This window comes from Nymphaea colorata, chromosome 13 (assembly GCF_008831285.2).
Source record: "Nymphaea colorata isolate Beijing-Zhang1983 chromosome 13, ASM883128v2, whole genome shotgun sequence".
NCBI lineage: Eukaryota > Viridiplantae > Streptophyta > Magnoliopsida > Nymphaeales > Nymphaeaceae > Nymphaea > Nymphaea colorata.
In genome coordinates, this window is record NC_045150.1 from 1,705,085 (window position 1) to 1,777,173 (window position 72,089).

Sequence of the window (72,089 nt, forward strand, 5' to 3'; positions counted from 1 at the left end):
GTCACTAAGGGTTTTTTATATATTAAAATATGAAATGCTAAAGGTTTCAAATATAGGTGGAAATCAAACTAGGTATCCGACAGGTATAAAGTTGATGGTCAGGCTCAGCCCGATAACTAAGCGGGCTGGGCTTGGGCTGCTGACAAAGGTTTTGGGCCAGCCCGAGCCCGACTTTCTTGAACCTTAGGTTGGCTCGGCATGGCCTGATGCCCTGCCTTACTTGTCAGCTTGCTCTGGCCGTGACATCTTGGAGCTCATAGGAGTGTTAGAGAGCTTACAATCTCTCATCGTTGCTTTTTCAAGAACACACTTAGCATGTTTGGCTTGACATAGAAAATTCCTTGAGACATGCAAGAAACTTCAACTCCCAAGAAATAGCTAAGATGTCCAAGGCTTTTAACCAGGAATGTGCAGAAACTATCAACAATTTTTTGCAAAATAGGGCCATCACTACTTAATAGAACTATGTCATCAACATAAACCAATAAAGTAAGAACTTTAGAATCTTTGCTCATGGTGAACTTGGATGTATCTACCTTATTAGAAACAAATCCATAGTCAAGAAAGAAGTTGCTTAGTCTAGCGAACCACATTCTGGATGCTTGTTTCAAGAGAGAGCTCGCTGTTGCATAGTAATGTCTCTTTGAGAGTAATGGCTCATGGAGGCCAATTAAGAAAAACACTCTTTGTATCTAACTGTGTTGCTCCCATTTATGAACCGTGGTGACAAATAAGACATTTCGTATGGTGGGGGACACACAATAGGAGAAAACATTTCATGGAGTTATATTCCTTCCTTCTGAATAAATCCCCCACATAGCAACCAGCCTCACCGTCAACTTTTCTAGTGTCCTATTTTATTTAAGCTTTTTTTTTTTAAAAAAAACCATTTGAACCCCACTGCATTCATATTTTCTTTTCGGGAAACAAGATGCCAAGTTTGGTTTTTCCATTAAGTCTTTCATTTCCTTATCCATGACTGACTTCCAGTCTGAGTGTCCAACCCCCTCATTAACACTCCTTGGCCCTTTAGGTATCCTTGGATAAAGTTCACGAATGTTAGCATATCTAGGATTTGGGAAATAGGTACTGACCATAGATTTGGCGACCATGGTTTGTGGCACAGCTTCAATAGGCATTATCCTACATGGGTTGATGTTGCATAGTAATGTCTCTTTGAGACTAATGGCTCATGGAGGCCAAGTCTAAGTTTTCAAATTGACTTCCAATACCTTGCTCATCATCATCAACTACATGATCATCACTAAGAATAGCTTGTTTAATGTTAGAAATATTGTTGTTTTCAATAGCGGAAGGCATATATCATTGAATGACTGGTGGTCTTCTTGCCGAGCAAGAGTAGAATAATCTTCTTTGCAGTGGCAATTACACACTATAGTCCACTTGAATATCTATCTCATCCCATTCTTCAAATGTAGAAAAATCTGAGGTAGAAACTGTTCCATCATACAGCCTTGCAAGTCATTTATATGGCAGATATTGTCATGAAAAATGTAATGTAGACACGGTATAAATCTTGCCAATTCCAAGGTGCAGCCATTGGTACCCTTGATGATGAAGACTATATTCAAGAAAAATGAAGGAAATGATTTTGGCTCAAGCTTAATTGAGGTAGTCTCTTAAGTATGGGAAACAACGGCAAGACTCTTAAGTATGGGAAACAACGACACTCAAAAGTTCACAAAAAAACATATTTTAATTGTTGTCTGAATAATATAAGGTAGGGTAAATCCAATTCAATAGACATAGATGACAACTTATTTATCAAAAACACAACGCTAGAAAAAACTTCAAATGTTGGCACACCAGCATGGAACTTGGTTAATCCAAGTTCAATAGCGCTTTTATGGTTTCTGTCAACAAGTTTGTTTTGTATGTGGGCAAGGAAATTATTGCCTTATTCCTAAATTTTTTAAGGTGATTCATAAAATTATGGCTCATATATCATCTGCCTCCATCAGACTAAAAAATTTAGATTCTTTTATCAAACTGCCACTCAACAAATTTCTGAAAATTCATGAAGCATTGAAAAAAATCTAACTTAAAATTTAAAGGGTATAGCCATGTGAACATGAATGATCATCAATAAATATAATTTAAAATCTATATCTACAATGTGAGGCAAAAGGGGCTGGTCCCCAAAAATCTAAATGAATTTTTCCAAAAATTTCAGAAGTCCTATCAGCACGTTCAAAGAAGTGCAACCTACAAGCTTTTCTGAAGTGGCAACTATGACAATAGCACTCTTAGAATGAGAAAAAGAAATTCAAATCAAATTTTTTCTGATAAAAAACTTCACAATAGCAGTGTTGGGTTTTCCTATTCTATTGTGTCATTGCACTTCTGATGTTTGCTGAAATCTATTAGAAAAGTGGGTTGTGTGATTTTGAAGGATATCTCCAATGGCATAACGTCTATGGCCCTTGGTTCCCTGTGCCACTATTCTGTCCGTTCTCATGTCGTTTATCAAACAATGTGAAGTAGTAAACTCAAAGTTATATGATAGCTCACAAGTGAATTGACTAACTGACAACAAATCTTTCTTTAAATTTGGCACATAAAGAACATCAGATAATGGTAGAGAAATTATATTTGGTCTCAAGTCTGCCTTTGCCAATGTGGGATATGGACAGGGTGTCACCACTGCCTACTTCAATATGATCTTTTCCTTGATAAAATGAGGAGACCAAGAGCTTACCTGAGTTACTATTCATATGTGTTGATGCTTCATTGTATGCATGCCACTCATCATTCTAATTTCATCAATAGTAACAGCCACAAGAGCTTGCTGGCCATCTTCAGCCTGGTAGGCATGGTTAAATATCTTTAAACAATTAATAGCAGAACGATGTTTCTTACCACATATTTAACAAACTACCTATTCTTTGTTCATCGTATTGCCTTCTTTGAAAAAATAATTGTTATTTTGGTTTGATTTCTGTTGATAATTCCCACAAACATGGTTAGAGTATCCATGACCTCGACCTCATCCGCAAGAAGTCTACTGATGAACCATAGCCATGAATAGCTGTGCTGAAATTTTGAAATAAGAATTGTAACTTTGAAGCAATGGAACCACTTCTTATATGCAAGAACATGAGGCCAAATCATAGAGGCAACAAATGCCTTATATCCATCACAAAGACCTTGGAGGAGCCAAAAGACCTTTGCACTATCATCAATAGGTTTACCAATTGCAGGGAGATCATCATAAATGCTTTGGAACTTTCAGATGTATTCAGGCAGAGGGCCATCTCCATTCTTAAGAGAGGTCAATAAGGGGGTAAGATGTACTCATGTTCATTCGATTGTTGGGAATATGCATCCAAGAATGCATTTCAAATATCTTTGGAATTCCAAATATCTTTGGAATTGTCTAGGCTTACAACCAGACCAATGGCACTTTTAGAAAGCGTGCCAATGATCCATCCCTTCAGTAATCTATTTGATTTCTTCCATGTTGTAAATTGTAAATTAGGAAGCAATTTTTGTGTGCCAGTTTCAATCTTGAACTCAGGTGGCTGAGCTACTTTTCCCATCAAGAAGGCTTGTAAGTGTTGGCTTTCAATAAGTGTGAGGAGTTGGTTTATCCATAGAAGGAAGTTTTCTACATGAAGTTTGAGAGAAACAAAGTAGGAAAAATTAATGCTTGATGGGTATGGGAAAACTGGCGTGAATGATGGATCAAGGGGAGAGGATGCTATAGGCACTAATACCATAACAAAATCAAATTAGAAGGGAAACACAGTAGGATTTAACGTGGTTTAGCTCAAGAATGAGCATATGTTTATGATCAAGGAAACACACTCAGAATTTTATAATGAAGACTCCCATACATAGAGATGATTATAGGCTCATGTGTTGGCAAATATATAGTTTATAGTTGTTCAATAGATTTCAACATCTGTAGATTTTCTTTCATATTTTTGGATATTACAATTTGATTGAGATCTTGTTCTTTCAATAGTATATCCTTATCACCAATATTTTCCTTTCTTAGATTGTAGTTGTCATGATTATATCTAACCACCAATATACTTTTTCCAACTTGGGTTTTATCCTTATCATCAATAGCCATTGGTACTATTAATTTCAAACGATGATTTTGAATTGATGGAAGGCAAATCAAGAAGCAACATATGATTTTCAATTGAGGAGGCAAATCAAGAAGAAACATAAAATTTAGGTATGTCGTGACCAGCCACAAGGCTCTATAGGAAAAGGTGTGACACCCCCAAACTTTCTTCCTTGGTAGAGTTTTTTCCTTTATTCATGTTGACAGTGAAAAGCAGTTACCAACCATTGGATGCTATGTATGAATCTCTGACCTGAGATCGAACAGAATTTAGTTTGAAGACATATGTTTACACAAAAAGAGGAGAAAATGAAATAACAACACATGTCTTCCAGATCCTCTTTTTGTTTCTCTTCCACAACATATGAACTAACAAAAGCACGAGACCAACATGAAAATAATAGACTATATCTATTATTGATGAAGATAATAGATCCAATAGTTGTCCTTATGCTTGCTCCGATCGATACTATTCAGCCGACAACGATAACTTCCATCGATGAGGACGATACGTGCACCCTACAAACTAGAACTCCCTCTGGAATAAGCGAACCTAATAGAAGCCTCAGCTCATTCCAACACATGTCCTTAAGGTTTACCAACGCTCTTCGACTAATGACAAGAACCTCTCCAATGAGGATGATAACCACTGTCTGTGATCGACAACACCTTCTATTGCTGCGGACTTTTGAAACATTATGGAGAAGCCTCTACTACACAACCAATGAACTTCTTTTTTTTCTTTTTCACGTATGGGCTTTTCGCATCATTCCTACTGTAAGACCCTTATCCTGGCCAACGGCCAGGGACGGCATGGCCGAGCCAGCCAAAGGTGGTCGGCCTGGCTAGCAGAGGCTTCACAAGAAGATGCCATGAAAGAAGGCACTTACCTGGTCTGGAAGAAGCATGCAACAATGGCTCTGGTCAGCATAAGTAGGCTGGCAGTCGGTAGACGAAGGCCAAAAGGCAGCAGTAGCACGTAGTCTGAAATTTATGGTAGACCAGAGATTTTGGGTGCCTCAATTCTCGCGCGAGGAGATCGCCTACAACACCTATATAGGGGATTCTGTTGGTGAAAGGGGCACCAGCTCCCCACCCCCCCCCCCCACCCCCAAACACGTGGCCACTGCAGATGGAAGCAATTTGAATGTAGTGCATTGAGGGGAACAGATATTGCTAGATGGCAGTCGGTGGTGGTGCCAGACAGCACCTAGTAGTTGCAGGCCGAGGGAACGTGGCAAGCTACGTTTTTGTAGTTGATAGGGTCGGGCATGCAATGGATAAAATTTCACCACCGAAGGCCAAACCTACCCCCAAGATCTATGGAGGGAGGCGCACTAGATGTGGTCAAACTTGCAGCGGATAAAATTTTGTCATTGAAAGCCGATCCTACTCCCAAGATCTATGGAGGGAGGCACAATAGAACAAACTCAATTAGGATTATACAAATTTGCACCCAGTTGGACAGAAACCACAACTCAATAATAACCCTAGGTAGAGAGTACAAGTGATGTTATTCAAACCAGAGTATAACCTACTACAAAATGCTACAAAGATGTGAGGCTTTTTACAAACGTTCGCGATACATTAATAGCACTCTTCATTCAATCAAGCATTCATATTCACAAACCACCCTGCCAAACTATGCCTAAGCGTATGCAAACCATACCCATTTCCCTTAGGTGGTCTTCTCAGCCCAGGAATGTGTCTTTCGCTAAGAGAGCCTTAGAGGATCACACGGTAGCTGACTTAGCTCATATGCTAGTTACAATCACATGCCCCACCCTATTCACTATAGGGTGATATGTAATTTTACCTCTCGGGGCCACGCCTGAGGTCTCCACAAACTAACACCAAGGATGAAATCCAGCCGAGCTGCACCTTGGTATTCCACGATCCTCCAAGAGTGTCCAGCAACATGCTTCTTTACACCTTGCTAAGTCAAGTGACAAAGAATCACTATTCAACCGATTATAACAAGCAAGAGTAAGAGAGTGGATGCATTCACCGGATAAGAATTCAACCCCAAGTTGTAAACAAGTCGATTGGGGGATGCAATCGCCAATATTGCTTGGTGGATGTGGTTCCTTCAAGGCAGGTCCGGTGGTAGGCTTAGTAGGTTCGAGCCTTCTAGGTCAAGGCTGAGTTGAGACCCCCGGTCAAGCTTTGACTCCACCGGGTTCGTGTAAGGAAGGTTGACTAGATGAGTCACAGTTAAGTCACATGTATCCCTTCCATAGTTGCCAAGTTGAGCTCCTCCCAAAAATGGTGCCAAGTTCACACGTCAAGAGAGATGGGTCCCACTTGCACGCATGACTCCTCCTCACCTTCCAAGTTAGGTGCCGTCTAGATTCAATGAACCTAGGAGGCAACACCTTCCATTTTCTCTTCCTTCCAATTTGGACTTCTCCCAAAGTTGGCACAAGGATCACCTTCCAAGAATATCACCCGGGGTCACCTTCCATATTTGTAGTTGCCAAGATCTCCTCTGACTTCCTTCCTTATATGAAACACATCCAGGTTAAATGCATCAAGGATGAATCCACCTTCTTAAGTTGGGGCCTTGAGCTGAACGAGATCTCCTCAAAAAATGTAGGAGCAACCCCCCTTCCAAACTTTCCAAATGTGCACCCTAGGCCATCCTCCACGTGTCTCTCCTCCCCTTCTAGGTTGAGGCGAGCTGAAATGGATCTCCCACACGTAGCAAAACCTTACTTCTTTATAAATTCCCTCCTTGGCTGGCAAGAAATCACTTCCTAAAGCATAGGAGACACTTTGGGAAAGGATGAGAATTGGCAAGTGGTGCCACTCCTTTCTCAAGCTGCACCTTCCTAGCTTGTGGCTAGGGTTTCCTCATGCAGACATCCTCCACAATTCCAGATGCCCAAAATGGCATGCTATTCAACTTAATTTTCCAAAGCAATAACTTGAATAAGGGTCAATTTAGGAAAAGTAATGTGGCCGGCTGCACCCAAATGTATCTCGGAATCCAGTCAGAACACCGATGCAACACACAATTCGGAAAGCTTGATTTCAATGGGCAAGCGAACTCCGATCAGGCTGAAATTTTAGTATAATGTAGCGGACATTCAGAGCTTTCCAATGGTACCAAGATCGCTGAAAACTTTCAGTGGATTGCCTAGAAATCATCGCTGATCAGGCGGCGGCACTGAGCTTGCTTAGGCCTTAGACCCACGTTGTGCTGCCCTTTGGATCCTCTTGTTGACTCAGCCTCTTACTAGATCTGGGCCCACTTATCTCCTTGTGCTTACCCGTGCCTGCACTATCTTCACCTTGGTCGACTAGTTTGCCTTGGGCATAAGGGTCGCCCGCCATAAAGATGATAAGTTTGATCTTAGCCTCCCTTAACTTTCGCAAGTCTTTGCTAACTAGTCTGCCTTCGCCCACCATGCTTGGCCAATGAAGGATAACCTCTGCCTTAGCCCCACTAAGGTCCTTGGCGCTCGTAAGACACTCCTCCGCCTTAGCCTCACTAAGGTCCTTCACGCATATCGTAGCCGCTATGCCTTGCTACCTGTTAGCCTCCCTAGATTTCATGCCATCGCTTGCATCCTCAGCTACGCTCGGCATAGTCAAAATTAGGCACGTATCAACTCCACCCTCCTCACATCGAGCTTGCCCCCAAGCTCGTCCCTTACAATCTTCTAGGGTAGATTGTGTCAACTCATTCATCAACTCACCCACCCCATATTCAAGCCCTGAGTGAGGTCCATAATCTCTTGGAAGTGACCTAAGCAAGGACTAATGGTGCCCTTAGAGATGTTCGGGCCGTGTGTGGTCACCCCATGCATTGATCGGATAAGTTCTACCCCGATCATACACTTGTCCATGGAGGCGTTTGGGTCTAACCATGTGTGGTTCAACAAAGATGCTTTTTTGTTTGTCTTTAGCAATGGGTCCCCATAATGGTGGTAGTCGGATTGCCGTTATAGCAACGCTTCTCTTCCACGCCTCCGGTGCCCTACTCTGATTTACTTCCTTTCCATATCTACCTTGGACAAGTTTTGGATCATAGTCCCTTGGGACTATGCGAAGTTGGGACCTAAGTTGCATGTGAAGCCACTTAGGTCCTTTCCAGTTACCCCACTTTGGTTCTTGTTTGCCCGGATAAAAAACCATTCAAGCATTTACCTATGCTTTGCTCATACATTGCTGCTCAATTGCCTCTTGATGTAGGTAAGAAGTGAGCCAAGTCATTTCTTGGTACGTGCTTGGATCAGCCCCATGATTGACCTTGTCATCAAGACCTTGAAGATCTATAAAAGTAATCTTAGGAGTATCCCATATAAGTTGCATCATTTTCATCCAAGGAAGCCTTCCTTTTCCCCAAATAGGCACCCTCACTTGAATGGTGCGAGGTGGTTCAAGAGTGTATAAGTGCGAGCTAAGGATAATGACCCGGCCTTGCTTCTTTGAGCCCTATTCTTTGTCATAGCCACACCCCTTAGTCATATTGGTTAGGAGCTAGAATGGTGACCTTGAATGATCTCAAAAATTGGTCTGCCATGCACACATGTTGATGGCACCACCCTCGAGACAACGAATTGATTTCTTTGAGAAGATCATGCCTTTGGAGACATGTTGCCATGCTTGGTTCAATGCTCTTCATTTTGGGTTTAGGGTTGTCACCACCCTCCTTAGGCGATTGCTCTCCATTCTTGAAAAGTTTCTTATCTACTTGGTGCTTCACATTCTCTTCTTGTTGGGCAACCTCATGCCATTCAAGTCTCATATGTACTCGGTTATAACCCCTCAAACTTTTAGTAGCACGAGTTTCATTATTCTAGAAGGGTTTAGGAAAAACGGTGATCTCCTTATTGGTAATGGAATGGGTTTTCGGTCTTTGGATCTTAATCTTTGAAACACGATATCCCTTAGCATGCTTAGCTTGCTTGAACTGGCTGGACTTTCTCAATGGTGAAAGAGCCTCCTTGACCCCAGTTGGGTTCAATTCACCTTTCGTGGGAATACAAGTAGATTTTTGGACCTTGCTGTCCCTTTACTCTCTTTCACTGCATTCTTTAGGATGTACTTTCGAAACTTGACACTCCTTAATCTGCCCCACTGACTTGGCTTTGGCTGAATTCGAGGGGGCTACCTGCTTGTACTCCTTGGTAAACAATTTGGGCATTGTACTATGCATCTCAACAGGCTTGGGTTTCCATAAGGAGCTCTTCAATCTTTTTAACACTCTGCTTCCCTAGTTGTAATGGCTCTTCTTTCGGCTTTGTTTCCTTCACCAATCCATATTTTGCTTTAAGCCCAGCTTTCTTTTGGTAGGGCTCTATAGTTGGCTGATTCGGTTTTCTATATTCCAGCTTGTAATCTCTTAATGAGTTCTCTATTTTAAGAATGTCCACGGGGTGTACTCGTACGGTGCTTTGGGGCATTATCTTTGTAGCAGAGACTCTTAATCTCCCATTTTGTGACATGTTTGTCACCCACATCTTTTGACTGTCTTTGTCTATCACAAGTTCAAAATGAAAATCATGGATGCTAGGGTGGTTGAATATGAGATCACAATCTACATTTCTTCCTGCCGTGAAAGACTCTTTCCTTGGGACCTTTCTCATTTCGGTTCCCAGCCATAAGGGCATGTCATGCAAATGTTTTCCTTCCTCGTATATGCCCAGAACGAGGTCTTGTTCCTCTTTTCAAGTTGGGTTTGATTGACCATGATGTCGCCTTGGATATTGCTCATGTTTTTTATGCCTTCTATCCCTTATTAGAGTACTTGATGATGGATTGGAGGGTTGAGAGGGAAGTCTTGCTGGCTCAAACCAAACTTTTCCATAACTAAACTGATATGGCTCGTTAGGCGGTCCATCGAGTGAGTGCTCTCTAGTTTCTTCAGAATAATCTTCTCTAGATTGACCTTTGGTGTCGTTGGTGAAGTAGTGTTCATCCTCATAGTTGTCACTTTCCTTGAATGAGTTATAAGCATAAGATGACTAGTCATTCATGCTCATGCCTTCCCAATCTGACATTTTTACTTTCGTGGTTGGATTGAGGTTTAAGATTTCTCTGGTTGACTGAGCTAGAGGGGACTGCTCCTCCTAACTCAGCCTTGGCTGAGTGGGAATGCAGCCCTCCAAGCACTCACTAACGCACCTGCCAGGTAACGATGTTAGTGTGCAGGTCTAAATGACTTAGGCACAACCCGTGCATGGTCTTCTACAAGGAAGGCAAAATAGGCTCGCCTGCTACTAAGCCCACCTAGTGCCTCGGTAGCTACCTCTCACCCTCAGTCCGGTCCAAAAATGGGACCTAAACTTCTGCACCCTTCTAGTGCCTCGGCAGCGCGCCTTGGATTCGATCACCCTACGCTAAGCTATGAACTTTGCCGCAGTCCTGAGTGTCACAATAGGCAGATGGTAGCCTGAAGCACAACTATACTAAACAATGAAATTTAGACCTCAAATTTTGTCAGCACAAAGATCAAATATTTATCTAGCTCAATTTCAAGTCAATTTGATATCTATAGCCCATTGAAACTCCTCAATCTTTCAGGCAGACTGTTCATTGGGCAGAATCTGTCTGCCCAACCTGTTTGATTGGTATAGGGTCTGAAATCTAAGTTTTCTGAGAAAATCATATCTATTGTCCTATATTCCCTTGAAGCCGCAATAATTATACACATCTCCACCAAATTTCAAATGATTCAATGTCTTTTACCCTTGAAACTTGATTGTTTTCCTCTACCAATTGAAACAGTCTGTTTCTTGTTATCACAAAACTGAACCTTCACTGCAAAACTGCACGGCACCAACTATTGAGCCTACTGAAATCTGAACATGACTAAGACTCCAACGATGGAAATATTATTGTGTTTGTCATCCACTTGCTCTGATATCAACTCATAGGTTTGGGCTTGCAACAGATAAAATTTCACTGAGGAAGGCCAAACCTACTCCCAAGAGCTACGGAGGGAGGCCTACTAGAGAAGACTGAATATAGGGATTACAATTTTAAAACCCTACTGGACAGCAACCCTAGCTTAAATTCCTCTTGGGTATTGAATCCACGAAAGGTTAACCCAACCCAAGTTCAGCCTACTACAGAAACACTAGAGAGCTTGTGCGGCTAGTACAAGCGTAAGCGATACAATTTAACCCTTCTCATGCAAGCATTCACATCCAATCACCAAACCACCCTATCCAAACCATGCATAGGCGAAACAAACCATGTGCAAACCCTAAGTGGTCTTAATCAGCCCAACATTTCATCCTAAGCACAGTGCTTCAGAGGAATCCACAGTTGTTTGGATTGGCCTAAGCTAGCTGCAAACCACACTCACCCATGTGCTATAGGGTGATCAAGATCTCACCTCTCGGGGCCACGCCCGAGGTCTCCTCTAGCTTAACACCAAGGATGAAATCCAACAGCCTTGGCTGGTCCTTAGTATCCCACGATCTCCGACCCAAGCAGCCACCTTGCTTGAGAGTTCCTTGCTCAAGACAAGCACGAAGAAGTGACTGCCGAAGAAAGTAAGTAATGAAGGAGATGAGATAATTAGATGCAATCACTAGAATACCAATCGACCCGAAGTCACTAAGAGAGTTGGGGGAAGCCATCGCCAATATCATTTGGCGGACGTGGTTCCTTCAAAGTAGGTCTAGTGCTAGGCTAGGTGTGTTTGAGCCCTTGAGGTCTATGCACATAGGTGGGTCCACACCTCCTTGGTCAATGCTAGGCTGCTGGTTTACAGTCAAGATGGTTTGGTTGACCTTCCTGGATTGGCAGCTGGTTGGCGTTGACTCATTTTTGTCCAAGATAGGAAAGGTTGACTAAGCTCAGCCTTCCTTCTGATCTAGGCTCAAATTCTCCTTCCAATTTTGGCATGGGCCAAGATTCCATTAATCAACACGTGGCATCTTCCCAAAGTGAGTGGTTGGGATCACCTTCCAAATTTGTCTCTTTGCAGATTTAGGTGAATCCTTCCTTCCGAGCTTAATATGTGATTCCCTTGATTGCCTCCTTCTGAATATGAAGTCGCTCGTCTCTATCTCCTTGTGGTAAACTATCTTCCTATGATAGTGCACGATGTCGCCCCTTCAAGATCAACGATGACAACCTCCTTCCACATTGCAAATCCCTCTTAATTGGTCCAAATGGGAACGTCTAGGTTCAATGAACCATGAGTACTAGATCTTCTTTTCAAGATTATCGCCCATAGCTGGTGGTGATCTTCTTCCTATCCTGGCGAGGGCCAAGATCTTGCCTAATCTTGCGCAAGGCTCCTTCCTTATCTGCCCAAGTCTAGGTTCAATGAAGCTAGAGGGCGATAAAGCACTTTCTCAATTCTTTAGGGACGAATTGGGCAAGTGCACTCCTTGCCTTTAGGGATGGGGGACATGTGGAGCGCGCTCCATGTTCTATTCTAACCGTCCCAAAATAGTCGTCCCTCTTAGAAGGTGCCTTTCTCCTCGGCCTGCCACATGTCCCTCCACCTTCCTCAATTGGTGCGATCTGGTCTCATGACCTAGCCACCAGTCCCACCTTTCCTATTTGATAAGACACCAAATAGGAAAGAGATGACTCCAAGGTGCGGTGCTAGGGTTTGTCCTCTCCACTTACGGTGTTATCCTCTTCCTTAAGACCAAAATACCCTCATATAATTCTGATATATTAATAATAAAATTATTGTAATCCAAGGGTAAAATGGAAATAATTCATTGAATCATGAATGGACTAAGATTAGGTCGGAATTTTGGAAGGCAGCACCAAATGTAAGTTGCATTCTGTCAAGATCGCTAGTGCACACAGTTCTGATTCTGCCACTAGTTCAGCCACCAAACAGAGTCCAATCACCACGAAAATTGAGTATGTTGTATAGGACTTCAAGACAAATCCAACAATACCAAGATCTTCTCCAAACTCTTGGCGGATCACCGAAAAACTGCCTCTAATCAGGCAAATTTGTTGCTGGTTGCAATAGAGTTGCGACTATCGATATCTGTTCAGTTCTGCCATGGATTTGACCTCCCAAATGATCTCCGATCACCACCAAATTTGGATAAGTTGTGGAGGACACCAATATGATTCTAAAGGTATATGGAACTCCTTAAAACTTCCAGGTAATCACCAGATATAGCTCAAAGAACAGAGATCTACCGTTGGTCGCAGCAAAGTTGTGGCAGAGATAAGCACTCTGTTCCACTATGGATTTGACCAACCAAACGATCTCTGATCACCACCAAATTTGATAGGTTATAGAAGACTTCTACACAATTCCAATGGTATATGAAAGTCCTCAAAACTCCCAGCGAATTGTAAGGTGTGGCCTTCTGATCAGAGACTTGTGTTGTGGTTTCCTACAAAAATCCGTAACATTCTTCTTGCTCTGATCCTCTTCTCCTTTCTAGTCTGTAGGTTGTCCTTGATTCCTCGCCAGCGAATAAGACCCAAATCAATCGATGAAATGGCAGGGATGACTGTATCAAACCCCACGAGCAACCAGAAATAGTTTCGGTGTTAGATCCCGTCGAAAAGACAAGTAAATGCGCCAGATCATTCTCTAATTGTCTGATCAGTTTAACCTTCAACCTAGATCGATGCTGCTCGATCCAGCCTAATTTAGGCGAGATTTCTCCTGGATGCTTAGGTTGTTTCACATGTTGATCTACTAGATTGGATGAAACCAGCAAAACTACCAAGTACCTAGGATAATCGTTTCTTATCTTACAGATTTGCTGCCGATGTGCAAGGTTGGAAATCACCGCCAGAGCCACGGGCGTTGCTCCACACATGGACATCTCTACTTCTTGGCCTCTAAACTCTCCCGTGGTCGGAGAGAATGCACCTTTGGATGGGAATGTCGTTCCTAATTCTTCCGTTGATAGATTCTAGCCGTCGTCCCTTTGGTTGAACTCACAATCGATCTCACACGATAGAGAGATTTATGGTTGTAGTGCTTCCAAGAAGTCACGCCCTAGGGGCTAAGGGAACTCCACGAGGGAGAAAGAGATTTCCTCACTTCATTTCAAAATTAATAAGCATTCTGATAAAGTGTCTCGGTTTTGTGCCTTTATAGACATAGATTGAATTGGTTCTACAAATGTCTGAGTATAAGACTTACAAAAACCCAGTTGAAATAAAAGAAACGGTATATAAGTAAATCAAAACTGATACTTAAGCAAAATGACTCAAAGCAATAATAAAAACTAACTTGGGCGCCAGGCTCGGACTTGCTCAAGTTTGCCTAAGCTCTTCTTGATCCATGATGATGTTGCTGAAGAAAGATTGTGCTTGTGCCCACCTCACCTAGGTTGACCCTAGGTTGTTGTAGGAGATAGGCTAGGCGTAGCCCTCCCGGGTCCCATATGGTGTCTTCAACCCAATGCGCGCTGAGCTTGCTTCAGCCTTGGATCCATGAGGTGCTGCCCTTGGATCCTCTTCTTGACTGGGCCTCTTGCTAGATCTTGACCCACTTGTCTCCTTGTGCTAACCCATGGTTGCACTATTTTCTCCTTGGCCAACTAGTTTGCCTTGGGCGTAAGGGTTGCCTGCTATAAAGATGATAAGTTCGACCTTAGCCGCCCTTAACTTTGGCGCGACTTTGCTAACTCGTCTGCCTTCTCCCACCGTGCTTGGCCGATGAAGGATTACCTCACTTCGTATTTGGTCCTTCACGCGTATCGTAGCCGATATGCCCTACCGCCTATTGGCCTCCCTTACAGATTTCAAGCTATCGCCCGCATCCTCGGCTATGCTCGACATAGTCAAAATTAGGCATGTATCAGCAGCACAAATGGCTCGTAGGTAGCATGACTCGTGGCCAACTGCTGGCATGTGTGGCAGCAGTTAGGGGACAGGTGGCCGATGGGCGGTTGAGGCTCGTCGCCACATTTGAACTTCGATGGGATGGCCTTGGCGCCTTAGTTTGAATTTGAACTTCGGGGGGATGGCCATGGCACCTTAGTTTTGAATTCGAATGTCGGTGGGATAGTGTTGCCGCCAAGTGTTTGAAATCGAATGCTTTGGCCGAGTATTTAAACCGAGTCGGGCGTTGTATAGTGAGATGGTTCTTGTATGCTTTGAGTCTCTGTAAAGTTTTACTATTAAAAAAAGTACTAAGTCCTCCAGTTGAGGCAAATCCTAGTTGTCCTTTTGTTCTGTGAGTTTTTATATTGGTGGTGATAGGCCTTGTTAGTCTAAGAATACAGATTTATGCTCTGTAGGTGGAAAAATGAAGCAAAAATTCATCCCTGTAACAGTTGGTATCAAAGCCCACAAAGTAACCATGACTACTGGAGCTGAGACCTGTGAGACAAGAATCTCTCGTTTCGAGGAATCTGTTGGCTCACTGACGACTTAAGTGTCTTTTGCATCATCAGACTACCATCAAATTGTGGAGCATCTGGCTCTACTGAAGAATCAAATGAAGGAACTTGCCGCTCGTTCGGATGGTTTGCTCGTTCGGATGGTTTGTTTGATGACTTTTGCAACGAGATTGGGGAAACCAGACTGGTGTAGCAGCATGAACTTGCTGTTGTGCATCGTGCTGTAGGAGCAGCCATAGGGGAGACTCCAAAGATCAAGGTCCTGAAGCTGAAAGCACTCCATGGTGCTCGGTGTTCAAAGGACTTGGAGAACTATCTTTGGGGCATAGAGTAGTACTTCAAGGTTGTCCATACCAAAGAGGAGAACGAGGTCACTGTTGCAACGATGTATCTGCAGAGTGGGATACATTGGGGTTTCACCGGACATGGGTCCAGATCTGTACAGGTGGGAAGGACCCATAAGTTTTGTAGAATCTGATCCAAACTTCAGTAATTCGAGTTGGATTGTGGTTCTTTTGGGGGATCCGAGACGAGAGTTGGATCTACTTTTATTGAGTCGGTCTTTGACCCGATTTTCATGTGAGACCTGGGTAGTTTGTCAGTTTCTCTCCTTTGGTACCACTTTATACTCACATTAGTAGGTAGTAGTTACTGTCTAGTAGAACAACAAGAAAAGATCATCCAAAAGTTAAGGTGCTTTACCAGAATATCAAATGACCCCTGTTGTTGATGATTAGGGAAGAGTAGTCGTCGGTTTGGCACTGGTGAACACCTCTTCTAATAGCTGCAATTCTGCTCCTGCGATTACAACTCTAAAGTCCCAAGAACAGTGTCCCTCTCTGCTACAAATGATTTCCCAAGCCTCGCAAATCAAGCTCCAAACAATATAGTAAATAAGCAGAGAGAAAAGGTCATGGTCATGTCACCGGATAGGCAAATAAACCCCCCAGGAGAAAGTGAAATCAAGGTGAGGCAATCGTCAGAAGCACTGGCAAACGCGTCTTCTCCTTTGATAGCTCTGGTGCAGCTTAAGTCTGCTTCACAACAACACAAAGAAGACCATGATCTTTCTAAAACAGTAAGTGCAAGAAAACAAGATGGTTCTACACTTCACTGAATCGCAATAAAGCCCCTGTTTGAAAATGATTTGGGGGGGAGCAATCGCCAGATTGGCACCGGTGAATGCCTCTTCAAGCAGCTGTTGAGCTGCTTCAAAAATCTAGCAGCTCTAAGGCAGCTTCTATTGTCCTCCGTTCCTAGCTCCTCACCAAATGATCCAACTCACAACAATGGACAGATTCTTCATGCACCGATCATCTAATGCCATAGTGTGTGCTTTTTGAATTTCATACATTCGTGTCAAACAATTATAAACCTCTAGTTACTATCTGAAAGAAGCGGCTCTGAGCTCTATCTATCTAAATTTCTCATCACATAGCAATTTGTTTTCCCCGATCAGCCTCTTGCCTTTGTGGGTACTCACCAAGGGCCTTTGCCTCTTGGAATCTAACCAGACTTTCCCTCATTACCAATCTTTCATATACTATACTTTTTGGTATTATAAACTACTTAACAGAATAAAATTCAAACAAACATACTATAAAACTAAATAACCAGCTCTTCAGGAAAACAAACTTTTATTCCATAAAGAGAAACATAACAGAGATACTTACAGATATTTCTGATTCTAATTTAACTTCTATCGAAGTCATACTCTCCACATCTCGGTCGGAGATTTGTGGAACACACTCCATATCTCCTTACAATTGATAGATGTCCTAACTAGTTGGTTTGAATGATACTGAGGCTCTGATACCAAAATGGGTTGAATACATAGAACAATGAAGAGTTAACATAAAAGAGCAAGCAGACACAAGGAGGAGAGCTCTAGAGTCAAAACAGTGGATGTCCCAACTGAACTCTTCTTTGCCTTCTTATAGCCACTTTCTTTCCCCTTAGTGCGTATAGTATGTCTCCATCAAGTCTGGCTAGTGCGTAGTGGGTGTGCATCTTATGTCTCAATCGAATCACTCATTTTCTTTATTCACTCTGAGTGCATATTTGGGAATATGCCTTTATGTCTTTTTCTGAGTAATCTATGTCGGCCATTACTTTTCCTTTTTCCTGATTTCTTTCCATAGTGCGCATCTTTGCTTTTCTTTGTACCATAATTATGTCGTATATTTTTCTTTTACTTTAAGTCATTTCAGTCCTCCATAGCTTTTCCTTTACAGGTAGTGAGTGAAGGGTGGGCAGATTATTCTTAAAGTATTACTTCGCATGGTTCTTTTGCTTTCATTACATTGATGTTCTAGATACTTTTGCATAATCTTACAATATTCTTTTGTACTGCTGGTTCCCATTAACTGGCCTTTGATAGCTTTAGTTTGAGCTGACTTATCTGGTGATATGAGTGTCTTGAGCCATCTGAGGATCTCCTCTTTAGTACCTTCTTTAGTCTTCTATGATTGGGAATATATGAACTGATAGCTCTTGGAGTCATACATCCATACATTGGTTTCATTATACTGGTGTAATAATTCATCAAAGATTAATTGGATATCCATTGGCCTCTTTTTTGTAAAGAAATTTGGCATATATGGGAGTAGTATGTCTGATTGTACCTGGAACTCAGATTCAACTACTTCTTTGGTAATTCCAATTTTGATACAATATATGAGAGGTGATATTTGTTCTTTGAGTATTTCTGCCTGAGCAGCATATACTCTTATATAGACCAGTGGTGCTTTGGTTACTTCAAGATAAAGTTTGATTGCCTTACATAATTTTGGTATTTGTTCCACTTCTTTCCCAGTCTAAGTGTAGACAGTATGCAGAAGTCCATAATTGTGTGTCATCCTAACTAGATTTGGGTCTGGATATGCAATAAGTTTATTTAGTCCTAGATATGATATGGTAATATATCCTTTCCCTTGGGTAGCGTTTTCCCTGGGGTGTTCTTATTTAGGTAGTCAGTTATTTTCTTTAAGTTTCTTAAATAGTTGTTTACTATCATGGACTGGTGGCTCTCTTTCTTTTCCTGCTGGATAGTTTAGACATGGACTGTCTACCACCTTAATACCAACAACTTAGTTGTGTTCCTAGCTGTGGAGAAAACGGCTGCACCTGAGCTGACCAGTGTTAGGATCATTTCACCAAAGGAAACGAAGGAGGAGAAGGGCAGACCATGACCTGTCCAATGTTATGGCACACTCGAAACAAAATGAAGGCAGTGATTACCTGGATGGAGCAGACTCACCGCTGGAGATATGTTTGTTCCAGCACTTGGAATCAGTGGACAAAGGACCTGAGGTGTTGTCGTGTTCTCCTCAACGCTATCCTAGCTTAGCCCCTGCATTTTTGAAAATGATCCCTAACTTCGAAACCAGTGCAGAATGGACCAAAACTGTTGATAATGGGGAGGACGTTGGGTGCTTCTGGACAGATAGATCCAATAGCCCTCTTGCTCCTGTACGAGCTGAAGCATGTAAGCTATCTCGAGTGAAGGTTTATCAGCTCGCACTTCCCAATTTCAATAGGTTGAACAAAGGAAATTCCATGGTCAGGACAGGGATAACTCCTTGGGCAGTCCGAATTGATGGTACAACTGCAGCGTATTTTTATTGGCGATCATGGACCAGGTATGCAGACCAAGAGGTAGAGTCGCATCCAGCTGAAGGAGAGAACGACTGTAGGGAAATTGCCCATAATACGGTGTCTGATTTTGCTATGATTAAGAAGAGAACTTGGGTGAGCAGCATGCCAGCCAAGAGGGATGCCAACAGTTTGGTATCCCTACAGCATGTCTTCCAGATTCGTGCCAATTTACACCTCATGCCTTTTCAAAGGAGCACGGACTCGATGGCTAAGGCAGGGCATTATAGGACTCTCATGAGCACACAATATTTCTTCCCAACTGGGAGCAAGATCGTGATAGGATGCACTGCAAAGGTCTCACATTAAGAGACCCAAAAATTATTGGAGTATCGGCAAAGGGCGGCATTGATGCCAAGGCCAAACACGGGTATCGTCTTACGGGGATTGTAGGAGTTGGAGCTGTAACAGTTGAAACAAGTCAAGGGGCTACATGGGCGATTCATCCAAGCCAGCAGTCTCGAGCAAATGCAGCCAAGAGTCACCAGATTGCAGACAGCCAAGGGTTCGAGCAGGTTCTGGGAGGGACACGCCTCGTATGCTAGGAAGGGCACGCAGATTGCAGACAGACATGGGCTCAAGACACTACCAGCGCATTCTAGGCGGGACATAGCTTCAAGCGATGTGGGACACGTTGAGGTACCACGGGCACAAAGGAGAGACACGCGTGAGACACGACTGGTAAGTTTTGAGGCGAGACACGCGAGAATGTATGGTAGGACATGCCAAGCAGGAGGAGACTCGGCCTTAGCGACACGTGCGGGACACGAATGAGATCCATTGCAGGAATCATCGACGTGTGAGGCAGGACATGTTGAAACAGAGAAGGCACATAAGTGGGATACGTTGGAGTTTCAACAACACGGGTCCAGATCTATACATGCAGGTAGGACCCGCAGGTTTTGTAGAATATGATTCAAACTTTAGTAATTCGGGTTGGATCACAGTTCTTTTGAGGGGATCAGAGGCAGGAGTCAGATATACTTTTATTGAGTCGATCTTTGACCCGGTTTTCATGTGAGACTAGGATGGTTTGTCATGTGAACCGGGCCATTCTCTCCTGTTTTTGTCTTCCTCCAGCGATAAAGGCTCGAAACAATGGGAGCTCTTTTCCTTTGATCATACTTGTAAAACCCTTTTTTTTTATGATATCTCAAAGAGGATTTTGGCGATTGAGCTGCCGTGGTGTTTAATCAAAGCGCGATCATGGTGATTTTCTCTACCTCCTAGCAAAAACTCCTAAATCCGGCCTTTGAGAAGAGGACGTGGTTCTTCCCCTTCTTCACCCAATGGACGCACATAAGCTTGAACCTCCGACAACGTGGTTCTTCTCTGGTGGATTCTTGCCGCTTCGATCCCTACAACACCTGGACTTATTGCTATGTGGTTCTAAGTGATCGCCGGCGACGAGTACCATCGTCTGACTAACCATCGCCTTCTTTGTGCCTGCAACTCCACAGTCACCAACAGGTTACTATTCCATCGGTTAGCAGGTTCTCCATCCCCTTAATCCATTCTGCACTCATCCCAAATGACTCTCCTGCACCTTCCCACAATCATCCACCCCATTTTACCCCTTTGATCGAGGCATTTGGTGTCTGTGTTCCCCCTGTGCCTGAAGAAAGAGCTATCGGTAGAACCCAGGAGCGCAGAGTTTCATTCCCATTTGCACCTGCTGAGCGTGATCTTGAGCAAGCGACGATGCTAGAGCCGCCTCTTGGCAGTCCTCGGTAGCGTGGTCCCGACAGAGACAGATGGTAGCATTGGATGGAAGCAATTCAAATGTAGTGCCTTGGAGGGAACTGATATTGCTAGATGGCAGCCAGCGGTGGTGCCAGGCAACGCCTAGTAGTTGCAGGCCAAGGGAACGTGGCAAGCAACGTTTCTGCAACACATATGTCTCGCAAGTAGCAGGGCCCGAGGTCAACCACTGGCGTGCACGGCAGCAGTTGTGGGACAGGTGGCCGATGGGTGGTTGAGGCCCGTCGCCACATTTGAACTTCGGCGGGACGGCCCTGGTGCCTTAGTTTAAATTTGAACTTCGGCGGGACGGCCATGGCACCTTGATTTTCAATTCAAATGTCGGCGGGATAGTATTGTCGCCTAGCGTTTGAAACTCGAATGCTCTGGCCGAGTATTTAAACTGAATTGAATGTTATACACTGAGATGGTTCTTGTATGTTTTGAGTCTCTGTAAAGTTCTACTATTAAGAAAAGACTAAGTCCTCGAGTTGAGGCAAAGCCTGGTTGTTCCTTTGTTCCTTGAGTTTCTATACGGGTGCTAATAGGCTGGTAAGTCTAAGAGTGTAGACTTAGGTCGTGCAGGTGGAAAAATGAAGCAAAAAATCATCCTTGTAACACCTTCCATCTACCTTAGGGCACACTCTTTTCGAAAAGTCGTTTTGCCTCACTGAAAGATATTTTTGGACAACCACAACTTTACGTACGGGTTACTTTGCATCATTCCTATCATCAACTAAGGAGCAGTGGTGTTTATCGAGTGCACCAGCCGATTCGCCTTCGACCCAACTTGGCGTCGATTCAGCTTTTGAGTTAATGTTCGAAACAAGTGGTTGATAAGATAGTAAATTTTTTATGACTTAATGTTTATGAAACAATAAAATATATATGAAATAGTGAGATAATGCTATAAGCGGAACAAAAAAAATGAAAATTCTCTTTTACTGCTTAAAGGTATTTTGGTCATAACGATGTGCATATGCAAACTGACAAATTTTACCGTTATCGAATCTCTAAATCTTCTTTTTATTGTTTCCATTTTTATCTCTACAAAAAGTTTCTTTTTATATTAATCATGGGTTTTTTAGTCATACTTAAAATGACGCACAAAATTACAAATACAAAGCGGCGTATACAACCAGCTTCGCTAGCACATAGCTCCAATCACTGCAAAAAAAAAAGACCTTAGGAGAGATTCTCCCTTTTCCTCCAACTAAAGAGCTGAAGAAGTTTTGTGTAGAATGAGGGCAGGAAGACCAAGACATATTAAGTTTTACCAAGACAAAAAGATCTATTAAGTTTTCCTTTAAAAAGCATATTTTATTTTAAAAGGTTAAATTTGTCCAAGATATGGTTGACATAGGTTTGCACTTATCAAGGGGCAGTAAGACCACTTCGGCAAGCTATGGCCTGGTTGACTTACAAGTATGGAAAGACTGTCTTTGCCAATAACAAGCTAAGACAAGCCTAAATGGCTGGCCGGGGCCACAACTGGCGTGGGCATATGGCCACTAATGGTAGAGCCAACCACGGCCTCAGTGCCTCACCTGCATAAGCATGCATGGTGCACTACCCACAGCCAGCGCCCTGCGAACTCAGCAAGCTGATCATGCCCTGGCTAGCCTGGCCTGGCCGGGTCGAGGACAGGCTAGTCAGGCTAGCTTCGCACAGCCATGGCATGTCGTCCATTGGCCCATTCGAGAGAGAAAATATGTATGTAGGGGCATTTTGGGTATTTATTTTTAATTAAGGATATTTTGAGAAAATAAAGGATAGTTTAGTATTTTGTGCAGAAAGCAATAGTATTCTAGCAAGGATTTGGGACTCATTTTGTTTCTAGATTTGGATCCAAACACCAAGGCAAGTCAAGCTTGGAAATTTGGTTTGGGAGACGAGTACATGCATTGGATTTATCTTGAGTACGTATTCGGATTGGGGATATGGATCTATGGCTCGTATCTAGGCCTAGAACTATGTCGTCTCGGATGGGAACTAGAATTGTTGATTTGGATTGAAATCTGGAATTTGGATCTGAATTGAGATAGGGACGTGGGATTTGAATCAGGGTTTGGATATGGACTAGTTTTTTATCTTGAATTAGGGTATGAGTTCTAAAGCTCATATTTGGATTTGGGTTTAGATCCAGAGCTCGTTTTTGGATCTAAAAGTAGGATTTAGATTCAGATCAGGACCTTAATTTTAGATATAAATCTGGGATTTGGATCCTAATATGGATATGAGGCTCTATTTTGGATCTTAATTGTGAATTTAAATGCAGATCTAGATCCAGACATGGTTTTGGAAACGGAGCTAGGAATTGGATGTGGATCTAGGGCTTTGGATATTGAGATAGGATTTGGATCTAGGGCTTGATTTTGGATCTTAAGTGGGTTGGGATTGGGGTTTTGTCCTGTGTTTCCTAAATTTTGGATCTAAACTTGGGTCTAGGTGCAGACTTGGAAGTTAAGCCGACAAATCTTCGATCACTTTGCTGGGTTTCAAAGACTCCCTCCTTGGGACATTTGAGTGAGTAACATAAAAGGACAATCATTGTTAAACTCCTATAGCAAGATTGTATTGTACGGTTAGTGAATGCCTAAAGTCCTTCCCTATATAGGTAGAATATGACTTACCAAGTTAGTTATTTACCAACTCTTAACTTTGTAGGCTAACACTTTTAAAATTCCCATGAGAGTCGTGGTTGATTCCATATGAGGAGAGATTGAAGAAATTGCACCACCATCTTACCAACTGACTCTCTTCCGATTTGATGAAGAGAGGCTAGAGTCGACCCTTCCTTTTAGGTCGGGTAGTGGGACGTAAGTATCTCTCCATAGCCAGCCTTTAGACTGCCAAACAATCTAGCAGAATATCTTATTCTTGGAAAACTATCCTTTGCGGATGGTAAGAAAGAGGGCACCTTATTCACTCGTGTTTTGGGAATGGCAAGTCCATCCAGTTTTAGTCTAAAGCAAGGGGCTTTTAATTTGTCATCAACTTCATTATAGCCTAACTTTGTGCTATTAACCAGTGTATCTCCAATTTTAGTAGGTGCCTACGGATTAGCTAAAACCTTACCAATCTAAGGACATCTACAGTATGATGGCAAACTTTACTAGGTTTCTAGAGAAACAGTGACATTTATGAACTGATAAGAATGAGAAAGATAATTGCTTATTAAAGAGAGGACTTTCTGAAAAGTAAAACCTTCCTAATTCCAAACATTTTGTATTCCTCGCTTACGAGGATCACCTCCTCACCTTGGTAGTCAAGTGGTATGGTTTCTCTCTTGCCAAACCTTCTTGCATTTGTAGATCCGAATAAGGAAACCTCTAAGCAAAATTGCCAGCAAAGTTTATAGGCACTTGAGAGAGAAGTTAGGTAGATGTACTCAACCTACTAATGATCTGCATTGCCTTTGTCACACCCCAACATCTTGACCTTCAAACAAATTTTTTTTCTAAACATAAAGCATTGAGGTGCGACTACACAACAATTCAAAAAGGATAAAACTATGTCATTCGAAACAATTGGGCAAACTTTTATTTATATAACAATTTCAATTCATACAAAATCACATCTATGTGTGTGACAAAGATGCCTTAAACCGCAACTTTGATGCTTAACAAAAATAAGACATCAAAGAGACCAAACCATGACGCGCCGACACTATCAAAGACCCAAAACCTCCCCAGTAGGATGTGAGTGAAGCCATCTGATCAACTTGCTACTCCGGGTCTGCCAAAACCTGAAAAAGGAAACAACTGAAGGCTTAGCCTTCGCAGTATGGAAACAAGCCAGAAAAATCCCAAACCTTCTTAGGTAAGGCTCAAATATGAGAACAATCATAAAAACAATCTATCATCATATCATGTCAGGGCATAGTCATATCATTTACCAAGAAGGCCATTCACATAGACCACGACAAGTAAAGGCCACTCAATGGCCACAATAAGATAATTTCAATTCACATGCATATCATTCATATACATTTCATTCACATATTTTCATTTTCATTAGCTTTAGTGAATTGACAGTTCCTGTGGGTGCAAACACAGGCACGTGGACACCATGGGCGGCCCATAGCCAAGAGACAAACTCCTGTGGTGACCTATAACAGTATGGATCCATTCATCCGTTGCAACGGTAGAGCACTCATCCATGGGTGTGTGAATTCCAAGGAGAGATACTCAACCTTCCCTATGACACTCAGGTTGGGAAGGCGGAAGCCCAACGCTCCAAGCACATCACACAATAGTACCCTGTGGCCTTGCACTGCCTGTGCTTCGAACAGGCAAGACTAGTGGCGAAGGCGTGACAACTCACAAACACATAGCCACATTCCACTAGCCTCTCATCTCTTATTCTTTCATTATTATCATTATAATAGCACATTCACAAAATGACTAACTAACCCATGAGGTTTGTACACTTCACGAGTGCACCTATACCTTCAATTGCCTCCACATGAGGGCCATACATAATATTATCATTCATAAGCACTCACGGGTATAACTACCCTCAAATTCATTCATTTGCATCATTGCTTGTGGCAATGCACATGCAACAAATCACAACATTCACATTCATAAGCACTCACATCTTATCAAACACATCATTCACATCTTTCAAAACTTAGCAAAATCCCGGAGAGTAGTCTCGATCCGTGATGGCTCATAGCTGTCCTATGCAATTATCATGCTATGATGCTCTCTAATGCACAATCGGGGTCGAGGAGACACTCGACTCGATACCCCATCTCAACTGTTTTAAATATTTATTAATTCTAGCATGCACATGCATGCGTGACAATTTTTAAAACGAGTTTCTAATAGCTTTCCAAAACAAAACTTGTCACATGACAAATCATTTCCAAAAAGACTAGTTAGTTTATGAGGTTGGTTTACTTCACAAGTGCACCCACACCTCCAATTGCCTCCACACGAGGGCTACACATAACATTACCAGTCTTAGCTAGCCTTCATAACAATACCGGTACAACTACCATTCTATTCATTCAATTGCATCATTGTCCATGGCAATGTGTATGCAACAATTTACAACATTCACAATCATACACATCAGTCACATCTTTCAAAATTTAGCCAAACCACGAAGAGTAGTCTCGATCCGTGATTGGCTCGTAGCTGTCCTAAGCAATTATCATTCTATGATGTTTTCTAATGCACGACTGGGGTCGAGGAGACACTCGACTCGATACCCCACCTCATTTGTTCTAAGCAGTTATCAATTCTAGCATGCACATGCAATGCGTAACATTTTCAAAACAAGCTTCTAATAGTTTTTCAAAACAAAACTTATCATATATCAAATCGTTTGCATTCATACATACATTCACTCACAGAACAATCATTCAATCACATCACAATCCTAGGATCTCACGATCCTAAGAACACATGTTCACACGTTGGCCCTAGGCAATGATTTGCATGAATGCCGCCATACCTGTCGCGCGTCTACTAAACACCTCAAACTACAACCCACGTTGCTTAAGGCTTACTTGAAGTGTCCGGTGTACCTGCAAACATAATCAGATAGTAAGTTCTCTACTCGTTTCGCTTTACAATATATATAAGTAGAAAATATAACCAGTGAGGCATGTCATCGCCTCAAGAGGGTGTCGACGGGTAGTGTCGACCTACAAGCCCTCCAATAGGCCTCCTCCCAACTTCTTGACGTTGCCACCAAGCATCAAAACTCAAGGCTGCGATCAATCCATCACTAACACATTTCTCATTTGTTTTCTTTAGTCGAGGCGTCAACCCAATAGTTACATTCAACTTACGTATTCTTTTTCCAAATAACGTCAAGATACACCCATTCACAAAAACATGTGTCACGTGCTCACTAAGACGGTTCTAAATCTTCTCGACAACATCACAATCTCTACCATGCTTCTCTATTGTATCGAAAATCAACACCTCAAACTTAAAATATCATTATAGACATGAATCATCGCTTTTCCAACATAATCCTAAACTTTCTCCAAAAAGCAAAGTCGCTAACATGCATCCTAAAATCACCAATACTTAATTTTACCATGCTCAAACAATATTTATACGTGCTCCAACAAAAAATACACAATAATATAGGCTCCATCAGGCCTTGCTCACCCCAATTTAAGAATCCGAACTGCTGCGATGCTTCCGGCATTCACCTCAAGCATTCAAACGATCATCAAATGGCAAAAATCGTGTAATGCCGCCACCACCAACGCATTTTAGCCGCTGTTATGAGGGGAAAAAACACGTCCCCAAGCTGAAATCCGATCAAACAGTGATAAGAGAATCAAAATAAGTGAAAATGAGGTTTAGGAGAGGGGTCTATCATTGGAAGAGGCCCACAGTAGTTTAAAAAGGGGCTGTGAGAGAGGGAAAGGTCATGGGCAGAGGGGTGAGAGTGCGTGAGAGAAGAGAGAGAGCAGGTGCGAGAGTGAGAAGGGGGTTGACGACGAGAGGATGAGATAGGACATGAGTTGTCGGCAGAGAGCCCGAATTAGGGAGGGAGACGGCAGAGAAGAGTCGGGATAGAGGGGAAGACGACAGAGAATAGCGGGGGAGAGAAAACAGAAGGGATAGAGAGAATGTGAGGGTTTACCGCAGCGCCGTCGCCCTTCACCTCTGCCAGTTCCTCAACCGCTGTCGCTACTGATCACTCTGTCGCTGCTGCCACTCTTTCTGCCTCCTGCTTCTCTCTGTCGTGCGAACCAGCGAGAGACGAAGAAGAGGGAGATGCCTGTGGAAGGCGAGGGAGAAGAGTTCCCTCACGCGATGGGCTCCCCACGCTGGTGGATTCAGGTCTGGGTCTGGATCCGATCCGGCCTACCTACAAAAACAATGAGTGTTACAGCCTTCTTCCTAAATAGATGTCAAATGCTTTTAAGCAAAGATTTGATGTCCAATTTCTAGATGATGGTTCTCCTATAATTGCTGGGAACATTTGGAAACTTAGGAATATGTTCCAGTAGCGGAGCTACAATGTGGCTGGTGTGGGCCAGTGCCCACCCAGTTCTTCAAAATTTTCATTGCAACGAAGCTAAACCCAGCTTCAGTCACATAAGAATTAAGATGCCAACACCAGACCCAAGTCACTGGCTCAAAATGCCTCTCAACTAAGAAAAGAAAAAAAAAAAAAAAAAGGCTCGGCCACTGTTGTTATCATATAATTGCTTCCCATTCAGCTGCGAATTGGACATGATCTAATTCGAGTATCAGACGAAGTTTCTCGCCGGCAGTCTAGCCTCTAATATTGACATAATCTCGTGGCCTCTAAATTTCAAGCCAAACTTCTGCAACCTTTTTTGACAAGAGAATAAAATCAAGTCAGAAAGTTCGCCGGATGATACTGCTAGGGCAACTTCATAGAGTCTCTTTGGGTCGTTATGCCTGCCAACCCATAGGTTTTCCAAGCTAAACTTTCATTTAATACAATGGTGGACCTTCCCCTTGAGAACAGTTGCCTTGTCATCTATCTAATTTTCTTTCTTTTCACCTATGACCGTCCTAGCCAGTCTCTTGCCTCCACCAAAATAGATAAATAAATAAATAAACAAATATTAGATTTTTCAAAATGAAAAAAAAATCTTACAAAGGGAAATTTTTTAGGCGCCCCTCCCAACTATTAAAATAAAAATCAATATAATTTTCAAACAAAAAATAATTATAAAGCAAAATCTTTTTGCCTCTCTCCACTATATATATATATATATATATATATATATATATATATATATATATATATATATATATATATATATATATATATATATATATATATATAATGAACCATAGACCGTTGGATGCATGAGTTTCTCTTCATTTCTTTTCGTTGCGCGTGTTACTCAAGTTTCTTTTTTATTTAGAGAACTTACATTTGACATTTCTGTCTCTATAATCTGACGAAAGTGCTAGATGCCTATTCTTTTTAAGCTTTTTCATGAATAAACATCAGATGTGGGCATATCTTTGTCACGATCTTGTTATAAATAAGGTTGAAAGCACAGTCAAGATTGAATAAATTGATGATATTTTTTCCTCTTATAGAAGAACTTTTTTCCCCTTTTTATAAAACTTGATTTTAGCATCAAAACTCATTATTGAAATAGTTTTTGGTGTTTGATGGTAAAATATGTTTCCCAATATAGTTTTAGGGTCAACAAAAGCAGCTTCTGTTTTTTCTCGTCATTGGAAGATTATAATTAACTTTGGAAGCCATGCTTGTTGACAGTCAGGAAAACAAAATGACGTACGATGAGAAGCCAAAATATCAGGCCGGGGTTTATGATAAAATTGGTGGGGCCCACAAGCAAAATTTCGCTTCTCCTCCCTTCTGTCGCGGGGCCCTTGGACAAATAAATTGGAACCAACTACATTGTTTACTTCTCCAAGCAACTAACTACGGGCCCTACTTATCTCCCCTTGGGAAAAATTATCACAAGTTAGGTATCTTTTGTAGCGTATTCAGAACGTTCTCTCATCGTTTCGTGAGGAATTTTGGGACCATTGGGTGCCAGCCAAACATACACACATGTCCAATTAGAGGTGAGGTAATAATTTATGATATTTCATATAGATGTTGCTGATAATTAAAAATTTAAATTTTGCTAAAACTTGCATTATAAATCATCGCCAATGTTAGATATATATATATATATATATATATATATATATATATATATATATATATATATATATATATATATATATATATATATATATATATATATATATATATATATATATAAAAGCAAATAAATGTTTGAAAGAAAAAATATGAACTAATACTAAATGATAAAATGACTCTTGATTAAATGGCTGAGTGATTCTAAAAAACCAGAGTCACCATAATTTTTTTATTTTATATAAACATACCTGAGGTTGCTTGGTCGCTTAAAGGCCATCTCCGCCCTGCCCCCCAAAAAGGAAAAGATTAAAGAGTGCAAGAGAGCAGAGAGAGACAAAGAGAAAAAAAAAAGCAAGTAGAAATTATAGGCTAATTAATGAGTAAAGTAATGAATGGGCAGATTGAATAATTTTGTTAGAGAGAGAGAAAAAAGCAGGCATAAATGTATTGACTAATTAATGAATAGACTAATTAATAAGCAGATTGAATAATTATATTAATCACTAATAAAATATGTTATGCGTAAAGTTTGTTATTTTCAAGTCTAACTACGAGTTACCGTTCAATTGTCGAGAAAGCAACCTTACACAACCGCCAAGTGAGTTAACCATATTGGGGTCACATCTAGATTAGTCTTTTCCAAACTATGCCGTAGAGTTAACAACGACCTGTGTACGTTTTCATGAATGTGTCATTAGATTATTTTGATTACACTATTTAATTAACGATTGCTTATCCATATTAATAATTTATTTTAATGAAATCCGATACATAATACCAATGCGCGGGTCGACGTCAGTGGCGGAAACACTTATAGGCATGTGTGGCCATTTGTCCACGCCAGCCCCATAAAAATCCTTTACTTTTATATTGCGTTTTACATTATTTGCTCATTTATATATAATAGTGCTCCTAAAACTATGAAAGTTTTTTGAATTAGTGCCCCCAACCCAGAATTCCAACTGTCCAACTGTGATGGTTATGGGTCTCCTTTGTCTTTTAAGGGGAGGAGTGTTTGATGAAAAGGAGGAAAAATAGTCGGAGCTGACACCTTATAATAGTAAAATATTTGGACATTATTTGTGCTTTATATATTTATTACCAAGTATTTGAGATCCGAGATTATCGAGAGTCGTATATGGGAATCTAAAATGTGGCTCTTTTCTCTTGCCGAAAACGGGTTTAATTACTGATTTATATTTTTATTTTCGTTGTTTGTTTTTAAAGGTTATCTTTTCAGCGCCCCTAATTTACAAAATGCCTAACGTTTTTAGATCTTTTTGGAGCGCCTTGTGTCCAATCACGGACCTACCGAATCTAACTTGATGATGAAGTGTAATTGGATTAGGAACGGTTTCCAAGTTGGACCGAATAACGGACCCAGATCCAAGTGGCATGAGACCCGACTTGTTACATGCAAATTGAGGTCCATGTGTCAGCACATGCATTCAAGTTTAATTTGGATTCAAATTCGTATTTGAATTGACGAAAACAGAAAACACATGCGAAGTTCCCATTGATTGTTGACCAAACTCTATGTTCATCACCAAACCCAAGTAGTCAATTTCAGTTTTAGGTCAATAATTTCATGCATATCTGATCCACTGACGTACCCAGAGTGGGTGTTGTTTGAACCGAAGCGGTGGCAAGTCCAGTTTACGGTTCACATGTGCCTTCTGTGGACCCTTCTGTGGGTCTGCATCTATAATGGTGGGTGGGGCGAACCCGATGGGTTATGGACCACACCTTGCAAAAGTACTTTGAATTTGAAGTTGAATGAAACGTATTTTGTGTTCAGATTTGAATTCAGATCTTGGTGACGTATAATCAATTGTCTAATCCAATACGCATCCAAAATAACTTCCATCTCGACCTATAAAAACAACATGCATTTGGATATGGATTTTGTTTCAGAATCCAAATTGCATGTGATTTCGAATATGGACTCACCATCCAAAGTAGAACCCAATTTAGTAAATCCTGATTCAACAAATGATAATAATGATAAATGAATTTGTTTCCAACAAGTCTCTTTGATGAGCCACCCATAGTGATTTCTTTCCAAAAATCGGAATACTTTTTTCTTACCTTTTCTCTCTTAATTTCAAAAAGAGACAAAAGGAAAGAGGAAGAACGGGACAAAGTTATTTATATAGCCCCACAATCAGCATGAACCCAAAATATATTTCCATAACAGTCCTTAATAAGATTCATATGAAATGATTTTTTATTTCACATGTGCACGACTTTGTTCTTTGCAGTTCAATTAAAGAAATTATAGTATGATACTTTTATTATTTTTATTACATATGGGATGTTCAGCATAGGAGGGGACAAATGACATTTAGGAACACTTACGTTGACACGTACAGGCTAAGGTGGGCAGCTGCCCCATCTTGACCCAGACGTTTTCAAGCACAAGGCTCAGTCCAAGGGCCATGCGTAAGGATGTTACGTAATTGCATATACTCGTTTACCAATATAATTTTATATCCACGTAGTCGGATCTGATAAAGAAGTCTGAATTTTATTGCTAATTAAATTCATATTCAATATGTAGTTTCATAACTGACTTCGAGGTTGATGTCCAATTAGATATGATAAAAATCCAACCCGAGTGCTTATAAAAGCCATATCTTGCACTAAACATACCTTAATTCAATTTCAAAAAATAGGGTTAGTGTCTCAACTTGAACCTGGATCTAATCAAGACCATCTGAACCAATATGATGGATGGATAAAAGAAAACAAAAGATGATGCACATTTCATCATCTAATATTAGTTCACACCTTTTTTTTGCTTTGTTTTTCTTTCGACCGAATTCATCTATTTTAGATGGATAACCCCAGTTAGATGGCTAGGTGACTCTGGATAGTCAAAGTCATTATTCACTCACTCTACACATATAATCTCTTATTGTGTTTATAGGCATTTTAGCTAAATTAAAATTATAATGACCCTGTTCAAAATAGATCCATGTATCTAATTTAAGTATTCCAATTCATTTTGTAGATTGTTAACTGAGACTCGAACTGGAAGTTATGAACCAAAGCATAAGCCACTTTAGCTTGGAAATGGGGACCCAAGGGGACTATGCTAAGGTTTCTAATGTAGAACAGCACTCAGAAACCATCAGCCTCCCCCCTTTGTCATCTCTACCACATCACTTGTTGAGCTTGTCACACACATCTAAGAAGGCTTTCCAAGAAGCAGGAAGACCCTAACCTTTTGTTTGCTTAGGACTTCCCATTTGGTTATGTATATTAGGCCCTTTGTAGATTCTCCAACACAATTGTATCTTATTGCATCTTTATGGCAATTGCAGGAGCCCTTGATGGTGAACTTCTAGAGGTAAAATCACTCATGAAGAAGATGATGTGCTTGGATTATTCTCCTAAATCTGAAATAATGTGCTGCTCAACTTCATCTATGAGTGACAAAGCTTTAGGTGGGCAAGGAAGATGTTGTCATACAAGAGGTGACATATGATGGGAGGCTAAGTTATGTATAAGGTGGAAATCGAACACCTCATTCCACAGAACTGCAGCAAGCATTGAGAAATAGGTAATGAAGGATAGCTAGAACAAAGTTAAGACACAAAGTGTTCATTTGGCAGCAGTAACACACTGTTGCATGACACATTTATTGCAGTGAGACCTGAAAATGTCCTATTTTTTTGTATGCATTCATAAGATAGTCACATTGTGTTACTTATGTCAAACAGCCCTTGTGGATCACATGACTTTTGCAACCAAAACATCGCTATACTCCTTTTGAAAAGGAGACGTGGTGGACAAGCAACTTTTCAATTCCGAATAGTGAACAAGGACCCCATCTTTCTGACTCCACTTTGAGAGAATTTGCGCATATTAACAGCACTCTAGCTAGAAACCAGGATTTGGCACTAAAATAATCTTATCATGCCTGCCTTTTACTGGCATTTATCGAACAAGGCATGGCCAAGTTGAAATTGACCTTGGCACTTATCGAGCCAATTCCTGTAAAACACATGGAAAGTGTCAAGAAGAAGTTGATGAGTTTACCTATGATACCACTTTGCATATTGGAGGGGCCCAGGTAGGGTGATGAAGGTGAACACTGGATATGTATCTTCCATGATGTGGGGTCAGGTGGAGCTATGGAAGTGTAGAACATACATTAACTATTGTACGATTGAGGCCCAAATAGGGCCTTGCAAGTAAAGAAAGGGGAAACAAAATGGTAGTGTGATACTTGAACAGCTTGAAGACATAGCCATCTAGATAGAAGATATTAAGGCATCCTCGATTGGTGACAAAGTGGCCATCTAGATTCCAGTTGTTGAATATATGGTTTATGACGTGGAATGTTAGATGTTTGGCATGTGTGTGGCAGCATAAATAGATCTTATAACGTGATTAAAATCATTGTGGAGTGAACATCATAATTTCTTTTAGTTTCTCTTTAGTGGTAAATACTTGTCAGATAGCCCTACAATTTGCCCATATAAAAACCCGTTTTAATTTATGACATGCAGTTCCTATTTGCACACCACATATCTATTGGATATCCTAAGAAAATGAGGATGGGATGAGAGATGGCTATAACTTATTGTTGAATCTATATACCTGATGACACCACATATCTATTGGATATCCTAAGAAAATGAGGATGGGATGAGAGATGGCTATAACTTATTGTTGAATCTATATACCTGATGGGTGACTTTTGGTGCAATAATAAATGGCATGCATATGATAGACATAATTCATTACCGATTGCTCATTATACTTTCAATAATATCATTTGCAATCAGAACATTAGATTGATCGAACTTGATGTTAGAAGTACCACTTAAAGTATTAAAGGGCACAGCAATAATATCAAATGTAGGTTTGACTAAGTAGTATTTAACTAGAGATGGTTTGAAAATGCTAATTTTAGATTTTCCCCTAAAGCTCCAACCAAAATTACCTTCAACCAAAACCTTATATCCACAATAAGAGATCGGCAAAGACATGCAAGGATCGAACTTTTCAAGTTCTTTCACTAGTGGTCTCTAAAAAAAATTGTTGACATGATAAGAAATAGGTGGAGTGTTTTACTTAGGTATGTAGAGCGATTAAAATTGTAAAATTAACTAGACCAACCTTGTCCTTATGTTATAGTTTCAAGAGGCCATCAACATCAAGAAATTTAGGTCTAATATTACATTGTATACTTTCATGTACAGTAGACATCCAAAGTTATAGTGAATCAATGGGTTACATGGGGTGATTTTCCTTCTAGGTTGATTCATGAGCAAATCTTTGTAGTGCATGAGTTGGCCAGTTGCATTGAGAAATATAATAGTGTGTCTGTGCTTTTGTAACTTGTTCAATCCAAAATGTCTAATGGGGTTAACCAACTTTTCTTCAAGCATATGTTAGCAAGTTTGGGCTTGGCATCTAACTAGATTGGTAAATTTATGGATAAAAATCATGCACGTGAGAAGCCTATGATCTGAGAACCTCTAAAAGACAATGAAAAATTATATATGTATGTAACTGTCATTTGGTGTCTAATCTGGTACTAAATTAACATAACTTAGTCACAGTGGATTCAGTAGACTTGTTTCCAAAAGCAAAAGTTGGCCTCTGGTTCATGTTCTGCATGCTCAACCGCTAGTTTTGCTCAATTTAATTATCATTTTTTTTCCAACAATAACTTGCCAAGTATCATATTTTTTCCAACAAGTACCTGTCAACTCAATTATCAGATTTTACCAAGTACCTGCTAGAGTTTTACTTGGTGGGGATACAAAATGGATCAGATTAACATTAATTTTTCCAGATGATCATACCTGCTCAGCAATGTTTTCGATATCACTCCCCAGCTTATGCAAGGCATCAGCATAAACATCAAGAATATTTAAGTTGCCAATTGCATTAGTAAGCATTCGGCCTTGGAGGTACTCCATGGATAAGTAGTAAGTTTGTTTTGGATCGACTTCGTGGAAACATAAATAAGTGTTCATTCCATCGCTGTAAAAGTCGAGAGCGACATCATTTATTTGAACAGGAAACTGCTTATCAGAAAATAACCAACCAAAGTTCAGATACAAAATGGGAAATAAATATTAGATGTTTGAAATCAATAATGATCTAAAATGCATGTCCAATTAAGAGAACAGAGATTTTGAAATAATTACTTTAATTAATGAATCACGAACACTTTCTGCAGTTGCATAGTAAGCTTGCTCTGGCTCAAACTTAAAAGGAGAAAAATGAGGGCTGTATTGGGAATGATATTTGATGTTCGCAGCCACCTCGGCTGACTCCTCTGACAAGGGATAAGCCATAGCCGGAACTTTTGCAGCACAATGAATTGGATCCCCATTAACCTCACTAGGTGCAGCCATTCTAATTTACTACCTTCAGGTTCACCGGAGCCTTAGAAAGAATTTGGAAGGAAAAACTGTCAGTGTTAGTATAAATCGTATCAGAACCACATCCAAATAACCATTTCAAATTCACCTTCTCCTATAAGCGTTATTAAAATAGTAAGACAATCAATCTCATTTAATTACAAAAAGTACAGCAGTCAGTCATTAATTCTGCCCATGCCAACTCAATTGTTCAAGCTCGTCGGGAAAAAAAAAATAAACAGCCAACTAAATGGAATGAAATAGATACGATAAAAAGTAGATACACGGTGTGGCACCATCTTCAGCTTTGGAACCAAATTTAAACTTTTTGAATGTAACGGGAGACTACACCAAGACTTTTAAATCAGAATTCATCGACCTAAATAAACCATCTTTACGTTAATACAATCAATCTCGACAGATAAATAACCTCCGAAAAAAGCACCACTCAGAGTTCAGACTAGCGAAATAAGGAAAAAACTCAAATTTAAAACATTCCAGAAACAGAACGTTCTAAAAAGACGCACGAACTCAGCATGAAACCAAGCAGCATTGCACGTAACACAGATAAGGGTGCATAGTTAACCAGACTAGGCCTTCAACCTTCCCCTTCGCAACAAAAATCTATTGTAGCGATAGTGCGAGTTTGCAGAAATGTGTTCAACTATAGAGCACGGGCAGTAGGCAACTGGCAATCTTCTTTTGGTAATAAAATACTTGGAGCATGTAGAATAGATTCTGATGAGAAAGCACGTAAACTTCTTCTCCATTTGGTAATTTCCTCTGTATAGGGGAAGCCACCCGAAACGTGGAGCGAGGGAAAGGAGAATAGATTCAGCAGGTCATCTGTATAAAGCACAAAATAAAACGCGGAAAATTTTACCTACTAAAACCTGGCCACTATAACTAAGTGCTACTGCCGATGACTTCAAGAGCTAAAAAAATAAACTACTGCCGCTAGAATCCGCAGAGTGAAGAGTCAAACTAGTTGATCAACCGACTCTACTAGACAACTAACATGTTCAGTCGTTGGATGCAGACTAATCCCTGACTGGCATGTATATATGTGATATATATATATATATATATATATATATTTATCTATATTTTCTGTGCGTATTAGATATATTTATTTATTTGTAGTCACCCAACTTGGACCAACTCTGACCTGTATCCGACTTCCCATGTTGACAATTCAACCTTTGTTATTGTCCCACAAACTCTATTAGAATGCATAAGTAAAAAATAATACGTTTAGTCACATTTTAGCATTCTCAAAAGCTGATTCTTGATCAATTTCTGTTCAGTCATATTTTATCACTCCAACAAATTTCTGTTTAATCACGCTTTAGAATTCTGATTTCTTTACTTAAATATAAAATTGTGAAAATATTTAGCATTTTGTTCAATCACATTTGGAAATAACGTTCCCTCAAAAATTGCTCTCTAGTCACGTTCTAGCATTTTGAAGAATTTGATTTTCTTTTCTTTTCAATTTTCAGTCATAGAAAAGGAGGAGGAGGAGGAGCTAGGAGCAGGATGAGCCTTTCATTATTGATTATTAAGAAATATGAACAATTTTTTTTCAACTTCAACTGCAACAAATTATGTATGAACTACGAATTATTTTGCATAATTCTATAGTCCGTGATTTCATATATATATATATATATATATATATATATATATATATATATATATATATATATATATATATATATAATGTATTCATTATTTCATTTATTCATCTAGTGTATGTCTACCTTGCCATATCAGAATACCATGTTTTTAAAAATTTACACGTCATACCCTCCAAAACTGTCCCAGCACCTAATAATTTAATCTGCGATGTTTTAGGAACAAGATTAGACAGTACCGTAACTATATGGAAATAGGCAAGGTTGAACACAAGAACTACTTAAGTTCCTTTTTCATTCCGTAGCATTTAACAAGAAGCTTTCAAGACTTTCCACTACTCATTCTTAAAAGTCACATATTCCCATCAGGCAGGCTACCATACATTTTAAGTTATTTAATTAAGCAAGTACTATGATTTTTTTTTACTTGAAGATAATATAATGAGAGACTATTTACCTCCTTCTCTTTCTGTTGTACCACAAAGAATAGGCACATTTGTTTGTATACCATGATTCATCTTTCTACAATTTTAGTGATGGCTTAAATATCTCTAAAACATCTACAGTAAATTTAAATTTTGGAACATGAAATGGAAGTTTATTGGAAGTGCCTCGGTGTCGAAAGTATGATATAGTTTTTTTGCTCTTATTATGTTCTTATTAGATCCCAACGGCAATTTGTGAGGTCCTTAATCCTCCTATTGCTATTGGATTCTTTATCATTTGAAATAATGTTTGATTTTTTATCAAAAAGTTGTTAGAAGTCAATAAAAAGTGGTCAAATTGAAATGTGCTTTGAGTAGTGCAAGAAGAATTTGTTTTGTTTCATCAAGATACTTTGTTTGTGGTCAGCTGCATTTTTATTTGTGTTTTCAAAAAACGAAAAAATGACGTACACTTTAGATTTTATGAATTAGTAAAACTAAAGACCTTGCTTTTCAAACCTTCGTAAAGATCATGCCCTCATGCAAAGGTTTTCCTGTACGTTTGAAAAATTATATTCTAGACAAGCAAATTAATTTATACGATTAGATTTGTCAAAAGTTTCTTGTGAATGTTGGAAAAACTCAACGGCCTTAAGAAAGCAAAATAAAGCAAATAAAAATATTATGCATATATAATTTCTAATTGTTTGTTAATTTTAAGGATGTCCTTGTTATATGTACTTGAAAGTCTGAATTTTCAATCTTTTAAAAGAATAGAGGGTGTTAAAGGACGATGGTTAAAACTTTGGTAGCTATCATTTGAATGACACATTGGAAAGATGATTTTTCAGAAAACCTGGTTTTGTAAAAATTATTTTTTAATATTGTTTGGGTGGGCAAGATAAAAACTGGTTTGGTACTTCTTTCCTCTCCCGCATGAGAAAAAACTTTAAAAAAAAAAAACCAGGTTTTTGAAAACAGCTGTTTTCAAGCCACTCAAACACGCCTCCAAAATGCCATTTTGAGCTTGCATCCAAACATGGCCATTTACTTTTTCAAAAAAAGTAATTTTAGATGTGGCACTCTGTGCAGAATTATTTTTAGAAAATGAATAAAAGGGTGAAACTCTCACCTGCAACCTTTATTGGAACTTCAACAATGTCACAGGGAAAATAATTTCATTTGTGAAAATGTCACTTAAAAACCATTAATTAAATTAGTCAAACAATTAATAATTACCACACATAGTTTTAACGTCTACGTAACCTACATATTTTCTGAACTTGTGTGTGCATGTAAATGCTAGATCTTAACTATTGCTAATTCTAATAATTTAACTTTTTAGTGTATTTTTCTTTTTTACCTCTCTTTGTTAAGTATGATTTAATGTGGTGAAATGAGTAGCTAGATGAACTAAAAGTAAGGTAGTTAGGATTGTGAAAACTAGAATTTTATGTTTTATATATATATATATATATATATATATATATATATATAGGTGCTAGACCTTATGTGATTGCCTCATGAAGAACCATCTCAACCATTGATTTTTTTCATATTGACAGTTGAAAAAAAAAAAAAAGAAGAATGAGGTAGAGTATTTTTGTTATTTATTACTAATTCACAACTTTTTCTTCTTTTTTTACGTCAATGTAGGAAGGTTGAGGAGGCTCCTTACTAGTTTAGCACCTAAGCTTACCAATTCATATCATGCATTAGACAAACTTTAGTTTATGGCTGACCTTTCCGTAAACCTGTATTTTTAAAGCTTTTTGAATAAATACATGAAATTTTAAAAAAAAATGATAAGAAGAAACTTTAGCCCTGGTAATGGATCCAACCAGTGGACATGGCTTGAGAAACAAAGACACCACTTGGCGGGTATTGCTAAAGAAAAAGTTTTGAAACTGAAAGTAAAGAGAGTTGTGATTTTAAACTAGGGGGCTTTGCTTGCGTTTTCTTATCGCACCATGGCAACTTCCTAGAGTTGGATACTAGAAGCTCAAAATGTCGAGTAAGTTAAAGAACAACATCCAGGGCCCAAATCTTAGATGTAGGGCCAAACACAAGCTAGCAACTAAATCTGCTCCTAGCACAAACTCTACTCATATGGGCGATGGCGAACATGGTCTTTAGATCTAGTTTTGCTGCCTCCTAGTGAACCCACCTGAACAAAGGAAATAATGGAGGAGTTTGTCTAAAATATATTTTTTCAAACGAACAGTAAAACCTCTAAAATATATTTTTTCAAACGAACAGTAAAACCTTTGTATGAAGGCATGACCTTTGCAAAGGTTTTAAAAGCAAGTTCTTAAGTTTTATCAATTCATAAAATCTAAAATGTACGTCAATTTTTCATGATTTTTAATTCTAATAGCTTTGAAAGCACAAATAAAAAATGCAGCAGACCACAAATAAAATTTGTTGATGAAAAAGCGCAACTTCTTCTTGCACTACTCAAAATTAACAACTTTTTTACTCAAGAATCCAACATTACTTCAAATGATAAAGAATTCATTAGTAATAGGAGGATTAAGGACCTCACAAAGTGCAGTAGGGTTCTAATAAGAACCTACTAAGAGCAAAAAAACTATATCATACCTTCCATACCAAGGCAGTTTTAATAAGCTTTCATTTCATGTTCCAAACTTTAAATTTACTGTAGTTGTTTTAGATATATTTAAACCATCACCAAAATTGTAGAAAGATGAATCACTTTTATACAAACAAATGTGCCTATTCTTTCTGGTACAACAGAGAGAGAGGGAGAGAGAAATAGATAAATAGTCTCCCATAATATTATCTTCAAGTAAGAAAAATCATAGTACTTGCTTAATTTAAATCATTTAAACAATCCTGATTATTGGTAACTTGGTGCAAATAACACTCAATAGATTAAACAATCCTGATTAGCTTTTAAACAACGTGAACAGTTCGTATTTAATGTTTATTCAACCATCAGTAGAGGTTTCTTTCCCTTTTTGTTTGGGTCTTGAAAAAATTTGTTTAGGAATATCATCCAATCACAAACCCTTGATGCATTGCATTGGAGATATACGATTAAACACATTATCTGATGCATTGCACTGAGCGGTATGCTATAAGAAGATGGAGGTTTTCCCTATTCAAATCTGCATGGAAATTATATATATATATATATATATATATATATATATATATATATATATATATATATATATATATATATATATATATATATATACACACACATATATATATGTATGTATATATAATGTTTACAAACACGTTCCATTTAACTTGATCTTTAAATGTAGCTTTTGACAATTGATTAGCGAAAGAAAGCATATATTATAATGCTATTTTTAAAGTTTAAATGTAGCTTTTGAGCCATCAATAAATCTTTAAATGTGGTTTTTAAGCTCTCAATAAATCAAAAAACCCAACACCAACAGCTTGGCCTTAGAGAAGGGCAATAAACACATATCGTACTCAAAGTAGGTCAGAACAATTTTCAAATATGTAAATTGAGGTGTCCGGCTGGTCCCTTAAATAAGTCGCCTGAGATACACCAATCCTTCATGGAAATGATTAAAACATGTCATTTTAAGTTAGGAAAATTGCACATATATCCGATTTACGTACTATTTGGAGTCCGATTCAAAGTATTAATATGGTCCAATTGAAACCAAATAAAATTTAATTTAAATAAATTAAAGAGAGAAACTTGCTTTAAAAATTCATATTCAACTATCCAAGCCCCAGCCAAGTCAACTTAGTCAAGGGCCTTTAAACGCCAAGGCCGTGGATATATATATATATATATATATATATATATATATATATATATATATATAGAGAGAGAGAGAGAGAGAGAGAGAGATCAACGGCGGTGGAGCCAGAGAGAGGAGAGAGATCAGAGGCGGTGGAGCCACTTCTAATAAACGCGTAATCTTTTCTCTCTCTTGATGGCGTGTGCGCTTTGCGTCTCTCTCTCCCCCCGCGTAAAAACTTGTACTGCGTACACCGACTGTCTTTTTACTGCACTCTTGCTTTCGTGGTTCTTACTCAGAGAGATGTAGGATAGATGGGACTCCATACCTACGCATCTACGATTCTGAGTCTCTGAGATGGATGGATGATTTGCAGGTAGGCATGCATGGATGGATCATGACTCCATGGTTGGTTTGGTTGAGGATGTCAGAGAGAGTTGCCATCTACGGTGGTGGGTCCAGTAGGAGTGGTAAATTGACCGCCTTCTGCTTGCCTTTCTCCGTCTGTCGTCCCCACTATCTCCTCCTGCCTCCTCTCCTCCCTCCCTTCTTCCCTTCTCTTCCCTTTTGTTTATTTGTTTGCTTTTTCTTGCATGAATCGAACCAGGAGACTCCTGTTTTTTTGCTCCTCTTGGTTTTCTGAGGCCGCTGCTGCCTTCCTCTGTTGGTAAGGAATCCGCGTCCATCGTTTTCCCCCCTCCCCATTTCTTGTAATCCAATCAAGGTAGAACTTGTTAATAAAAAGTAAACAATTATTTTTTGGCTTCGGTTCTGTCATCCAGCACCATCGGCCCCTTGCCTTTTTATCTGTTAATTTTTTTCATCTTTTTTTTTTTTGGCTTTATTTGGAACGCCAGTACTTCGTATGAGTTCTGGACATGTTTGTGTGATCTTCATCGTATTATTCATGAGAAGATCGATCTTCCTCTGATGGTTAAGGATTAACCGTTTCTATCACTTCTTAAGATTTATGGTTGTCGAGTTTCTGGCTGTTAGATCGTCTCTTTTTTGTGATTTTTTTTTCCAAATGATCGCCTGCGGAAAAAGTTCATGAATATGTAGTTTAAATAGGAAATTGCGATCGGTAAAGATTTTGTTGTTTTTTTTCCCTTGTTTTTTTTTCTTCCTTCAACACGGCATGTTATTGAGGAGAGATCGAAAAGAGTCTTAAGTAGGAAAGCAAAGGGGTTCAGCATTTTGCTTGTAGAATGAAACGATCCTGGTGTTGATCGGTGCGAAATTTCTGGTAAATTTAGAACAGCGATTTATCTTAGTCTTGTTTTCTCCAGATCTAAGAAATATCAACTGCGGTCTTCGTTCCTGATTCTGTGATCAACACTTAGTGCCATATGCGTGGAATAGATCAAATTCCCAAATATTTGTGGAGTGAGAAGGGCCGAAGACTGAAGAAAAAGGTTTCCTGAATCCCGTTCAATAATGATCAGTCCGGAAGATTCACTTTCAAGCTACACAAGTTGTGCTTCCAGCTTTGGTAAATTTGGTTTCCTTGAAATGCAATTAATTGGTAGAACTGACCTGATGCAGTGATTTTGTGGTAATTCATCTCGGCCTATTCTTGCTGTTTCAGGAGAGCTTCCAGTGGATCTGATCTCTCGGTTCAGGTATAGGATTTTTCTTTAACAGTAGTTTCTTTCGAATTCAGGTGCCCATAGTTGGTTTTCTCCCCCCGTTTCCTGGTGATCTTTATTGTTTATCATATAGTCTATCCCTTGGTGGTTGGTCTAGTATGGAGGATGGAGAAGCAGGTTCCCGGGAGTTTTCAGATAGGGAGTTTTTTAATGGTTCAAATCGAGAGCACTCAAAAGACCAATTAGATGAAGGGCGTCTTATATGGGAGCATTGTGATGCTGGGTACTCCTCAACAGCTATAGATAAGCTAGACTCTGTGCCAATTTCAAGGGGCATGGAACGTGCAGAAGATTGGAGTGATGCAAATTCTTCACACTGTCGAAATCATAATCGTTCTTTTGCTGAAGATCAATCCGTAAGGTCTGAGGGGGAATCTGATGGGACTGAGAGCAGTAATCGGGGAACCTACACAACTTTAAGTGTCAATGGAGAGCTAGACCTTACTACAGCATTTGATTTTAAGAGTGAAGATGAATACATTTGGTTTCCACCTGACCCTGAAGACCAGGAAGATGAGATTGGGATTAGTGTGGATAACGATGATGATGATGATGATAATTACAGTGCTTCTGGTGGGAAATGGGATGAGAGTTGCTCTCTGAGCAGCCTTGGCAAGAATGGTAATTCTCAAAGAATTAAAGAGGAAAGGCAGAAGGTGATGGTGGAGGTGATGAATGGGCACTTCAGGGCACTTGTAGGCCAACTTCTTATGTCTGAGGGTATCCGGAATGGCTGCGGCGGTGCGAGCTGGGTAGACATAGTTACATCTCTATCATGGGAGGCTGCAATTCTGGTCAAACCAGAGGCAAATGAAGGAAGAGAAATGGATCCCGGCTGCTATGTGAAGGTAAAATGCATTGCGTCAGGCCTTCCAAGTCAAAGGTTAGTGAACTAGCTCTTGTTACCTATAGTTTCTCCTAGAATCACCAAGATATAACTATCAGATATTGTTCCATATCCTTTGTGCAGTGAGCTGATCAAGGGCCTAGTTTTCAAGAAAAATGCTGCACACAAGCGCATGCCAAGTAAAGTCCAAAACCCTAAGTTGCTATTGGTTCGTGGAGTGCTTGGGCAAGACGCCAATGGGTTGTCATCTTTGAGATCACTGAAACAGGTATACACTCTCTCTCTCTCTCTCTCTCTCTCTCTCTCTCTCTCTCTCTCTCTCTATCTCTCTCTCTCTCTCCCCCTATGTTTCCATTTTTTATGTATTCTGTGTGGATGGCTTTAAATTGTCTGATTCTGTAAGCAGGAGAAGGATGGTCTTAAATCAGTAACTGAGATGATAGAATTATGTCATCCCAATATTGTGCTTGTGGAGAAGAATGTTTCGCGGGATGTGCAGGAGTCCCTTTTGGAAAAGGGAATCACTCTGGTATTGGACATGAAACTTCCACGTCTAGAACGCATTGCCCGCTGTACTGGTTCAAAGATTTTTTCATCTGCTGACAAAAACTTAGATATTAAACGTTGTGATATTTTCCACATTGAGAAGATTGTGGAAGAACATGAAACTGAAGGTGAAGGTGGCAAACCGCCTAAAAAAACGTTGATGTTCTTTGAGGGTTGCCCAAGACCATTGGGCTGTACGGTATGTCTTGTCTAAACATCTTCACCGATTCATAGTTTCTCCTATATCAGAGAAATACTTTTCTTTTGATGTGCTTTCAAGCAGTTTCCCACTGCATTATGCATATTTAAATTTCAAATTTTCAATTTCATTTTCCAATATAATGTCAAATTTGAATAGCAGAAGGTACAGCAACCCTGTGAATGGTTCTGTGTGTATTTTTCTGTTTCTTTCTGTTCTATGGGCTGTTACTGATATCATTTGAGCTGTAGGCTCATCAAAATTTCTGGTGACTGCTGGGAATACCATCAATAGTTCTTTTTTACTGCTTCATGTTGTCCTTTTTTAAGGTAAAGAATGAAGCTTGGGAATGACACATTTTATTTGATGGTCGTTTCTTTAGCAAATTTATGCTAGGTTCACTGTTTGCATCTTGCTATCAAGGCTGAACTTCTTCTTTCTATTTTGTTAGGTCAGATTTTGGATAATTTTACTTATTAGATTTATTTAATTAGGTAATTGATGTCCTGAAGTTATGTTCAGATCTCATGAGGAGTTCCTCTACTTGTCTGAACATGAAGACGCCTTTTTCTGTAATTGCAGATTTTGTTGAAAGGAGCTAATGGAAATGAGCTGAAAAAAATTAAAAAGGTGATTCAGTATGCTGTTTTTGCAGCATACCATTTAATCTTAGAAACTTCATTTCTTGTGGATCAGCGGGCAAGTTTTCCTAGCAGTCGCTCTGCTTCATCAGCACTTGATTCACCAGATACTGGTGGTGGGTCATCGACCGACATTGATACCAAAACGAGTTTGCAGTTGTTAGAAAATAGTTATACTTCTCAAGGATCTTTGCACAAATCCCCCAAGGATGGTGTGGTTCGTGGTATTGATTTGGGTTTACAAGGTATCTCCCTTTCTGATATTCAGGCATCTATGCACGAAAATGCAATAAAAATTGAAGACAATAATTGTGAAGAGTCCATGGTTGAACCTTATATTCCACTGATCCTTCCAAGACAGCTATTCTCATCAGTTTCTATGTCTATAAAGAAAGTTCTTATGGAAGGCATTCCTGTAGTTTCTCACCCTTCATACCAATCAATTTCTGCATACCTTGGGCTTAAAGATAAGGAACCTGACACTTCAGTTGATATTGGTGCTCCATTTTCTTTGTCTGAGAAAGTTGTTCTACAAGAAACTGATGGAAGAGTTGAGGGCAATGAAGAGAAGCTCGATAATGGAACTTATGAGAATGAAAAATCTGAGTCAGATTTGGTTCCCATTGATGTTACTTCTAAACAGAATGATAATGCTTATAGTGATTCTGAGCTGCCCCAGAGACATTTTGTTAAATCTGCGCTGGATCCTCAAAGCATTTTAGTCTTGCGGTCTAGCTGTTGCATCTCAAAAGGAACAACATGTGAAAGGAGCTACCTTTCTCGCATAAAGTACTATGGGGATTTTGACAAGTCTCTTGGAAGATTTTTGCGCGATAACCTTCTCAATCAGGTCCTTTGAAGACTTACTACTGAAGACTTTGTTCATTTTTTTGTTTTGCCTTTCATTCACAAAAGTAAATAGTTCATATAACCATCAACTGTCATTGTGGCCAGGCACATTCTTGTTCTATATGTGGTGAAGCCCCATATTCCCATGTTTACTGGTATACACATCAGAATGGGAGGCTAGAAGTTCGCGTTAAGCAACTTCCCCAGGATCACCAATTGCCTGGCAAGGAAGAAGGGAAGCTTTGGATGTGGACTAGGTGTTTAAAGTGTGAGAGGAAGAACGATATCTCCAAACCAACAAACCGAGTGGTGATGTCTGCTGCTGCTCATGGTTTGTCATTTGGGAAGTTCTTGGAGCTAAGCTTTGCTAACCGCTCTGTGACAGATAGGCTAGCTAGCTGTGGCCATTCCCTAAACAGGGATTGTCTCCGTTTCTATGGGTAACATAATAAATTTAGTCCGTGTTTTAATTTGTTACATTATTACTTCAACAAGTGTGAAGCAGGATCAGTTTCTTGCACCTGGTTCTGATTGCATTCAGTTGGCAGGTTGGGCTCCTTGGTCACAATGTTCAGTTATTCATCTGTAGAAATATATGGTGTACAAATGCCCCTACCGATGCTTGATTTCTCTAATCAAAATGGAGAAGAATGGTTTGAAAATAAAGTTAAACATGTATGGTGTGCTTCCCAAATATATATTTCTAATTTTGAATTTAGAGTCCTCATGACCACTTTAGGTTATCTTTTTTCAGGTTCAGGAAAAGGGAAACATGCTATTTGCAGAAGTCAAACGACTCTTGCAGGAATTTGAAGTTGAACTTCTGGATTCTGCTAAGGACAAGTTCCTTGAATTTCCTGCTCCATTGAGGGGCTTTACTGATCTTGAGCAGATGTTGGAGGAGGAGATGTCTGATTTTGAGGTGAGTGTGAACCTGTTCTGTTGATCATTTATAATTTCTTGTTCTATTGTGTGTGTGCGGTTTTCTCTTCTTTTTTTCATGATTTTTTTTAATAATGCATACAAATTTGCAGAGAACTCTAAACAAAACTCGGACATCAGGTCAGACTGTTCGGGAGATGCTTCACTTGAATCATTTGGTGCGGGAATTATTGCTAGAATTTTACATTTGGGATCAGCGGTTAAAGCAGTTATCTTCATGTTGTACAAATAAAAATGTCGAAAAAATGGAGGATCTTAATCATGCTATTCCAACAGGAGAAGAAGGAAGTTGCGCTGGCATCAAACCAGGTGATGGTAACTCGTCTGTAAATGGTTATATGCCTTGTGGCTCAAACTATGTGCCAAAACATTTAGACGGACTTGGATTGGAAAAAGAGTTCCCTCATGCATGCTTTCAGGATGAAAATGGAGTAAGAGATGCCCACAATCTATTGACTCCTGGTGATGTACCAGTCCGAACTTTACAGACAGAAAGCCTTTTTGTGGGTCATGACCACCCAATTCTAGATGCTCCTGCTATATGCAGAGGTGAAAGCTGTTTAGTTGAGAAAGATTCTGCAGAACCAGTTTATTGTGATCCAAAGCAAGCCTTGGTGCATGGGGAATTTCATGATTCTATCGATGAGCAGCAGCTTGGTAGTCATTCTAATGGTTCTTCTGTTATTCCATTGAATGTGGAAATTCATGAGGAAAATTATGTGCCTCTTCCTGACTGTTCAAAGATGGACTTAGATATTCTTGTTTCTGAAGCACCATTGACATCCATTTCCAAAGCCATGGCATCAGATACTGATGGCATGCAGCAAAAGACTTCTATGAATTCACAGCTTACTTCTTCAGCTTCAGCACCTGAAAAATTATCCTCTATTGTACCTTCAGAAAATAATTTGGATTCTGACAACCTTGATAATGCTCAAGGGTGGGTTTGGCGTCCATTTTCAGAATCTTGTGCAGCATTCAGGAAGGATCTTCGGAGCGGCTATTCACCTAAATTTGACTTCATCAGGCATTATATTCCTTTCCACCTCTCCACCACTCAACAGTTGATGGTGGAAGAAGCAACCAGATTACACTTCCCAGTAGGTGACGAGGACAGTACCGTGTCTGTCTATGAGGACGAGCTGACAAGCATAATTTCGTGTGCTTTAGCATTCTTACATGATAAATCTAAGTCATTAAGAAATGCACTTGACGAACCACAAAAGGTCACAGACAGAGAACATGTTTATAGTGACATACATAATACTATGTCTTTGAACGATAATGTGGTTCTGCGCTCTTGGTCCTCATGGGGTTCTTTTGATACATCAGAGAGGCACTCAGAGGGTAATGCTTCATCTGAAGAACTTTCCACTTCTGGCTCTGAAAGTCAGTCTATGAATCCTTTGTTATATTCAAAGGATCTGCACCCAGAGGTCATTCTAGGGGACGGGAATTCAGCTACAAAGGGGAAATGTTCAGTAGTTTGTGTTTATGCAGAGCAATTTTATGCACTTCGAAAGCGATGCTGTCCTGCAGAGCTTGATTACATCTCCTCTCTTAGTCACTGTAGGAAGTGGGATGCCAAAGGTGGAAAGAGTAAAGCTTTCTTTGCAAAAACGTTGGATGATAGATTCATAATAAAGCAAGTGCAAAGAACAGAATTTGATTCATTTTTAAAGTTTGGGCCAGAATATTTCAAATATATTTCACAATCCTTAAGCTCAAGGAGCCAAACCTGTCTTGCTAAGATTCTTGGAATATATCAGGTTTAAGAAGTTTATTTTCCAATGTAAATCTTCAAGAAAATTGTTTATTTTCTACAGTCTTGAACTTTTAAATTTTTATATTGCAGATAAATATAAGGCAGCCAAAAGGAGGCAAAGAGTTGAAAATGGATGTGATGGTTATGGAAAATCTCCTGTTTGGTCGAAATATTTGCCGTAAATATGACCTCAAAGGAGCTCTTCATTCTCGATATACTTCAGATGCAAAGGGAATGGAGGGAACAGAAAAAGTCCTTCTAGATCAGAATTTAATCGAGGATATGTGCACCTCTCCTTTATTTGTAGGAAGAAAAACCAAGCATCTTCTGCAACGTGCCATTTGGAATGATACAGCTTTTCTCACTGTGAGTGCATCCTCACCTTTTGTTTTGGTTGCCTAAGCACAACATATGGGATTTATGTTTCAGTACTTATGCATCCTTTGTTTTGTATAAATGCAGTCCATCAATGTCATGGATTACTCCTTGCTTGTGGGCGTGGACAGTGAACATCATGAACTTGTATGTGGAATAATTGATTATATGCGGCAGTACACATGGGACAAGCATCTGGAGACATGGGTTAAGGCTTCTCTAGTTGTTCCCAGAAATTCACTGCCTACAGTTATTTCTCCCAAAGAGTACAAGAAAAGGTTTAGGAAGGCCATGTGCACTTACTTTGTAACAGTCCCTGATCCTTGGTGTGAGGAGCCAATTGCAGGCTCTTGTGATGATGGCACTGATGATTCTTCTTATTGAAAATTGCCGAACAGGTCAAAGTCAAACTGTCAAAGTTCTTTTTGAGACTGAGGTTCATGTTGTCAGTGCCAAAAGCTGGCTGTCTGGACATGCTTAGGAGTTTCTTTGGCAACCACCATTCTTTTGTTGATCTTGGAGGCTTGTACAGATATGTTCTTTTATAAAACTTTAATGCATCCCCATGTATCCGTGTTTTTTATAAGGACAGTCAAGGGGATGATTCTATTAGTCATACTTTGAATTATTGGATAAGTTGTTTTGCAAAGCAGTTGTAAAGAATTGTTGTTAAAATCATGTGGAGCATTTTTAAGCAAAAATGAATGTAGTCATGAAAATTTGTTGGAAACAGGTTTCTTTTCTGGGTGACCTGGTTCGTATATGCTTATTAGGTGAGCTTGTCAATATATTTGGCTCCGGTGGAGCAATGATCTGAATACATTCAAGCAGACTTGCATAATTGGTTTCCATGATCTAAGCCAGAGGTAATGTGCTGTTCCATTTTTTGTGCTTAAGGGTCTTTATATAGCTAGTGAATTATTAAAATTGATGCCTACTAATCTGTTAACGCATAAGTGATGGTTCTAGGATAGGGAAAGGTGATCTGCTGTCCTATTTTGTGCTATAGGATCTTTCTTTTGGTGGTAAACTGTAAAAATTGACGCATGCTATTTCTGATTGTGCAGATGTGGTAGGTATTATTACAAACAACGTTGTTCTGTGTTCTGAGATGGTCTTCAAATCACAAAAAAGGTACCTTCCGACATTTTTGTATTCTTGTTGCATCTGAATGACATCAAACTGGTGCCTTTCCATCACTGTTCATTATGTTCATTGGTTCCATTTAGATAACTGAAATGTTCACCTCCTGATTATCCTGAGAGTAAATCTGGGGGTTTAGTATGTCAGACAAGTGTAGGCATCTTCATGGCGAGTAGGAATCTTTCAGCCTTTCTCATCATAGCTGTTCTAGAACCTCCAATTGTGTCTACATACCTGCACAAACATGTATTTATGTATGTACATAATATGAATGTAATAATGTCGTGCTGTGTGATGATAACTTTCTTTCCGTAGTTGAGTATATGCTCCTGTTTTTCATTCTATGCATCAGTTCTCCATCCAATCATGTGGAGGTTTTTAGTTTAGCATAGACTCATCTTCTGTTTCATTATTTTCAATATCTTAATCATCAATGGCATCATCATTGGAATCGTCCATTTGTCCTGGCTCGTCATCTTCATTCTTTGTTTCTTCCACACGGCACTCTCCTCCTGAGCATCAATACATTTTTTCCTTGTCCTTGCTTTCTGTCATTAATGGAAGAACACTCATTAAACTATGCAACATACAATATAAAGAGGAAGTCAATTTGTATGTCTGACAAAAAGTAAAAGAGTTTACCTTGTCTGCTTGCTGTCGACTTTGCTTTCCTACATGCCTCAATTGAAACTTTTGCCCGTTCCAGAGGCACATCTTGCATCGCCACTTATGTTGAATGCTAGATCTAAACTTGAATAGAGATTTATTGGCAACACTGGATTATTTCTTGAAAATCCACTCATCATCACAATCAGTGTTCTTCAAATGTTTGGATCATTTGACACCCCTTAGTTGATGTCCCTCTCTCTTAGTTTCATATGATATATAACAAGCATTAGTGCATTCCTATTCTCTTGTTCAAGCCTTTTTCTACGCACCTATAACAACATAATGTTATAGTGTCAATTTGCAAATATGAGATGATGATTACTTAGAAATTAAACATGACGTAAAATACATAACAATCATAATGTATTCCAGTTACGTTCAGAACCCAACACACTGCATGTCAGTTTTCAAATTCCTATTGCAAAAGTTCATCTAGTTCCCGTTTGAATACCTGGGACTAAATACCCAGGCATCAAAGTGCTGGTATTTAGTACGGGGTACATTTTTGGTGCAAGTTTCGTTCCACCTTCCAGATGCCCCATTGTGTTTGATATTCTGGCACTTTTGCTCCGGATATTTTACTTCCATGTTTGTTTATGCATGGAACTAAAGTACCACTTGAATGTAACAACCCGGTTGTATTTGGAAGATGATTCATAACATCCCTTGCACAACCACAAATTGGAAAGGGAAAAGTACGTCATGAACATTCTGTGAAGTGTGAAGTATCAGTACTCTAGGTAAAACTGAATATTAGAATATCAAGCAAGCAGGTATTTACCTTCCTTAAAACGAAGGCAATCAGAGCCTGTCCGTTTAGCATTTTCTGAACCAGCAAGATCCACCAAGTGGAGCTTTGCACAAAGATAATCTTCATCTGTCTCCTCTCCTTGCTCTTCTTCAGCCGAAAATGCTAGATCTACTTTATGGATCTGCTCCATGGTATTGTGAACGACTGTTAAAAATAGGGCAAAAAGTAGAAAAAAAAAAGGCAATAGAAGGGGGGAATTGACTGATCAGAGCACTTATCTAACTTGAAATCTTTGCATGTGACATTAAAATTAGAATATCCTATGTCTGTTTTAATTGCGACTACAGTTGTGCAAGTGTATAAGGCAGCTGTATGTGTATAGATAAAGATGGGGAAGAAAGTTATCACTCCACTTGAGTTTTCACGTATCTGTATAGGTTGCTGCCCATGAGCTGCTGTCTCCCCTGTCCCATTCAGTGCATCCGACGTCCCCAGGGTTCCAGGATCAAGCAAATCATTCACTTCCTCTTTTGAGATCACATCAAAAAGTTAACCATAGTTTCAAGCCGTTGCAGGCATACAAGAAAAACTTAAAAAATGAGAACATTATATAAACTATCAAAACAGCAGATGGAAGTGGAACAAAAATATGTTTGCACACTTTTAGACAGCCACTGATCAACTGTATCATTGTTGAGTTAGGAACCGATAACAGATTGAGATTATGCAGGGAGAGAGGGCTACTTTCTCTTGGTTATATTTACCATAATGAGTTGCAAAACAGTTCTAGCTCTATTTTCCATTTCCCTGCACTTCAAAAATAGAGGCATTTTATTTTCAGTATTTAAATTATTTTGCTTGAACCATCTAAAATTTACTGCAAACGAAGGTTATGCTGTTTCCAAAACACAGCGTGCTGCATTAAACATCTAAGATTTCGTATAATCATGTCAATTCAGCAGCTCAGAAAGAACCCCAAAACCGAACACTGAAGTTTTGATGCACATGTAAAAAGAAAGGCAAGGACAACTGACAAACCTCCATAAAGGAAACAGACAATTGGAATTCAACTTTATGAGAGAGGGATTCAATCTTATAGAATAATACATCCGTTATGTGTCGGGGATTGCTGTGACGCGATCCTTGCAGCCTTGATCGTGCCCATCGGGGAGACGGGGACAAGAGACAAGAAAGGGAAATAGGGAAGGGAGAGTTGGGGATGGAGAAGAGAGATGTGGAAGAGAGGCGGGGACAAGAGGAGACCAGGAAAGGAGAGACGGGGACAGGGAAAAAAGACAGGGAAGGGGAAGAGAGAGACAGGATTCAATCTTATTGAATAATACATCCATTACGTGCTGGGGATCACGGATCACTGTGATTGATCCTTGCAGCCTTGAGCATGCTGATTGGGGAGACAGGAAGCGGAGAAAGGGAAGGGAGAGATGGGGACGAGAAAGAGAAGTGTGAAGGGGAGACCGGGAAGGGGGAGATGGGGAAGAGACGGGGAAGGGGAGACAAGGAAGAGAGATGAGAAAGGTTGGAGACAGGGAAGGCAGAAAGGGGGAAGCGAGATGGGGAAGGAGAGTTACCTGGTAAGCAAGGGGAAGTTGCAGGTGAAGCTCTTGCGGAAGACGACAGCAAGTTGGAAGAAAGCTCGGGCGGAAGCTGCGTCTGTGTTGAGAAGAGAAAAGGAGAGGAGGTCGAGCGTGCCCTAACGGGTGATTTTCCAACAGGGAAAAAAAAAAAAGTCCCGGCATTAAACTGAACTCCTCCCCCTAAAGTACTGGCACAAAAGTTCCACGTTTGCTTCATGGCTGAACTTCTCAGCAAATTTGAACTAAAGTTCCCCAACCACCACACAGTTCTACCTTTTCAAACAGGGCACTAGCCTCATCCAAATGAGATCTACCAATCAACTACATGTAACAATAAAATATAAGAAATATGATATAATTTCAATATCAATGGTTCAAGATAGTATTAGAAAATAAAAATAATAAGCTGTGAGGGTATATAAATGCATCCAATTATCTAACTGTTAAATGAACCATGGGATTTGCCACCAATTTGTCGATATAATTTTATATAATTCATCCATAATTTGTTTATCAACGTCACAATTGCCATCATAATGAAAATGCAGTCTCAAATAAAATCCTGCTTGGTAGATGAAGTTATACATTCTATCTTTTTTCGATTATATTGCATAGGGGCTTTGTGGTTTTCAATCTTCGTAAATCTAAATTGGCGGCTTTTTGCTCTGTTGCCACATTCATTGCTTTAAATAAAACCTCTTTTGGTGTTCTTTCATTACAACTACTATTGTTAAAACTTCGACAGGAGGCATGGTTGCTTTAATTGTAAATACTACTGCATTCCTTTCTGGTCTTCCATAATAATATGGAAAACTTGCTTAGCTTCAGGTTTCCTGAAGTAACTACTTGTTTGAAATTTGACTCAAAAATATTGCCTTCAATTCTTTCTTGAGACATGCAATGGTTTTTGGAGAGCAACGCAAGATTTGTCAAAACGTGTGGTTGCAGGGTGCTACGGTTCCATCTTATCTGTATGCCTTCTCCTCGAATTAAGAGCCCATGCATGACTTTAGGTTTATTTTGTGATACATCTTGTCTTGAAAATTGTCTCTACATGTGCTCATTTTTTCCAGTATTCTTGAGCCTAAAATCTATGCGGTGAGCAGCACACAATGACCAATGGCCCCATACAATATTTTCATTTTTCAACTTCTTTTCAGCAACAACAAAATTAGGTGCATTCTTTGTGAACGAAAAAGGCTACCCTTTCAGCTCAACTTCTTTTACAGCTTCAAATATTTGACATGGAACATCATTCTTTTCCATTGAAAACTGAACCATTAACAAGAAAATTAAGCAATTGCCTCTGCTTATTCTCAGTCCAACCGTCAACCATGTTAGTATTATCAACTTTCACCTATGAACTTTAAACTTCTGGCATTTAATGTGTGTTCTGCTCTATTTCGTTTTTCTTTTACCATGTCCTTGTCTCATGGTAAGAAAGTGGCTTTAGTTCTTGGCCATAATCTTGGGTAGCCTCTATTGTAGGGGCAAAATAACATCTCCTGCAAAGATTGAAGAGTAAAGCATTTATAAACAAAAAAATTTACCTATAGCATCACCATTTCTCTTTCCTTTCTTTTCTTCCATCAATGCACTGCTGATTGTAGCCTCCTCCTATGCTAACAACTAGATCAATTGGCCCATTACATTATTTTTCTTACCAATATTAGTAGCACTAACTTCGACATCATTTGCATCTGTCCATGTTGAACCATAATATATGGCACTTCTTCAAATTTCAAATATTTTATCTTTCCCTTTCATTACCCTCAAATTCTTCGTGCTTTTTGAAGAAGGTGCTTTCATCTTGAGGAAAATCAGCACAGAGATTCTTACACCATGTTTTCCATCTACCAAAAGATGCTTCAACCTTGAAATTCCCTCTTCTAACCACGTTCTTGCAATAGTTACAAATAATATGCCCTACCAAGCTTTTGACTTTTAGTAGGATTGGAAATTTAATTTCATGCTCCTAGATTTGGTCTTTAATCATTATGTAGATCTGCAAAATGAAACACACTAACACACACAATAGTGAGAAGCTTATACAAGAACTATATGCAGGCAGTCAAACTCCACCTCAATATACTGGCCATGTAAATGTAAGACAGAGTTGTCATAAGTAGTGGCTCCCTGTGGAATAAATAGATTGATGTGCACTATGTATGACACCTCTTATTACGGAAGTAACAATTGGTGCCTGGGAGAGAGAATAAATAACAGTTATTTTTCTAGTTTTAAGTGCAGGAATTTTTTGGTCTCCAAAATTGGGCTCCAGAATGCATGAATGCAGCAACTGACTGACTAGTTTGATCTTCAAAGTGTGGAAGGTGTTGAGGCAAGAATACTAAAAAGTAATGTTTTTGTCCAATTCAAATTGCACATGTTTATGCGATGTATATCACAAAAATAGTGACTGTACACCTAAGATCCTACATGTCCTTGCGGGTCATCATTTGTATCTGGAATTTAGGAATCTGTACTTTGGGAAGACAAGATTATAATGTTGCAATGTGTGACGCCATGGACAAGAAGGTGAAACCATAGGGAGAAGGGACCAACAGCTCCAATGATCCTGGAACGAGCATGCGCTTGACGTTTGTTTGTATTTTACAAGCCTTAAATGTCTGAATCCCACAGATAATGGATAATAATTTGATATGGTAGTTTCTTGAATTTGGAGTTGGAACTTTCATTACCGAGCAAAAAATGGTTCTCACAATGCGCCAACTTTAGCCGTCTATTGCTCTCATGCCAAGGATGGGATCCGCGCCATGAAGAACTTGGTGAGATGGCTTGTGACGCCTTGTCTCCTAATGATTATACAAAAATCGCTTTGCCAGATAGCAACCCCGGCTAATCAAAACACTAAGATGAGGTACAAATGGGGATAACCCTTCCCAACTCTCAACTATTAATACAATAAAATTCCCAATAGGTTGTACACGTGTCTGATACTCGACAAACCATATATGCGTCATACATTCAAGCACATCATCCAAACCACGTACACAATCCTTAGCAATCAAACCACACCCTTCTCCGGACGACTAGTCAAGTGTATGAGCTGGGAGTGAACCTTCGACTCTAAGTGTAAGCTTTATTTCTCGGCGGGTTAGGTGGAGCGGTCTAGACCCGGACCCGAGCTCCATGCGTGAAGGGTCCTGACGTCACCCTCTTCTCCCTTGTCTTCCTTTTCGTTCTTTCCTCTACTACGTCGTAAAAAAGAAATAGGAGGCGGGAGGAACAGCTGACGACGGAGGGTGTGGCAGCGGCGACGCTTGGGCCAACAGAGGAAGGGCGACGGCGGTAGCGATGGCGTTGCATAGGTAAGCCGTCGGTCTCTCTCCATGTCCTTTTATTTCTTCATTCTTCCCCTCTGCCATTCTCACGCACTCTTGCCCTCTTCGTCTGTCTCTCCCCTCTTCCTCCCACGCTCCTCACATGCCCTCTCTCTGCCCGTCTCTCTCATTCTCTGCATTTTCTCTCTTTGTCTCTTCCTTCTTTCTTTCTTCTTCTTCTCCCTTTTTGTTGTTCTCTGTCAGTCCATCCCCTTTGTCTAAACTCCCTCTGCTCATCTCCCCTCTTTGTTTTCACTCTCTTCTGCCCACACTCTCTTCGGTCGAACTCTCTCCTTACCACCAGCTCACTTCCTCACTGTCTCTCCTGCGCTACCCTCTCTCCACCGCTAGACCCACTCTCACAGTCTTTCCCTCTCCCTCAACCGAGTGCTCTCCCTCTCTGTTTTGGGTCTCCTCTGTCTCTCTTAGCCAAACCTCATTCTCACAGACGAATGCCTTCTTCTAACCGCATACCCCTCTTTTGATATCTCTTCTGCAAAACCTCACCCTATTTACTGTTGTTTGGTTTGTATTTCAGCTAGGGAAGTCCATCTTCGCCCTTCTACCACCAATTGGGCAGTGTTGGTGGCTGCAGCTGTAAGCAATCATTGGCATTGGCGCTTGATCGAACTTTTGAGGTGGTTGTTGGGAACACTACGACAGTTCGGACTCTAAGATTGGGGTGTTGGAGGCCTAACCGAGCCTAAATCAACTAATATTACCTATTAGGGCTTGTATAATTAATGATTGAGCATGCTAGTCTCATGATTCGATGGTTTGGAATGGATATTAGTGATGTTTCTATTTTGGAAAAAGTTTATGGAGGACGAGGATCTACGTGTATAATTGTCTTTTTAGCATGATAAGTTGATTCTCGAAGCGATTTAAAAACATGATGGAGATTTTGACGATGTTGGGAAGGTTTAGAACCGTGTTAGCGAACTCGTGAAGTAGGTATGTTAGGGAGACGGCTCAACTAGGGGAGCAAGAGAGAAACAGATTAGTAATTGGTTCAAATCAAAAGTGTAGAGCTTAAATCATTCGGTGACAACCTCAAAGAGTTGGGAAGAAGCCCATTGGAAGGCTTTGTTGGTCGACACTACCCGTCGACACCCTCTTGAGGCAATGACATGCCTCAATGATTATGTTTCATACTTGTGTAAATTGTATAGCGAAGCGAGTAAAGAACTTATCGCTTGATTGTGTTTGCAGGTACACTGAGCATGTCCAGTTGACCTTGAGCGACCAGATTCAAAGCTCAAGGCATTTTTGGGTATTTTGGCGACATGCGTCAGGTATGGTAGCATTCCAAGCAAATCCCTGCCTGGGGCCAACTTTTGAATGTGTGTTTTCATGATCCTTGTATCTGTGATTGTGATGTGATTGAATGAATGTATACATGGGAATTGAATACTTATGTGATAAGTTTTGTTTTGAAAATTACTACGCAATTGCATGTGCATGCTAGAATTGATAACTGCTTAGGAAAGATGACGTGGGATATCGAGTCGAGTATCTTATCGACCTCAATTGTGTATTAGAAAACATCCTAGAATGATAACTGCCTATGACAATTACAAGCCAATCACGGATTCAGACTACTTTTCTTGCTTCGGTTAAGTTTTGAAAGATATGATCGATGTGTTGTGTGATGTGAATGTTGCAATGTTTCGTATGCAGTGCAATGGATATGATAGAATGAATGAAATTGAAGGGTAGTTGTACATGTAATGTTATGATGGCTAGCTAAGAATGTTAATTATATGTGTAGTACTTGTGTGGAGCCATTTAGAAGTATAGGTGTACTCGTGGAGTGAACCAACCTCATGAGCTAGTCGGTCATTTTGTGAATGTGTAATCATAATGACAAGTTAGAAAGAATAAGAGATGTGAGGCTAGTGGGTTGTGGCAATGTGTTTGTGAGTTGTTCCACCTTCGCTACTGGTCTCTCCTATTCGGAGCGCAGGCAGTGCAAGGCCCAAGGTATTGTTCTGTGATGTGCTTGGAGCGTTGGGCTCCCGCCTTCTCAAACTAGGTGTCCTAGGAAAGGTTGAGTACATCTTCTTAAAATTCACACATCCATGGACGAGTACTCTTCCGCTGCAGCGTGAATGGATCCATATTGTTCGGGCCACCACAAGGGTTGTCTCCTGGCTGTTGGCCACCTGCAGTGCACATGCCTGTGTTTGCGCCTACAGGAACTGTCAATTCACTATAGTTAATGTAAATGAAAAAAATTAGAATGAAGTGAATGAGAATGAAATGTTTTTGCATGAGTTGCATGTGATTTGTAAATGTGTTATTGTGACCATTGAGTGACCTTCACATGTCTTGGTATATGTGAGGGGCTTCCATGTCAAATCATGTGAATGTATGCCCTATGACAACATGATAGTGATTTGTTTTCATTTTGTTGTATCTCATAATTGAACCCTCACCTTAGAGGGTTACTGCGAAGGTTAAGCCTTAAGTTGTCTTTCTTTTGGAGGTTTTTGCCCGAACCGGAGCAGCAGGTTGATCAGATGGCTCTACTCACATCCTACTAGGGAGGTTTTGGGTCCATGGTGGTGCCGGCGCGTCGTGTTTTGGTCTTATTGATGTCTTGCTTTTGTTAGGCATCAATATTGTGGTTTTGGGGCATTTTTGTCATATGGGTTATCAAGAAATGTGAAGTAATTTTGTATGAACAAGAATTATTTATATAATGGAAAGTTTGCCTCATTGTTTTGAATTTTGTAGTTCTTTTTCTTTTGAATTGTTGTGTCGTTGCACTTCAATGTTTTATGTTTTAACCAAAAAAATTATTTGAGGGTCAAAGGGTTGGGGTGTGACAACTTTGGTGTCAGAGTTGTGGCAAAACCCTATTATGGATGCGAGTTAAAGTCTATCTATGAAGCCGTGTTGGCCAGGTACGTGTTATTTGAGTTTGCTTTCATTGAAGTTTTAATTTTACTATGATATATACATATGTGATGGATTGATGTCTTGATGATTGTGATGCATCTTTGCAAATGAGACTTGTAAAAGTTGTCTCAGACTTTGTAATGAAAATGACAGTTTTTGTTTGTACTGATAGAGTACCAACGTAGGGGTAAGAAGCGAGTTGGGCCGGCTGCAGAGGCACAAAAAGAGTCAAGTTCAACCCATTCTGATGCGCATACCCCATTGGATGATAGTACGTCAGGGCAATAGTCTGCCCAGACTAATGTGAGTGCCCAATCCCCACCAGGGCAGACCCCACCTATTGATCAACAGATTATACTGTTGACAACCTTGCAGACACTGACCTCGCTAGTATAATCGATGGTGAGTCATGCATCTCCTACAGGAGACACTACTGCACCACTTAAGGAGAAGGCAACTTTGGTGTCATTCAAGCAATTTATGTCAATGCAGCTGTCTGTCTTTACTAGAGATAGCAGTCCAGACAAGACAGAGGAATAGATTGAAGATGCTGAACACATCTTTGAGCTTCTGAAGATGCCAGAAGGAGACAACGTGAATTATGACTCTTATTTGTTGAAATGTGATGCCAAAAGATAGTGGTAATCAACCCGTGAGATCTGATTTGTAGGCCAATAGTCGATCTCATGAAAGTAATTTAGAGGGTCGTTCTTCAGCACTTACTTCCTAACACATGCCAGAAACATGAAGATGCATGGATTTCTTGAGTTGCAGCAAAATCATATGAGCTTGAAAGAATATGTTATCAAGTATCGGCACTTGGAGGTGTATTGTCTGCACCTCTACACCACAGATGAGGCTAGAATAGAGAAGTTTGTACATGGACTGTGTGATGGGCTGCGAAGCAAAGTTATGTCCAACAGACCTCACGATTTGGAGGAGGTGGTCACCATGACTAGACGCATGGAAGAAGATTGGGCGAAGACTCAAAATGACCACAAGAAGAGAGACCAGCACTCACATGGTGGGCGGACGCATGTCAAGCACCACCACTTTGCAGGCAGGGCAAAGCCTTATGAGAGGCGTGATGACCGAACATTTTGGCAGAATAAGTCATCTTTTGAACATTAGAATGACCGGCTTTGGGCTTCTTCAACACTTTTTCTCGTATTATGGGGCAATCTTTGATGAAGTGTCTCATCCCTCCACAGTGTAAACACGCACCCGTCTCTCGATAACACGGCTTCTTAGAGTGCACACATGAACAAGTGGGGCACCTCGGTGTAGTCGGAGTAGTCACTGCCCCTGTATTGAGATCCTTTTGAGAGAATATGTACTTTAATGACTTGTGGTGGCGGATGGTTTGAGCAAACAAACTATGACAACGATGTGCAGTATATTGACTCGTTCTTGGACATTCTTGCATGATATGATAGCATTGTAGTCTCACCTTTGTGACGAGAACAAAGCAACAATGACTGTCTTGATACAACATCCTCTGTTAGAAGAGCTTATATTGAAGCAAAAGGAATATCCTAATTTTGCTAAAAATACAAAAGAAAGTAAAAAGACAAATTCTTCTTCGTATCAAGATGAAGATGGTTCATTGTAGTTTTGACAAAGATTGTGGGTCCCTAGAGATGTAGGGCTGAAGTGCTAGTTGCTTGATAAAGCTCACAAATCCAAATTTGCTATACACCCTGGCAGTACAAAGATGTTTCAGGATATGAAAAAAAAATTTTGGTGGCTTGGAATGAAGCGTGAAATTGCAGAATATGTAGCGAAGTGCTTAGTTTGCCAGCGGGTTGAGGCAAAACATCAACGACCAGGAGGCTTGTTGCCGAGGATTGATATTCCAGTGTAGAAATGTGAGGACATTACGATGGATTTTGTGGTTGGTTTGCCTCACACCACAAGGCAACATGATGTCATATAAGTGATTGTTGATCGACTTACAAAGTCAGCTTATTTTCTGCCAATCAGAATCAGTCATTCATTGGAAAGTTTCGCAGAGTTATATATTGGAAAGATAGTGAGATTGCATGGAGTGCCAAAGTCTATTATTGTAGATCGAGATGCACGTTTTACCCCTATGTTTTGAAGGCAATTGCAAAAGACATTGGGTACCACGCTTAAGCTAAGTACAACATTTCACACCCAAACTGATGGCAATTTGAGAGGACCATTTAGACCTTAGAGAACATGTTATGTGCTTGTGGTTTGGACTGAAAGAGAGAATGAGATAAACATGTGAAATTGGCAGAGTTTGCATATAACAACAGTTACCACTCTAGTATCTGAATGACATCTTTTGAAGTTTTGTATAGAAGGCCATGCAGATCGCCAACTTGTTGGACCGAAATGAGTGATGACAAGATCGCGACCCCTTTGGTATTGCAATCTTACACCGAACAAGTACAATTGATAAGGAAAAAAAAGTTGACTGCTCAGAGTAGACATAAAAGTTATGCCGACAATAGACATGGCTTTTGAAGTTGGTGATCATGTGTTCTTGAAAATTTCACCTATTAAAAGCATTTTTCGATTCAGTATTAAGGGAAAGTTGAACCCAAGATTCATCAGACCTTTAGACATATTAGAGAGGATCGGAGATGTGGCATACAGATTGACACTACCACGTAATTTGAGTCATATTCATGACGTTTTCCATGTTTTCATGCTCTGAAAGTACGTATCGGATCCTACACATGTGATAAATTTTCAAGGTATTCAAATGCACGATCATTTGACGATGGTAGAAAAACCTATTAAAATTATGGATCAAAGAGAGCAAGTGTTTCGCACTAAGAGAATTCCTTTAGTGTAAGGGTGGGTATCGGGCCCGTCGGGCCGGTCAGCCCGGGCCGTTTAAAAATAAAAAATAAATTTTTAATTATAAAATATTTTTTTTCAAATATAAAATATATTTGTTAATAATAAATATATATTATTAAAACAAAAAAATTAAAAAAATATTTTTTAATCTTAAATGGGCCGAATCAGCTTGGGCCAGGTTTTTCTCGGCTTGGACCCGGGTCCGACCGGGCTGGCCCGGACTGACGCCCAGACCCACTTTAGTGAAAGTGGAATGACAACAACATGAGTTGAAGGAGAGCACAGTGAAACTAGAGGCGAATATACGAAAAAAGTATCTACACTTGTTCTTGCATTGAGGTATAATCTAAATTTCGAGGATGAAATTTTATTTAAGGAGGGTAGGATGTAACGCCTTATATCTTGGCGGGTTTGGTGGAGCGGGTCCAGACCCGGAACCGAGCTCCACGCGTGAACGTCCCGACGTCGTCCTGTTCTTCCTCGCCTTTTCCTCTTCTCCCTCCTCTTCCTCTTTGTTCCTTCCTCTACTGCGTCGCAAAGAAGAAACAAGAGGCAGGAAGAACAGCCGATGACGGAGGGTGTGGCAACGGCGACGCTTGGGCCAACGGAGGAAGGGCGATGGCGGTAGCGACGGCATTGCATAGGTAAGCTGTCGGTCTCTCTCCCTGTCCTTTTATTTCTTCCTTCTTCTCCTCTACCATTCTCACGCACTCTCGCCCTCTTCGTCTGTCTCTCCCCTCTTCCTCCCACACTCCTCACACACCCTCTCTCTGCCCGTCTCTCTCATTCTCTGCATTTTCTCTCTCTGTCTCTTCTTTCTTCTTCTTCCTTTTTGTTGTTCTCTGTCGGTCCATCCGCTTTGTCTGAACTCCCTCTGCTCGTCTCCCCTCTTTGTTTTCACTCTCTTCTGCCCACACTCTCTTCGGTCGAACTCTCTCCTTACCGCCAGCTCATTTCCTCACTGTCTCTCCTGCGCTACCCTCTCTCCACCGCTAGACCCACTCTCACAGTCTTTCCCTCTCCCTCAACCGAGTGCTCTCCCTCTCTATTTTGGGTCTCCTCTGTCTCTCTTAGCCAAACCTCATTCTCACAGACGAATGCCTTCTTCTAACCGCATACCCCTCTTTTGATATCTCTTCTACAAAACCTCACCCTATTTACTGCTGTTTGGTTGGATTTCAGCTAGGGAAGTCCATCTTCCCCCTTCTACCACCAATTGGGTAGGCCTGGGCATCAGACCGGGCCCGGCCCGATAGCATGGGTCTCGGCCCGGGCCCGGGCCGATAGCCTGGGTCTCGAGCCTGGCCCGGCCCGGCCCGTCGGGCTGCTCAGCGCAGCCCGGACCCAGCCCGGCCCGCCCAGCCCGCCCAGCCCAGCCCTCCTGACCGCCTTTTCCCCGCCGTCCCGACCCTTTCCCCCTCCCGACCACCTTTCCCCCGCCCTCCCGTCGCGCTCCGATGGAGGAGGAGGGAGAGGGGGAGCGGGAGCAGAGAGGAAGAGGTAGAGGGGGAGCGGGGAGCAGAGAGTAAGAGGTAGAGGGGGAGAGGGAGAGAGAGAGAGAGCGGAGTGGGGGAGCGGGAGCAGAGAGGAGGAGTGGAGAGGGGGAGCGGGAGCAGAGAGCCAGAGAGGGAGAGGGATTGGGGAATCAGAGAGGGAGAGGGAGAGGGGGAGCGGAGAGGGAGAGAGAGAGGGGGAGGGGGAGGGGGAGAGGGAGAGGGGGACGGGAAGGGGGAGCGGAGAGGGAGAGGGAGAGGGGGAGGGGGAGCGGAGAGAGAGAGAGCGAGAGGGGAGAGGGAGAGGGGGAGCAGAGAGAGTGAGGGAGTCGGGCCGGGCTGGCCTATCGGGTCCGGCCCGTGCCAGGTCTTCCCCGGCCCAGCGGTGGCCCGGCCCGATGCCCAGACCTACAATTGGGTGGTGTTGTTGGCGGTGGCTGTGAACAATCATTGGCATTGGCGCTTGATCAAACTTTTGAGGTGGTTGTCGGAAACACTACGACAGTTCGGACTCTAAGATTGGGCTGTGCGAGGCCTAACCGAACCTAAATCAATTAATATTTCCTATTAGGGTTTGTATAATTAATGATTGAGCATGCTAGTCTCATGATTCGATGATTTGGAATAGATATTAGTGATATTGCTATTTTGAAAAAAGTTTATGACTGTTTTGAGAAGGATGAGGATCTACGTGTATAATTGTCTTTTTAGCATGATAAGTTGATTCTCGAAGCGATTTGGAAACATGATGGAGATTTTGACGATGTTGGGAAGGTTTAGAACCGTGTTAGCGAACTCGTGAAGTATGCTTTTATTGATGTGCATGCACGTCATTTGTTGAGAAATGTCATTTGTTGAGAAATAGTAGGTATGTTAGGAAGATGGCTCAACTAGGGGAGCAAGGGAGAAACATAACAGTGATTGGTTCAAATCAAAAGCACAGAGCATAAATAATTTGGTGACAACTTCAAAGAGTTGGGAAGAAGCCCATTAGAGGGCTTTGTGGGTCGATACTACCCGTTGACACCCTATTGAGGCAATGACATGCATCAGTGATTATGTTTCATACTTGTGTAAATTGTATAGCGAAGCGAGTAAAGAACTTATCGCTTGATTGTATTTGCAGGTACACTGGGCATGTCTAGTTGACCTTCAGTGACTAGATTCGAAGCTCAATGCATTTTTGGGTATTTTGGCGACATGCGTCAGGTATGGTAGTATTCCAAGCAAATCCCTGTCTGGGGCCAACTTTTGAATGTGTGTTTTCATGATCATTGGATCTGTGATTGTGATGTGATTGAATGAATGTATACATGGGAGTTGAATACTTATGTGATAAGTTTTGTTTTGAAAATTACTACGCAATTGCATGTGCATGCTATAATTGATAACTGCTTAGGACAGATGACGTGGAGTATTGAGTCGAATATCTCATCGACCCCAATTGTGTATTAGAAAGCATCTTAGAATGATAACTGCATATGACATTACAAGTCAATCACAAATCGAGACTACTTTTCGTGCTTCGACTAAGTTTTGAAAGATATGATCGATGTGTTGAGTGATGTGAATGTTGTAATGTTTCGTTTGCAGTACCATGGACACGATAGAATGAATAAAATTGAAGGGTAGTTGTACTTGTAATGTTTTGACGGCTAGCTAAGAGTGTTAATTATATGTGTAGCCCTCGTATGGAGGCATTTGGAGGTATGGGTGTACTCGTGAAGTGAACCAACCTCATGAGTTAGTAAGTCATTTTGTGAATGTGTAATCATAGTAACAAGTAAGAAAGAATAAGATATAAGAGGCTAGTGGGTTGTGGCAATGTGTTTGGGAGTTGTCCCACCTTCGCTACTGGTCTCTCCTATTCGGAGTGCAAGCAGTGCAAGGCCCCAGGGTATTGTTCTGTAATGTGCTTGGAGCGTTGGGCTCCCGCTTTCCCAAACTATGTGTCATAGGAAAGGTTGAGTACCTCTTCTTGAAATTCACACATCCATGAACGAGTACTCTTTCGCTGCGGCGTGAATGGATCCATATTCTTCGGGCCGCCACAAGGGTTGTCTCCCGGCTGTAGGCCACCCGCGGCGCACGTGCCTGTATTTGCACCCATAGAAATTGTCAATTCACTAGAGTTAATGTAAATAAAAAGAATGAGAATGAAATGAATGAGAATGCAATGTTTATGCATGAGTTGCATGTGGTTTGTGAATGTGTTATTGTGACCATTGAGTGCCCTTCACATGTCATGGTATATGTGAGGGGCTTCCATGTCAAGTCATGTGAATGTATGCCCTATCACGACATGATAGTGATTTGCTTTCATTTTGTTATATCTCATAATTGAGCCATCACCTTAGAGGGTTAGAGATTTATCTGACTTGTTGTCATACTGCGAAGATTAAGCCTTCAGTTGTCTTTCTTTTTTAAGTTTTGGCAAACCCATGGCAGTAGGTTGATCAAATGACTGTACTCACATCCTACTGGGGAGGTTTTGGGTCTATGGTAGTGTCGGTGTGTCGTGTTTTGGTTATAGTGATGTCTTTCTTTTATTAGACATCAATATTGTGGTTTTGAAGCTCTTTTGTCATATGGGTTATGAAGAAATGTGAAGTGATTTTGTATGAAACATAGTTATTTATATAATAGGAAGTGTGCCCCATTGTTTTGAATTGCATAGCTGCTTTTCTTTTGAATTGTTGTGTCTTTGTACCTCAATATTTTATGTTTTAACAAAAAAAATTATTTGAGGGTCAAAGGGTTGGGGTGTAACACTAGGAGTCCTCAGCGAGTCTATCAAGCTTGTTGGTTGTAGCCTCAAACGAGCCACAACCCTGTGTCTATAGGGTGTCAAAGTGATCTCACCAGCCGAGGCCTTGTCTGGTGTTTCCTTAAAGTGTGACTCGTCCGTGTAGAGGTGGATCGGCCCATGCAACTGTTGGATAAAGCACTACCAAGATGGTCACGAGCAAGTGCACTCAAGCTCAGCTAGCTGGAACAAGCACAGGTGGATGGTGCCAAATGAATCGTGTTTTGCTGACTGCTATAGTGCTGGAAGCCTACTGCTCGTGCGACACTTAGCATTGCGTGAAGAATTATCGCCCGAGACCGCCTCTATATGTTCGAACTGGATAGCTCCCAAACTCAACTCGGCCTTCAACCGAAAGCTCATGCAACGTGATCGTCATGCAGATATCAATATAATTGCAATACAACACAAAGATTATCAAAAGGAGCTCAGTGAGATAATGCGTCACCAGTACGTTGAGGAATCCCAAAACTTCAATAGCATTGGGGAGGCGATTGACAATTTTATCGTCAGAAAGCTGTTGTACGTTTCTTGAGTGACCTACGTCAACATTTCATTCGATTCTGCTTTGAAATAACCTCAGATTGGAAATGCTCAGATGAGTTTTGTGGACGTCTAGAATCATGATCGAAGTTATCTTCGCTTGTGTTCCACCGGATTTCTAGATGTCGATAAGAATCAGTCGTCGTGAACTGGTGGCTTCTCTTGTTTCGTTCTTTGTTCACAGACATCTCTACAACGACAGATCTTTGCTGATGATTGGCAAAAACTCCTCCAGCAATTGGATGTGATGTCGTTGTAAGCTCAATTACCGCCGGATTTCTGAAGAGAGGCAGCAATTGGATGCCGCTCGGCAGGCCAAACCTCCCATGGAAGTCCTCAGTTCCCGATGGGGGTTCTGCGTTCTTTTCAATAGGTAACCCTCTCCAAGATTGCTAGAATTGCGCAGGCGAGCCTTGCAGTCATTGTCCGCCTAATTGTCACCGAAACTCGTTGTAGAAATGAAGAGCAGTTGTCGTGGACAGCCGAAATCTCTCGCGAGTTCTCTGCTTTCTGATATCACCTCCAAATGATCACCAAAACAATTACCAAAATTAATCAGAATCGTTCAAGAATCAATGAAAACATAAGGCGTTACTAAAATGAATCACCGTGGCGCAAATTGAACCCAATTCCGACCGGAGATTGGGGTTGCAGATGCTGTGAGAAGCGGTAATTCACCGTCGAACTCTCTGTTTTTTGGCGGCACCCAATATTCAACTGAGTGCATCAAATTCAACTTGGATTGAGCTCAAATTGCTAAGACGGGTTCCATAGGGAAGGGTGACATTGATGGATTAGAGAACAGTTGTCGGGATCTCCTCCGGTGGTCGGAAATTCAAGAACTCGCCTGAGTTCTTCTTGCGCCAGCTTCACTTAGACAGGACGCGTCGAAATCTCACAACGTGATAATTCTTTCTTGAATTGGTCTTCAATTAATCAAATAATCTCCGCAAGGAAAAGGCGAAGGGATTTCAATATTGGTCGGCCACCGGTATCGACTTCGGTGGCCGGAATTTCAAGATTCGCCAGAAATTGTCGAGCGGACAGAAACAATGAGTGTTCAATACTCAATAGATTTTCGTCTGATTAAAACATGAATTGCAACCAAATTAAACTCAAATTGATTTCAAGAGCGCCGCCACTCGATTATGAACATAATTCTCATTGCCTTGGATAAAAATCACTACTTAAATTCAATCTGAGATTGAGCTTTCCGATCGCCATGAACTTTCGATACATCTAAGCGTGCCGGAGCTTAACGTTGCTTGAATTCTTCAATCTTGGTATCAAATGTCGTCCAAGAATTGATCAAGATTCAGGAATTTGTAATCTAAATGGAAATTAACTCACCTGAATGATGATCATCTGGAAGTTGGTCGTCGGAAGGGGTTGATCGTCTCCAGAATTCACCGGAGCGACCATCCGTCTATGCTCTCTCACTAAAAGCAAACTCTGCCTCTAAACCGCGAGATATGACGAAATGCACAAAATATTGTCGTGAAACTCATCATCGGTGGTTTTGATTGGCTCGTGTGTCACCGTTAGTTCGATAGTAGCAGATTTTTGGTGTCTGCTACCGAGTGTCAAAGCATGTGATCGTCATGATTTATGCATTGATTCTTTTGTCAGTGTGGAATGATTTGCACCAATCATCAGGCGGTTGTCGTTATGGAAGCCACCGGCATCCTGCCGAAAAAAAAGAACTCTCCCTCTTCAATTCAATTCATCAAAAAGCCTTCTTGCCGTTAAACTTGGGGAAATCAAGCTTAATGTTGGGGAACTGAGGTTCATCTCTTGCTCTACCCTGTCACTCATCATATGGCTCTCTCTCTTGTCGAGTCCTCATATCAAATCCATACTGCGAACCAGCATCACTACTGAAGCAGGTTGGCTCAGCTGAAACGGTCATCTCTAACTCGAGATCTGTCAAATGGTTGCCTCTTTTGGCCATCTTCATGCCTATGGTTAGTGTGTCTAGTCCCATGCTCATGGACTGGTCTATCATAGTCCTCATCTCGCATGGGGTGAGGTCTGTCCGTGTCTCTAAACTCTCGCTCATGGGCTGGTCATCCATAGTGACATCTCGCATGTGGCGAGGTCTGTACACATTTCTATCCTCTCAGTCATGAACTGGTCTACCATAGTGATCATTTCGCATGTGGCGAGGTCTGTACGCATCTCTAAACTCTTGGCCATCATCGCATCTATGGTCAGTGCATCTCATCTCATGCTTGCGGCCCACTCTATCATTGTGGCCCTCACGCGTGTGGTGAAATCTGTCTGCCTCTCTAACATCATGGTTGTGGTAAACGTCATGTTCATCTCGTCCCTCCAAATCATGGGCATGATGACGTCGTACTTCTCTAAGGAAGCCATCATCAACACACTCGTCTTGACATCTTTGCCTTTGGTAAGGCTGGCTAGGCGTCATGGGGACAGCCTTAGTTGGATCATGACGATGAAGGAATGTCAAAACATTGTGCGTAGCCCCATCTAAAGTCATGATGCGTCTGTCCATGTGCTCCAACACTGTATCTAACCGATCTAAGTGCATGAGCTGGCCATGAACCTGCGTAGCCCCATCTAAAGTCATGATGTGTCTGTCCATGTGCTCCAACACTGTATCTAACCGATCTAAGTGCATGAGCTGGCCATGAACCTGCCCCAACTCAAGTCGACCTCAGTCATCTCTGTCGTCAGCCTCTCTAAATCTGCTGCAAGCATGTACTGCCCCACACGGTCTGCTGCCTCTTCTTCAGACCCGGTGTGCTTGCTTCCTCCACGAACCATAGTCTCTAAGTTGGCTCTGATACCAATGGATGGGATCCCACTTTAGCCATCTATTGCTCTGGTGCCAAAGATGGGATCCGTGCCAAGAAGAACTTGGTGAGATGGCTTGTGATGCCTCGTCTCCTAATGATTATACAAAAATCACCCTGCCGGATAACAACTCCGGCTAAACAAAACCCTGAGACGAGGTACAAATGGGGTTAACCCTCCCCAACTCTCAACTATTAATACAATAAAATTCTCAATAGGTTGTACACATGCGTCTGATACAATACCACTCAGCCTCACTCAACAAACCATACGTGCATCATAAATTCAAGCACATCGTCCAAACCACGCATACAATCCTTAGAGATTAAACAACACCCTTCTTAGGACGGCTAGTCAAGACTTGTATGAGCTAGGATTAAACCTCCTCCACAACAAACAACTTCATATGTCTACACTCATGACCACGTTTCCATTTTTCATCACAAGTGAAACATAACCCTTTTTAGTGCGCTCCTGGCTATCATGCTGGTTGATTTATTGCATTTGAGGGGCGAACGTGGTAGAATGTTGTGCATCTACCTTTTTTGCTGGCTGAAAGAGTTTGGGGTCATGGACATGGACTCGGTTTGCACAAGGCCTGCAATCACCTATTATTCTCCTCAATGTTGCACGCCAATCCAAAGCAATCTCGTAGCTGCATAGAGCCATGGGATAGCAGCTCGATCCAGACCTCTTCCTCGAGTCCTATGCAAGTACCAATAAGAGCACTCTTGGGCCAATTTCGAACCATACAAGTGAGATTGTCAAACCGACTTTGGTAGTCTTGGACTGTGGTGACATGTTTGAGATCTTTGAGTTCGACCTCAAAATTTGTAAACGTACTCTCCAAATCATGTGAGAAGCTCATGAATAAACTCGGCCCAATTTAACCTTGGGCGCACGTGGTTCAGCCCCATCTGTACCATTGCATTGCCTCATCCTCGAAGTGTAAAACTAAAATTATGACCCATTGGTCTGCTGGAATGACAATGGAAATATTGCTCTACCTTCAAAAGTCAGTCTTGGGTCATAAGCTGCTTTTCCCTCTACAATATGCCGGTTGCTGGTTTTACTATGTTAATTCTTTCCATCTTTTATTGTTGGCTTTGAGAAATTAAGATAAACCATCGGATTTGAGTCATCTGATAGGATTTGAATGTTTAATTTCGATTGTTGATATTCTTTTACTATAATCTTGGTGGGTCACGGAAATGAGACCCAAGGCCCCCACAGTTTCGATGATAGATGTCGGTGTTATATACCTATGTGGTCTTATAATTGTTGGCTGAAGAAAACAGCAGTTTTCGGAAGAAGGCCTTGAGTAGGGGAGGACAAGGGGAAAAACATTATTAAGTTTCCTTCTTTTGCATGTAACTGTTCAAGTGCTTGAACCCTGCATGCATGGTGCCTAGGTGTCATGTGGCTTCTTGATGGATTTGTGGTTATACCAGTGTCACAAAAAACACGCTTTTTTTTTAAAAAAAGTGATAAATTAAATTGCTGTTTAAAACTAAAAAAACACGTTTTTTTTTTTAAATGTTAAAAACAAAAAAAAAACATTTTCTTTGCGCACTTTTTTCATTTTTTTATTTTTTTAATACCTAACAATTTTTTTTTATTTTTTATTTTTTATTTGTTGCAAATGTACTTATTTATCTTTTGATAGTTTGTGTTATTAATTTTTCACTTATTTTATTTTTTTCTTTATTTTTTTTAATTTTAAAAATTTACCATATT

At 40.6% G+C, this 72,089-nt stretch overlaps 2 protein-coding genes and 1 long non-coding RNA gene across 6 annotated transcripts; 1 reads left to right on the forward strand and 2 right to left on the reverse strand.

Moving 5' to 3' along the window:
• Window positions 1-33,355: 33,355 nt before the first annotated feature.
• On the reverse strand, window positions 33,356-36,257 carry LOC126410687 (alpha-glucan phosphorylase, H isozyme-like). The gene is made up of 4 exons (XM_050081239.1): window positions 35,607-36,257; window positions 35,259-35,480; window positions 34,391-34,475; window positions 33,356-33,435 (listed from the first exon to the last, which is right to left on the reverse strand). The coding sequence occupies exons 1-4, from the start codon at window positions 35,814-35,816 to the stop codon at window positions 33,356-33,358; spliced, it is 597 nt and encodes a 198-aa protein (XP_049937196.1). The 5' UTR covers window positions 35,817-36,257.
• A 5,880-nt stretch (window positions 36,258-42,137) lies between these two features.
• Window positions 42,138-50,179, forward strand: LOC116266839 (putative 1-phosphatidylinositol-3-phosphate 5-kinase FAB1D). 2 transcript variants are annotated; one of them, XM_031648263.2, is made up of 13 exons: window positions 42,138-42,303; window positions 42,926-43,128; window positions 43,225-43,258; window positions 43,359-44,168; window positions 44,256-44,400; window positions 44,539-44,877; window positions 45,460-46,368; window positions 46,473-46,807; window positions 46,916-47,042; window positions 47,122-47,289; window positions 47,402-49,078; window positions 49,165-49,440; window positions 49,537-50,179. In XM_031648263.2, the coding sequence occupies exons 2-13, from the start codon at window positions 43,074-43,076 to the stop codon at window positions 49,831-49,833; spliced, it is 5,172 nt and encodes a 1,723-aa protein (XP_031504123.1). In that variant the 5' UTR covers window positions 42,138-42,303; window positions 42,926-43,073; the 3' UTR covers window positions 49,834-50,179. The 2 variants fall into 2 exon arrangements, with proteins under 2 accessions (XP_031504123.1, XP_031504124.1); XM_031648264.2 differs by having other exon boundaries at window positions 43,383-44,168.
• Window positions 50,180-50,877: 698 nt separating this feature from the next.
• LOC126410696 (uncharacterized) lies at window positions 50,878-56,281 on the reverse strand. Of its 3 annotated transcripts, none has more exons than XR_007575194.1 (4): window positions 52,043-56,281; window positions 51,713-51,926; window positions 51,235-51,530; window positions 50,878-51,140 (listed from the first exon to the last, which is right to left on the reverse strand). It is a non-coding gene; the product is annotated as an uncharacterized LOC126410696 (long non-coding RNA). The 3 variants fall into 3 exon arrangements; XR_007575195.1 differs by having other exon boundaries at window positions 51,713-51,972; XR_007575193.1 differs by lacking the exon at window positions 51,713-51,926.
• Between the last annotated feature and the right edge of the window lie 15,808 nt (window positions 56,282-72,089).

What these genes read in the sequence shown, in the direction of transcription:
- LOC126410687 (XM_050081239.1), bottom strand. Translation starts at nt 35,816, where the DNA reads ATGGCTGCACCTAGTGAGGTTAATGGGGATCCAATTCATTGTGCTGCA. An exon ending in TCGAAAACATTGCTGAGCAG is followed by an intron (nt 34,476 to 35,258) that starts GTATGATCATCT and finishes AATTTTTTTTAG; the next exon opens with AGACCACTAGTGAAAGAACT. An exon ending in ATATAAGGTTTTGGTTGAAG is followed by an intron (nt 33,436 to 34,390) that starts GTAATTTTGGTT and finishes TGTGTTTTACAG; the next exon opens with GAATTGGCTCGATAAGTGCC.
- LOC116266839 (XM_031648263.2), top strand. Translation starts at nt 43,074, where the DNA reads ATGATCAGTCCGGAAGATTCACTTTCAAGCTACACAAGTTGTGCTTCC. An exon ending in GCGATAACCTTCTCAATCAG is followed by an intron (nt 46,369 to 46,472) that starts GTCCTTTGAAGA and finishes CATTGTGGCCAG; the next exon opens with GCACATTCTTGTTCTATATG. An exon ending in AGGAGATGTCTGATTTTGAG is followed by an intron (nt 47,290 to 47,401) that starts GTGAGTGTGAAC and finishes ACAAATTTGCAG; the next exon opens with AGAACTCTAAACAAAACTCG.